This window comes from Globicephala melas, chromosome 1, assembly GCF_963455315.2.
Source record: "Globicephala melas chromosome 1, mGloMel1.2, whole genome shotgun sequence".
NCBI classification, from domain to species: Eukaryota; Metazoa; Chordata; class Mammalia; order Artiodactyla; family Delphinidae; genus Globicephala; species Globicephala melas.
In genome coordinates this window covers 40,658,698-40,710,188 of record NC_083314.1, presented here as the reverse complement: position 1 = coordinate 40,710,188, position 51,491 = coordinate 40,658,698, and the positions used below count along the sequence as shown (strand labels likewise).

The 51,491-nt window shown below is 48.0% G+C and overlaps 3 protein-coding genes across 6 annotated transcripts; all 3 read right to left on the bottom strand.

The window, feature by feature from the left end:
- Nucleotides 1-3,468: 3,468 nt before the first annotated feature.
- LOC132593549 (Golgi-associated RAB2 interactor protein 4-like) lies at nt 3,469-5,272 on the bottom strand. Its single transcript, XM_060285625.1, has 2 exons — nt 4,242-5,272; nt 3,469-4,204 (listed from the first exon to the last, which is right to left on the bottom strand). The coding sequence occupies exons 1-2, from the start codon at nt 5,270-5,272 to the stop codon at nt 3,469-3,471; spliced, it is 1,767 nt and encodes a 588-aa protein (XP_060141608.1).
- A 20,027-nt stretch (nt 5,273-25,299) lies between these two features.
- On the bottom strand, nt 25,300-27,103 carry GARIN4 (golgi associated RAB2 interactor family member 4). Its single transcript, XM_060285614.1, has 2 exons — nt 26,073-27,103; nt 25,300-26,035 (listed from the first exon to the last, which is right to left on the bottom strand). The coding sequence occupies exons 1-2, from the start codon at nt 27,101-27,103 to the stop codon at nt 25,300-25,302; spliced, it is 1,767 nt and encodes a 588-aa protein (XP_060141597.1).
- Nucleotides 27,104-32,636: 5,533 nt separating this feature from the next.
- Nucleotides 32,637-44,632, bottom strand: ATF3 (activating transcription factor 3). Of its 4 annotated transcripts, none has more exons than XM_030872971.2 (4): nt 44,508-44,632; nt 38,360-38,603; nt 34,386-34,493; nt 32,637-33,177 (listed from the first exon to the last, which is right to left on the bottom strand). In XM_030872971.2, exons 2-4 carry the CDS (start codon nt 38,597-38,599, stop codon nt 32,980-32,982), a joined length of 546 nt encoding a protein of 181 aa, XP_030728831.1. In that variant the 5' UTR covers nt 38,600-38,603; nt 44,508-44,632; the 3' UTR covers nt 32,637-32,979. The 4 variants fall into 4 exon arrangements, with proteins under 4 accessions (XP_030728831.1, XP_030728832.1, XP_060141590.1 ...); XM_030872972.2 differs by lacking the exon at nt 44,508-44,632 and adding an exon at nt 43,911-44,026; XM_060285607.1 differs by lacking the exon at nt 44,508-44,632 and adding an exon at nt 43,674-43,799.
- Nucleotides 44,633-51,491: the final 6,859 nt, after the last annotated feature.

Here is a 51,491-nt window from a genome sequence, read left to right as displayed (position 1 = left end):
AGCCTCTCTTCTGGCCACCCACTCTACTGACCAATAGCCGCCACCGGAGCAAGTCACCTCCACTTTTGTCAGTTCCACTTCCTTTAGATGAGGGCCAGACCTACACCATGAGCTCCCCGTCTTTCAGGATGTGGGCTGGAAAATTGTCCTGTTCCATCTCTTCAACACCTCCCGACTCTGCCCCCTTCTGTCTCCCCAGTGCCACCCAGGTTCGGGGCTCCCCGACTCTGCCAGGATGAATGCAGTGGCTTCCTGGAGGACCCCGTGTCTCCAGACAGCCCCCTGCCCATCAACTCTCCACCCTGGAGCCAGAGAGATCTTACTCCCATCAGACGCTGGCCTTCAGTGGTTCCCCAAGTCCCAGACGCTCAAATAGTACCCCAGGCTACCCAAGACCCAGCTGCCTGATTCTTCAGCCTCACGTCCCTCCTCTCTTGCCCTCCAACCAGTAGTACTGAAATACTTGTAGTTGCTCAACACACCGTGGTGTTTCAAGCCTTTGTACTTTGTACATGCTCTTTCCTGTGGCCTGATCACCTCCCATCCCTCCCCCACCTGTACCCTTGCTCCTCATACTTCCTTCACCTGGCTGAGCCCTATTCATCCTTAAAAGTGCCAATTCCCCTGTGAAGCCTTCCCTAACCCACAACTCCTTCCCATGCCCCAGAACCCCTCCTCTGAATAGATCCAGTCCCCAAACACACGTCTCTCATTGTATTTGTCACTCAGAGTTGTGATAATTACTCGTGCTGTCCTGTCTCCTCCACCATCTGTGTACCTCTGTGTGGGACCAGGTTGGCACACTGTCTGAAAGTTGTTGCACTGAGGTAGCTCCCTCTCTGCACCATCACCTCCCACCTTGAGCAAGTCCTTTAAATGCTCTGAACTTCCGTTTGCTTATCTGCAAAATGGAAAGATGTGAGAATTGGAAGGGGGCACACACATTCAAGAACTTTATAAACAGCTAAGGGCTATGGACGTGTTTTTGTTTTTGTTTTATAAATTTATTTATTTTTGGCTTCATTGGGTCTTCGTTGCTGCGCGTGGCTTTCTCTAGTTGCGGCAAGCGAGGGCTACTCTTCGTTGCGGTGTGCGGGCTTCTCGTTGCGGTGGCTTCTCTTGCTGTGGAGCACGGGCTCTAGGCGTGTGGGCTTCAGTAGTTGTGGCACGTGGGCTCTAGAGCGCAGGCTCAGTAGTTGTGGCACACGGGCTTAGTTGCTCCGTGGCATGTGGGATATTCCTGGACCAGGGCTCGAACCCGGGTCCCCTGCATTGGCAGGCGGATTCTTCACTGCGCCACCAGGGACGTCCCTATGCACGTGTTTTTAATGCATTTTCTTCCTTCAGATTAGTGTTTACCTGCACTTGCCTGTGTGGAAATCATAAGATCAAAGGAATGTGATGTGATCTTTTTGTAATTTCTCCACCTTGGGTCCAAGGAAAAGCTGGTGGAGAGTAAACCATTAATTGTGTCTCCCTGCACCTCCTAGTCTTCTCGGAAGCTCTGGGTTAATCCTGGGGTCCCGACCAGAGGACCAGAGGAAACAGCGCATATGTGTAGGTCTTGGGCTGTCTCCCTTTCTCGTCAGTGCTCCCCACCAAGTGCCCACCGTTCCCTCCACCAACAGAAGAGACCTCTCCCCACCCTCCCGTGATGAGGTCTGTGGAAGTCACAAACTGAAGGTCCAATCAACAAGGATGCTCTGACCTAACAAATAATCTCCCTCATGTGAGGTTTAAGGATTTGGTTTTGGAGCCCCAAGAAGAAAAAAGTTCCTGAAGATTTGGTATGGAGAAACCCTTCTGAGCAGGGCATTCAAAAGTTTAATTAGTGGCTGGAGGAGGACTGGATGCTGGACGTTCCAGGAGTGAACGCTGGAATTCCAGGTGGGAGCCTGTTTATGGCTGCAGCCCGGGTCATGCCAGAGGCTAGAGGTAGAAGCCTGGGAGCCAGACACAGCTCAAGGGTGGTCTGGATGCTCTCGAGATAAGGCCAGCTAAGAGCTGTGAGGTCACTGAAGTTCGAAAACCGGCTCCCAGCCCCCACCCCTCCCTCCCCTCAATCTAGTAAAATTGATGCTCATCTCTGTAGTTTTGGGACATGATGGTAAGAATGCTGGTGCCTCGGGTTCTTGTGCTGGTCCTGTCTCAGGCTTGCTTGCTTCCTTCGCATACTACAGACAGGGCTTTGCAAAAAGAAGTGGGCTGGTGGATCAGTGTTCTGCAAAGATCCCATTGTGCGACTGGAGCAGGTTACCTTCTCTGAGCCTTAGTGTTCTCATCTGTAAAACAGGCATATCGTTCCTTCTTTTCCTAATAACCAAACAAGTGTTCTTATACTTTACCTTAAATAAATGTAATTTAAAGATGCCAAGCCTTTCCGACATCACTTTTGTGCATAAATAAAAGTGAAAAAAAGAGAAAGCCATTGGCAATAACTTCATCACAACTGCCACGGTGATTGTAGGACCATCCTGATTTCAGAGTTAGTAAAATGTGAAAAATACAACACCTGTGTACCTACCATCTTGCTTAAGAGACAGAACAATTCCCAGCAGTACTAACAGCCTTGTGTCAACCTCCTTGACCTAGCCTTTCCACCCTAGAGAAAACTGTCCTCAATTTTGTGTTTACTCTTCCCTCATTTTTAGCTACCATTTTTTTAAAACACGTACCCTATGCAATACATCGTTTGAGCTTGTTTCAGAATGGTTCCGTGAGTGGAATTGTATCCCATTCTTTTGATGTTGTTAAAAGTCATGAGAAGTTGATCTATGCTAATATGTGTAGCTCATTTATTTTTCACTATTAAATATCCCACTCTCCTCATATCCTGCTGTATTAATTCTGCTGATGGAAATTTGGGCTGTTTCCTGTGTTTTGCTGTTAAGTTATTTTTGCTATAAACATTCTCATAGTTGTTTCTAAGAACATGTGTGTTTCTCCAGGGTGTATACCTGGGCAGGGAACGGCTAAGTCTAGATGAGAGTGCTTGCGGTTCTGATTGCTAGCTAATCTTATTTCTGTCCACTGAATAGCCCGAGGGGACATGAGTCCTGTTCTTGCTTTGTTTACAGACCTTCCTGGGGAATAAGCGTTTATAAAAAGCATAGGGGGATAGTGAAGGAGAGCTTCCCAGACCATAGTCTGACTTTGAGCCATGGCCCTGGGGGGCAAAGCCAGAAAGGAGTGGAGTCCAGATGCAGCACTGCTGTTGGCGCGGAGCATGTGTGTGAGGTGGGGCTGCCCTTGACTGGACACTGGGTGTCAGACTGTGGCACAGCTGACATCACAGAATCCACTGTGAGGCTACGGCTGGGCTTTGGGACCTAGAAATTCAGACAAAACACTGCATGCATTCTCAGATTGTTTGTTTTTTTATTGAAATTGCAGTGAGGAAGCTGAAATGGGCTCTCCAGGGGTATTTTCCTGAGCCCTGGTCCCCTTTGCAGCTCCCAGCTCTAGGTCCTATTGATGGGCTTCAGCGGTCACTGGCTCCATGGTGTCAGATGTCACACCTCCAGTGATCTCCAGCCCCTGGCCACTCTCTGCTGTCTCTACGACGGCCTCCATTCGGGTCCCTTCCACTGGCTTCGCCAGGATGCTCACATATTTATCGCGTGAGGAGGCCACTGTCTTTGCAGTGAGACTGGCTCTGACGTTCCTGAAGAAAGAGCTGATCCTGCTGAGTCTCTCGGTGGTGGGACCTGAACTCGCTGTAGATAAGCTCCTGCCCGATTTGTGCGAGGTCCTGGACTCGTTGGTGATGGGAGCACGGCTGATGCCTTTGTGAGCAGTGCCCTGCTCGCTGCCCCCCGGGCTGCCGTGGCCTTTGTCCTTTTGGTCATCTCTAGTGGCTCTGCGGCCGCCTGAGCACGGGCCAGCTGCTTTCTGGATGGTCTTGTTCCCTGCTGCCTTGTGGTGGCTTTCCACTGAACTGCAGAGCGAGGGGCTCGTAAGAGCTCTGTCCTCTCCCCAGTGCTCCCTTTTCTCCCTTCTTCCCTTGCGGGCCTGGGACACCCTCTGTGAGCTGCCATCCTGTTCACTCACTTTGCCTTCCTGTGGCAAGGTTGAGACGAGGGTCCCCTCGTCCTCCTCGTCAGCTCTTCCTTCAGCAGTCTTGCTGGTGGGTTCTGCTCCGACCACAGTCACGCCGGCCTCTGGGGAGAGGCTGGTGGACGTGCTGGAAGCATACCCTGAATAGCTCGCGGCACCTGCCAAGCATACCCTGAATTGTTCGCAGCACCGTTTTCCTGCTCCTCAGGGATGTTCTGGCAGTGCCCCCAGTGGCTATGCTGGTTTTGCTTCCTCCTGGACCGTTGCTGGCTGTGGCTGCTGTGGCCGTGCTCTGCTCTTCAGGGGCAGGAGACTTGATCACTGCCACGCTCAAAGCACCCGCTGCGGTGCCTCCTGCCACCCCCGCTGTCTCCACCTTTGTTGTTGCCCGTGATGCTGACGCTTTGTCAAGCACTGTAGGTTTTGCTTTTGCAGTGGCCACATCGGGCATGGTATCGGGCTTGTGGGAGTCCAGTTGGATCCCCTCCCCACCAGCAAAAGCTGCGGACGTGGCCCCGGCCAGCTCAGAGCACGAGTGGAGGCTGCAGATGCTCACGTGGTCCTGATCCCACTTTCCTTGGAAATCCTCCACTGCCGGGCTCCTGCCATCGTCCTCCTCCTCGAACACAGGCATGCAGATCATGTCCCAGGCTGGAACGGCGTAGGTGCAGCTGAGACCCTCCACTGGTGGTCGCAGGCGGTAAATCAGCTCTTCCCAAGAGGTGAAGAGGTCTTCCTGCGCGTCCAGAGGGGCACACAGCTGCAGGTACCAGGAGCGGCCAGTGGCAAACCTCACGCGCAGCTGTTGTTTCTCACGATTGTGAGTGGAGATGCTCACGAGTGTCAAGGGCAGGAGCCTGGTGAGCTCTAAGGTCTTTGCAGCCTCGTGGCTCTTGCCCTTGGCGGCCTGGCTGTGCTCAGCGTGCTCTTCACAGCCGGTGGCCCATCGGGCCAGCAGCATGGTGTCTGGGAGTGGGAGGACGGGGCTGCTGGATGTGATGCCCACGGTCACCATGCAGACACAGTTGTGCACGTCAATCAGATCTCCCCTCTTCGTGATCTGGATAAAGTCGCTCTCGAATACCGGTGCGTCCTTGAATATGTGGTATTCGCCCTTGCGCAGTTGCTGCTGCAGCTTCCCCGTGGTGGTGTTGAACAGGCCCACCCCGGTGCTGCTCTGGGCCATGTGATACGGGAGCAGAGAGTCCCCACTCATGGCTGCCTTTGATCACGACAGGCAGCGCGGTTAAGGTGGGCCCCTGGCTCTTCCCTCCCTCGGCCTCACTGGCAGAAGAGCGAGCTGCGGTGCTCGTATGTCACACACAGGCGGCCCTATGGCAGTTCTTCCAAGCCCGCCCCACAGGCCCCACCTTTGCCTCAGGGTCTCCCAGAGGCAGGGGCGTGGGTAGGGGCACAGATGATCACAGCGGGGACGCTGTAGGGCGCCTGGACCCCAGGCTGAATCTCTTCAAGTGTGTAGAGAGGTATGGTAGGCTCCCCCTCTGCCTCCCCTCACTTCTGCTTCTGGGTTTTTATCTCCCCAAGAGGCTGTGGTGAACTTCAGTCCTAGTGAGAGAAGTGACCACTTTCTCAGCCTAACCCCCTGGCACAGCCTGTTTATCCTCTGGTGCCCTTTGTGACCTATCACTGTCGCATAGCCCTTTGCCTCATTGTGACCTATCGCTGTCACATAGCCCTTTGCCTCATCCCCCAGCTGTCCCCTCAGGGCAGGGCCCCCATCCTCTCCCAAAGGAGGGGGAGGACATGTCCTCCCGCGGAGGACAGGCCCATCCTGCCAGGGACTCAGGTGCGTACTGAAATAAAAATGTCTTCAACTGGGAAAGTTTTGTGTGGGTCCTTTTTCTTTTCCTCCCCCAAATTCAGCTACTGGATGAAATCTATAGGAATGTAAGATGATGGGATAAATTTGAACCATTTAAGCTCATGGTTTAATTGTATCGAATAACGTAGAGTTGGCAGTTGCGATCCTTAGTCTGTCCTCTCATAAAATCTCAGTAAACGTTGACGACGGTGATTTTTAATAATCACATTAAAAATTGCTTCTCGGGCGGTGGGGGAGGGGGAATTCAGGGCTGGACCGGCATCCTGGTGGACCTGATGTGAAATTCCTGTTGAACAACAAAACTTTTAAATGGTTTGCTAGGATTATTTCTGTATTGAAAGTTTCTAATTATGCTTTTTAAAAAAATACTAAAAATAAAGGTTCAAGCTGCCAAAAAAAAAAAAAAAAAATTGCTTCTCCTAGGCACCATGCTGCATTCTTCACATATGGTGGTAAGAATGCACTGAGTTTGGTACTGTTAACTACTGTTCCCAGTTTATAGGTGAAGAAATTGAGGTTGTATCTCCTGTTTAAATTCCCAGAGCTAATGGTAGCAGAGGCACTATTTGAATGTAGGTCTACCTGATTCTAAAGCCGGTGTTCTGAACCACTACAGTACTTAGCCTCACAAAGAAAGCTTGGCCCAGCCAGACGTTTTCAAACTGGACTGATTTAACTACCTTTAAGAAGACCTATTTGGTGCATTATTAGAAGCTGCGTAATTAATTTTATGTGTGTATATATGTTATGGAGAGAACCCAAGACAGCAGTTGGGCTGACGTGGGGATTAAATTATCCAGGGGAGCACTCAGATCCTCCCTTCCTTTATGCTTGTGCAACAGCCTGAGTGTGGAAACCTAGTTATTCTTATGACATGTCCTCCCCCAGTGAAATGGGGGGTGAGTAGCCTGAGATGTAAGCTTTGATTCCAAGAGCCTGCCAGATGCCGTCCTGTAGTAACCTCCCTACCAGGCAGAAGTGGTTTGGAAGCCTTGACACCTGTGGGGAGCATGTACCATTAGACATCCCGCCTCATTGCCACTCCCACAGAGCTAGTCAGAGAACAAGTGATTTCTGAATTGTGACTTGAAAGTTCTGAGAAAGGCCCTTGCTGCCAACTCTCTTATCTCCAGTTTGATGTTATGCTTGAAATCCCAGCATAGAGATTCATTCCTTGAGGATAAAGGCCATCTTTCTGTTAAAATACACACACCTGTCCCTCAACAGATGCCTGGATAAGCAAAATGTGGTCCCTCCATACAGTGGAATATTATTCGGCCATAAAAAGGAATGAAGTACTGATATATGTCACAACATGGGTGAACTTTGAAAACATTATACTCAGTGAAAGAGGCCACATATCGTATGATTCTATTTATAGGAAATAGCCATAAGAGGCAAATCCATAGAGACAGATATTAGATTAGTGGTTGCCTAGGGCTGGAGGGAGCAGAGAATGGCTAGTACAGGGTTTCCTTTTGTGGTGATGAAAAATTCTGAAACTACATAGTGGTGATGGTTACACAGTATTGTGAATGCACTGAATGCCACTGAATTGTACACTCTAAAATTACAGTGGTGAATTTTATCACAATCTCACACACACACACTCCTGCTCATTTAATTGATGGGTTAAGAGCAGTTATCTTTTCATTGTTCCCTGTCTCAGGGGAAATCATTCAGTCTTTCACCATAAAGTATGTTGTTAGCTGTAGTTTTATTTCAGAATTGCCCTCTGTCAAGTTTACGAAGTTCACTTCTATTCTTAGTTTTCTGGGCATTTTTATCGTGAAGGATTATTGATTTTTTTTCAAATGCTTTTTCTGCATCTATTGAGCTGATTACTTGATTGTTTTTTTTTTTTTTTGCGGTACGCGGGCCTCTCCCTGCTGTGGCCTCTCCCGTTGCGGAGCACAGGCTCCGGATGCGCAGGCTCAGTGGCCATGGCTCACGGGCCCAGCCACTCTGTGGCATGTGGGAACTTCCCAGACCAGGCCACGAACCCGCGTCCCCTGCATCGGCTGGTGGACTCTCAACCACTGCGCCACCAGGGAAGCCCAATTATATATTTTTCAGTATATTTTTATCATGAAAAAGGGAGAAAAGTCACTATATCCCACCTGAATGGCTAAATGGAAAGAGCTAAACAGTATCAAATGTTGGCAAGGATGTGGAAGAACCAGGACTTTAATACATTCCTGGTGGGAATTATTGTTTCCACAGTCATTTTGGAAGGAAAATAGCTTGGCAGTATAATCAGAAGCTGAGCATATGCATATATTCAATTCCATTCCTATGTATACGCCGAGCAGAAGTTTATGTATATTTTTACCAACAGATCTGTATATAAATGTTCATAGTAGCACTATTTTTAAGAGCCCAAAACTGATAATAACTGAAATCAATAACAAAATAAGTTGTAGTATCATCACACACTGGAATACTGTATAGCAGTGAAAATAAATGGACGATCGCCAGGAAAGTCATGCACAAACCTCATAAATATAATGTTAAGGGAAAGAAACCAGAGTCAAAGAGTACATACTACGTGATTCCAGTATGTAAAGTTGAAAAAGCAAACAACATTCATCTATGGTGTTGGAAGCTAGAGTGGTGGTTACCCTTGAGTGACTGCAAGGGGGCACTTCCAGAGTTGCAGTGATGTTCTGATTCTTCGCCAGGTGCTAGTTTCGTGGGGTTGCTTATCTTGTGAAATGTCATCGAGTGGTATGCTTACGATGGCACTCTAGCTAATACTTGCTGTTCTGATTGCGAGCTAATACCTGGGCAGGGAACGGCTAAGTCTAGATGAGAGTGCTTGCGGTTCTGATTGCTAGCTAATACTTATTTCTGTCCACTGAATAGCCCGAGGGGACATGAGTCCTGTTCTTGCTTTGTTTACAGACCTTCCTGGGGAATAAGCGTTTATAAAAAGCATAGGGGGATAGTGAAGGAGAGCTTCCCAGACCACAGTCTGACTTTGAGCCATGGCCCTGGGGGGGCAAAGCCAGAAAGGAGTGGAGGCCAGATGCAGCACTGCTGTTGGCGCGGAGCATGTGTGTGAGGTGGGGCTGCCCTTGACTGGACACTGGGTGTCAGACTGTGGCACAGCTGACATCACAGAATCCACTGTGAGGCTACGGCTGGGCTTTGGGACCTAGAAATTCAGACAAAACACTGCATGCATTCTCAGATTGTTTGTTTTTTTATTGAAATTGCAGTGAGGAAGCTGAAATGGGCTCTCCAGGGGTATTTCCCTGAGCCCTGGTCCCCTTTGCAGCTCCCAGCTCTAGGTCCTATTGATGGGCTTCAGCGGTCACTGGCTCCATGGTGTCAGATGTCACACCTCCAGTGATCTCCAGCCCCTGGCCACTCTCTGCTGTCTCTACGACGGCCTCCATTCGGGTCCCTTCCACTGGCTTCGCCAGGATGCTCACATATTTATCGCGTGAGGAGGCCACTGTCTTTGCAGTGAGACTGGCTCTGACGTTCCTGAAGAAAGAGCTGATCCTGCTGAGTCTCTCGGTGGTGGGACCTGAACTCGCTGTAGATAAGCTCCTGCCCGATTTGTGCGAGGTCCTGGACTCGTTGGTGATGGGAGCACGGCTGATGCCTCTGTGAGCAATGCCCTGATATGGAAATATTAATTGGACCTGCTTATTTGTATTATGTTCTGAGGCTAAAAATTAGTAAATACAAAGCCTGAAGAAAAATGATGGGTACTTCATAAGTGCTACCTACATAAATGTTCAAGTATTAAATGCCTGGAAGAATAAGCAGGTTGTCTCCAGAAAGGCCACCTAGGAGGCTGCAAACAGGAGGTTAGAGCGTACTTTTTCACATTGATGACATGAGTAAGAAGTTTTAGAGCTCATGGAAAGAATATTATTTCTTGTGATGCACTGTGGGGTGGGCAGAGTAGGGGCTGTGACCCATATTTTATGGTTCAGGGCACTGAAATTTAGAGAGATTGAGTAACTTGCCCAGAGTCACAACACTGATGAGTGATGGGTCTGAGGCAGGGGAGGGAGTTGATTCCTTGGGGATAGAGATTCCTGAACACATGGACATGAGATCATGCCCTGGATACGCAAACCAAGAGCTCTCCTCACTCCCTTTCCCACATCCTCCTGCCCCAAGGATGCTGCAGGGAGACAGCTGGTACTCAGAGGAGGTGCCCGGCCCAAGAGAATGGCCCAAATCTGGACCCAACTCCTGGCTCTATGTTTCAATCCCTGACCCCAAATACAATGCCTTTCCCCCAAATGAAGACCCCCTGATGGACCGGGGTATCCAAATATGTGTGCATCTCCCCTCCCTTCCCCCTCAGCACTTGATTCTAGCAGCTGATTTGCAGTGAGACTTCCTGGTGGTCAGGTGACCACCCTGAATGACCAGTAGTCTACTTGACTCCCTAACTGACTCAGAACCCAGGACATTCCAAACCAACTGCCCACACTGACAGTTGCACAGAGAATTAGCATCATCTTCAACTGATGATGAGCAGTTAATATTCAAACCTGGATGATGAGCAGCTAATATTCATTAGCTGGGAACAGGGTCTACTGGGCTGGTGTTTTGGTGGCTTAACAGATGAAGTTTACAGGCCCCCAGGGTCTCACTGACTAGGAACTGACCAATCCTCTGAGCAGCTTGGACTAAGGCCTGGCTAAGAGTGGGCAGTGGCTGCACAGGCTCTGAGTAGGCACCTTCCCTGCCCAATCCTCCCTCAGCCAGATCCAGGCTCTGCTGTACAAACTACAGCCATTGCTCCTGAATCTACTTGCTGGTATTATTTCCACAGTACCTTCAATGGAGTGGTTAGTGGGGGTGCAATTTGTGTCCCTACCCTGTTGTTTGGCCAGATGCTGATTCTGATGTGCCTGAACCACCGCTGCGGATGGCCAGCAGATTATCTTGATCGCAGATGATATTCTTGTGCATCCTGTGTTTGATTCCTTTATAATCTTCCTTTTCTTCTTGGTACCCGAGTCATGATCCTGGAAAACACAACAAAAACTGAGAGAACTATTGATATGTTGCTGGGAGAAGACCACGCAGAGGTGTCAATTCATTCCCAGGTCACATGTCTGTTCTCTTTGTTCACCAGCCTCCTAGGGGAGTCTAGGGGAGTCAAGTGAATCGAAGCTGGGCTGAGAAGAGGGTGTTGCAATGTGGTGTGCACTTAAAATAGCCAGCAGGCTGACTGCACGGGGACATGACTTTATTTAGTGAGATAATACAGAAAGGGAGCACAGCACAGTGACCGACAGAGTGAGGGCTGGTGCCTGATGGTCTGGATTCAAATCATACCAGAAGCCACATGAACCTGGGAAAGTTATGCAGACCCTCTGTCCTCAGTTCCTTGTTCTGTGATAATGGAAATGTTAATAGGGCCCACTTATTAGTATTACATGATGAAGCTTAATACAGCAAATCAGGTAGACCCTGATGAAAAATGATGGTTACTTCATAAGTGCTACCTAAGTGTTCAAATATTAAATGTCTGGAAGAATAAGCAAGAAATGTGGTAGTGCTGCCTCCAGAGAGGGGACCTGGATGCCACAGGGCAGGGGAGTGGGGAAGGTTATGGATGTGATGCTTTAGAGCTTGTGAAGAATATCTGTCATCATCTCCTGTGATCCCCACATCAGCCCCATGGGGAACTCATGGCAGGTGCTGTGATCCATATTTTATGGTACATGGCACTAAAATGTTGAGATTTTAAGTGACTTTCCCGGAGTCGCAAAGCTGATGACAGATGGATGTGGGACAGGAATGTAGTTGGTTCCCTGGGACAGAAATCCCTGAACCCCTGAATCCTCTAGATGGTGCTCTGGACTCCTGAGCCCAGGGCTCCCCTCCCTCCATCCCCCCAATCCTCCTGCCTGCCCCATGGTTGCTCCAAGGACAGGAGGGGTCTGAGCCAACAGGAAGGCCCATGCCTGATCCAGCTGCCTCCCTTACATGTTGATCCCTGACCCCACAGCTGTTAAATAACCCTGAAAGAAGGTCCCTTGAAGGATCAGGGGGTCCCATCTACGTCCCTCCTCCCTCAGCATCTTCACACACTGAGTGAGCCTCCTGGTGGTCTGACCAGTGGTCGGCTTGCCTCCACGTGGCTCAGAGCCCTGGTCTCTCCAAGCCAGTTGCCCACATGGCACGTCTCTAACAAATTAGCTTGGTCTTCAACAACCAGCCCTGGATGCACAGTTAGTGCTGATTAATGAGGACAGTGGCCTGCTGGGCTGTGCTTGGTGGTTTAGTGGGTGAAGCTGGCGTGCCCCACTGTCGCCTGACTGTTGATGTGAGCAACTGTCTGAGTAGCCTGGGCTACGGCCTGGCTGGGGAGGGGCCGTCGCTGCACTGGCTCTGAGGGCGCACCTTCCCTGCTCATCCTTCCTCATCAAAATCCAGCCCCTACAAACTCCTCATCCATCCCTAGACCCCGCAGTGGCACAGGAGAGAGGCCCATGTCCTCCTAGAGGGACCCTTCCATAGCCACAGCCTAGAGACCCCATCCCAGGACTGTCTCTGAGGATGACCCAGGCCCTCCTAATCTCTGTCACCAAATGTTCATTCCACTAACCCAATGGCATTGTCCCTTCTCTCCACGTTCCCAGGCAGCGCCCAAACACCCAGTGATCCTGTCCACATCAACCACTGGAAATACCGCCATGAAAATCCCAGTTTCCTTCCTTTCTGAAAACCTCTAGATTTAGACTGCTAATATTTGCTTTCGGATTTTGACATCGACATTCAGAAGTGTTTAGCCTGTAATTTCTCCTGTCCTGTAATATCTGCTGCTGGTATGACATCAGTATTCTCCTGGTCCAATGAAAGCAGTGTGGATGTGTTCCCTCTGTATCTGTTCTCTGGAAGAGTGTGTAGGAGATGGGCATCATTTCTGTCTTAAATGTTTGGTAGAAATCAGAGGAAGCCACCTGGGCCTGAAGTTTGTTTTGCGGGGAAATTTTTTTTGCATCTCTTTCTAATTGAAGTTTACTTGGTGTATATTGTACAGGGCACAGATCTTAAGCGTAGAGCTTTATGGTTTCTTGTAAATATAAACACATCTGTTACCAACACCCAGTTCAATATACAGGACGTCCCCAGCACCCTGGCAGCACCCTGTAGAAGGGGAGAAGAATAAGTGCTAACTTATTCGGTTATAAGAATGAAATCAGTTACTCCATGTATATTCCAAGTGCAGTGATTTACACACAAATAACTCAAAATTAGTGTGGCAGCACAATCAGAAAGTAGTGGAGGGCGCTGGAGGGCTGGGAGAATCCAGTCCCTTTGGGATTTCCGCTGTGGATGTCTGGGGCCAGAGTAAGGAAGCTGAGAGGAGCTTCTCAGAAGCATCTGGGCTTTTACAGAGGGAAAAACTACTGCTCCCCAGAGTGGAGCGCCCATTGTAATTCACTGAGCCCTCCCTTTGCGGAGGGTGCTTTTCTATACTTGTGTGTTATTTTACATAGAAATGTTTAAAAAATAAACCAAGGAGGAGATCAATTTTGCTTGATCTGTTAAAAGTAAGACATATATCTAAAATTTATGCTAAATCTGTACAGCTCCGACAGGAAGTAACCGGCACTCACTAGCTGACTCAGGAGCGGAGGGGGAGCAGAGAGGCGGCCCTCCTTCCTTGGCCTCGTGTCTCATTTAAGCTGCCAGACGCTGCACAAGCTCCATCCCCTCTGAGTCTCAGGCTGAGGCCTCCAGGTCACAGTCTTCACAGGTGTCAGACCAGAACCTGCCACACAAAGGCAGGGACTGGAGTCAGTGGGGAGGTGGGCTCCCTGGGGTCGGTGTGTGGGACCCAGGGGGCTACTCAGACCCTGCAAGTGACTTTGGGCCCTGACATCCCCAGGGCTCACATCCCCAGGGCACTGGGGCCTGTTTGCTGCTCTTTGCCAAGTGTGTTCTGGTAGCAGAGAGACCTGTCCTACAGGGGCGATTTAACCTGGGCATTTGGCCGGGCGGCGTTCAAGTGACTGGTCCCCTGAACAGTGAAAGTGATGCAGAGGAAAGGGGAGGCTCTGGGGCTCCAGGGTGAAAAGTGTGGGTCCCTCCCACCTGGGCGCTGTGAGGAGTGGGAGGTCTGATGACACAGGTGGGAGTAGTGACCCTGTCCCTCCAGCCCACACGCAACACGGCCCATCATGAGACCAGCACAGTGGAAGTGGGCAGAGAACCGCAATGTTCCCTTTTCCCCTAATAATCATTTTTCTCTCTTTAACACCCCAGCCAAACTTGCCTCTGCTTTTTAATTTAGAAATATCCTGATGCTGTGGTCATAGAATCATAAATTTTATAGCTTTGGTATATCCCAACATGAAAAGTTTATAGAAGACACTGCTTTTCAGCGTGTAATAAAACCAGATGTATTTGTTATTTAATTTTAAGGTCATAATTAATTTGGAATCCTGGCCCTTTAACTCATCCTAAATTAGCTTTGCTTTGACTTGCCTTCATTTTTTGTGTGTGTTGTATTCAACTTCTACACATCTATGGAAAATCTATAGAACCTCAGGTTGAGAAATGGTGCCATGAGGTGACCCAGGCCCTTCAGTGGGGCTCCACAGAGGCTGCGGGGTCCCCAGGGGGTGGGCAAATCCCAGCCAGGTGTGGATCCTGCAGTGTCCCCCACCGGATGCCAGGGCTACCGCGTGCCCACAGGGATGCAGCAGCGCTGGGCCAGGTGAGCTGTCTGCTTGCGTGAGAAGAAGCCCTGTTGCCTCTGTCCTCCTCACCCTTTCCCCAGGAGGCCTGAACTGGGGGGTACCAGGGCCACTCCAGATATCTCACCACACCTGGTGATTAACTGGGGATGTTGCCTGCTGACCTTGGTGGGTTGGGAGGGCAAGGCTGGGTCTTGCAGAGGGAGATGTTGAACCTCACCAGGGACACTCTTTACAAAGAACACAATGTGAACAACACCTCCAGGAGTGATGTATGTGGTGACCCCACAGACGCCTCTGGCCCCCCCCAAACATAAGAGCCTGGCATCTTCAGGGGTTCTATGGAACAGGGACCGTTCCCTGGCGAGATGCACTCAGGTCATCCTCCAGTTGCCTGCGCAGATTACCACCATTCTCTTGTCTCCACCTTTTTGTTCACACGCAGTGGTGACCACCTCCGTGCTCTTCTCTGGCTTTTGGGTTTTCCTGAAGCGCCAAAAAAAAAAAAAAAAAAAAAAAAAGTCAGGGATGGCAAGGGAAGCACATACACTTACTTGCCTTCTGCTCTTCCTCCTACCCGCTCCACGCTCACATTTCCTCTTCCTGTTCTTCCTCATCCTTTTACTTCATCCCTTCTCTTGAATCCAGGATGAGAGAATTTCTTTTTTTTTTTAATTGGATGAGTCAGTCTTCTTTTATTTATTTATTTTTAATGTCTTTATTGGAGTATAATTGCTTTACAATGGTGTGTTAGTTTCTGCTTTAATAACAAAGTGAATCAGCTATACATATACATACATCCCCATAACCCCTCCCTCTTTTGTCTCCCTCCCACCCTCCCTATCCCACTCATCCAGGTGGTCACGAGCTGATCTCCCTGTGCTATGCGGCTGCTTCCCACTAGCTATCTACCTTATGTTTGGTAGTGTATATATGTCCATGCCACTCTCTCACTTTGTCACAGCTTACCCTTCCCCCTCCCCATATCCTCAAACCCATACCGTTTTTATGCTAAGTTATATGCTACATGTAGCTGGAAAAATGTTAAAAAGATTTTTAAAGAACTGCACATCTATTTTTGAAGCTGATTTGCCTGTTCAAGGCTTGCTAGCACTTTATCCATGTCAGTACTATTTCACTTAGTAAACAAATGCAGTTGCCATAATTGCTGCATATGTGTCTGTGTTCCTTTCTAGGTTATATGTTTTTGAAGTTAGAAACTATATATCACAGCCCCTATGTGTAGCACAATATCCATTGCTAATTCAGATTGTGTTTTAAGATATGAGACAAAATTTAAGACTTTTATTATAGGCATAAACATCTAGCAAACCAACCAGAAAATAAAAGCTAATTTTCAATTGGTTGGCCAAGAACAAAAAAGAGAGGAATACCTAGTGCAAAATTATATCTCTAATAACTACTGTTGGATTTAGAGCACACACATGCTAAACTTATTTTAAAATATCTTCTTATCAAAGATTTGAGGTTGGACCTGAAAAAATTATATCAGAAGTGAAAATAATCATGTGGTCTGACCAGCCTGGATCACACAAAGTAAGTGTATATTATATATAAAGTAGATAAACTACGAGGTCCTACTGTATAGCACAGGCAACTATATTCAATACCTTGTAATAACCTATAATGGAAAAGGATCTGAAAAATATATATATATCTGAATCACTTGGCTGTACACCTGAAACACAACATTGTCAACTATACTTCAAGTAAAAAAAACAAAACAAAACATAGTAAGTGTAAAGGGAAGTATAGTTTTATAAATTCACCTCTGATATCCAATGGACCAACTGAAAGACAACAGAAACTACAACTTTCTAGGAGACAGGACATGGCCAGCAAACCAGGCTGTTACCCTCGGTAACGGTCATACCTGCCAAAAAATATACAGACTAGCCTGCATTCATGAATACCTAGGAATTCTTCATTTATCTGGCATTATCAGGCAATGAGGTATTGTATGTTAGGAGAAGTTTTTTTTTAATGACAAATTTAAGAGGAGTTATTTTAACCTTCACTCGGTAATTTTTTTCTAAAATTAAGAAATGTATCCACTGGTGTATCTAATGTTTCCGTGATAACTCGGGGTCATCAGTTCAATCAACGTTTGCATGAATAATGCGAATGGAAACAAGACAGGCATGCTTACTGAAACTGAAAATGACATAGCACTGGCTGGAATAACTGATGAGAGAGCAAGAAAAAGCAAAAATGAAAACAAACCATGATCAAGAAACAGTCAAGTTCTGACTTTCTGTACTTAGTTTCAAAAAGAGATACCACAAATCCCAGCGAGAGACTCCAGCATCATTAGCTGTCTTTCTCCTTTGTTTCCACCTTCCTTTTCCTTCTACCCTAGATTGTTCCAGGAAATGTTTATAGCTCCCTGCCAAGACAAATTCTAATTCTTAACTTTCTCTCACACAAACTTCCCAATATGTCCATGTGCTAAATGGTGTGGAGGTAAAAGACAATTCATCACAGGGACATCTCTTATGAAAATAAAATTAGAACCTAGCTTCTAAACATGCAGAGAGGAAGGCGTGGTGTCAGGCACTAATTTCCTTGCGAATTCCTCTCCATTTCTAATAGACGTTCTTATTTACCAAGATCCCTTTTCATTGGTGTCCCATTCCAGACTGCTCCACTCCGCCCATCCTCATCCTGTAAAATACATTCACACTCTTTTGTGACCCTACTTATTTGCCCATTAAATAATCAATCATAGAACTGTTGGAATTAAATATAGAGTGAAATTAAAATATTGGAGTCACTTGGAGGGTTTAAGCAGCTCCACCAGAAAATACTGGGCATGGATTTAAAAGAGGCTGCGTGGGACTTGCTCTTGTCCAAGTTCTTTCTCAAGAAGTATCTGAAATTAGCCTAAATTCAGAGTTAGTCAGACTGGCCTGCTTTCTCAGGTGGACTGGAATTCATTGCTCTTTCCCCTCAACTCCCTGATGTCAGGGGCACTTTCCGGAGAGGAGGTGGACTTCTCTGCCTACTGCAGAAGCGCAGTTCCGCCCGGGCCCACTCCCCATCTGAATCCCACACTGGAGGCCAGATGCCAGCCTTCCCAGAACATTCGTGGTCTCATTTCAGTTTTTGACCTGCTCAGATTGAGTCCCTGTAGACTCTTTCTCAGCTTGAAACCTGATCTTCCACCCCTTTCCCTGACCTCGATGGTTACCTGCCTACTTTAGGCTTCAGGTGCTTTACCTATAAAATGATATATTTGCCCTTAGTTCTAAAGTCTTCTTTCTAAAGCTCTACAATGTGGTGGCTCCTTGAAAATGTTTCTCTTTGCTGGTTTTAATTTTGTAGAGAATTAAAACCCCAGCCACTCTAAAAGACAGTAAGTTACATTGGATAAGGAAAGTGTGCTTTTGTAGTTAGATTAACAGGGATGGAAGACGACTTAGTATGTTTTAAGATACTCATGATCCATTCTCGTGAGAGTCAGGGGAAGAAGGGGAAGAGAATTAATAAAATACTGAACGATTGTGACAAGTTCACCAAGATGTAGCTGATTAGTTACTACTTGAATAAGCCACACAAATCCAATTCAAGTTTTCCTTTATTTTTCTAAGAAGGGATCCCAGTGAAATGAGTCCCATGTTCAGTAACTCCGTGTTCAATGGCTTAGTCTTTAAAAACTGTTATGTTGCTGGAAGAAGAAATATTCCCCATCAGTCCTAATTGATGTTTAGCTATCACGCACATTTGAAATAAATTTATTACTTTGCCTGATCTCAGTGTAATACATTCCAAAGGGGCAAAGAGCACACGAAAAGTTATGGAGTCTCCATCTTCTACACTAAAGTGTGCAATAAATTACATATTATTTGGCCGTGAAATTCACAAGCCATAGAAACCACGCCATTAGCAATGTATACAGTGGTAAACAGCAGGTAATGAGAATGATATAAAACAAAACAGACTGTGTATGTTGGCACTGCTGCCAATAAAGCAATCATTAAATGCATTCATATGCATCTACGCTAGGTAAGCTCTTTAGGGCAATTGCTATGAGTTCTACATACCTGTCAGGATATTACATATAGCCCAGTTTCTATGGCGTTTATTCATAGACTCTGAGAAAGGGTTACTCTGGGTAAATCCAGACCTTTTCTCAATATAGAATTTGGTCAACATGCATTCTGAACAGCAAAATTTCACAGTATTTTCCTACACTAATTGCCACCTCAGCAAATGCAGGATTAAGTATAATGGATTATAAGAAGTTAGAAAGGAAAGATGGAAGAAAAGAAGGAAGGCAGAAAAAAGGTGGGTATGGAGTACTTCAACATTTACGTAGAGTGGACCTAAAACTAAACTGAGGTTTCCCTGAGCTATTAGCATACGCTATAGAAACTTAAATGAAAAAATAAAAAAAACCAGCAAGGGAAACTCAAAGATTCTTTGTTTTTTCACTTTACTGCATATACACGTCCATCTTAAACAATCTATATGCTTATATCCGATAAGAGAGCATTGTTTTGCAAGGCTATTTGGGTTCTATCAGCATGTAAAGGTCGGACAACTCAACTTTAGCAGAGTCAGCCTTCAGGTGAATAATTGCTTCTCTCAGGTTGTGAGCATTTGAATTTTCCAGAAATGTTTCCCAAAACATGAAAATTAAAAGAGTCCTAGGACAGCGTCCTTTAGAAGTTTTATAGTATCAAGGTTTTTGGAGGAAGAGTATCCTTGTCGATTATCAACACAATGATTCCAAGCAGGTCAATTTATGCTGAGAATATTATATAACAGAACCCACTTCACCCCCATTATACTGACAATGATCTTCCTTACTTCAACCTTGTGCTTCTTAGTAAAGTTGGAAATACTGAGCCAAGAACAGACAGTGACAATGCCAGAGACTCAGATGTACCTATAGGTGCCTTCAGACAACATCAGCCACCCAGGCTAAAGTCCTGGTTTAAAACATCCCAACATGAATGAATCTCAAAAACCATGTGCTGAGCAAGTGAAGCCAGATCAAAAGGGCACCTACTGTATTATTCAACTTACATGAAATTCTAAACTGGGCAAAAGTCATCTCTAAAGATAAAAAACAGATCCGCGCGGTTGCCTTGGGGTGGGAGACGGGGATACTTTTGCAAAAGCCTAGGAGGAAACTTTCTAGGGTTTTAGAATTGTTATCTATCTTTATGGGGGTGGTAGTTATACAAATGTATACATTAATTACAAGTCACTGAACCGTTGACTAAAAATGTCTGCATTTTATTGTATGTAAATGATACCTTAATAAGGTTGATTACAAAATGAACCAAAAACATAACAAAGCAGAAGAAAAACCTCTCAAGACCTCAAAGGAAATACACTGTTTTCTTCCAGGGTACCAGATTTGAAATGAGGCATTGGTCTGTTCTACCCTCAGATTATCCCTAGGATTATCTAGTCTATTTTAAAGCACTAGAGTCCCCTATCAGGAAAACTCACCCCATGTTTAATTATTTTGATTTCTTCTCTGCCTCTTCTCCCAACACAGTGAAGTCATTTACGGAAGAAAAACCAGCTTTTTCCAACTTTGCATCATCACATATTCTTTCCAAAGCTATTATTTATGGAATAAAATTTGGCTACACTTTGTAAAAATCTAGCTTTTTGAGCCTTACAAACCTTAACAGTTAACCTATTGCCTCCACTGGAATTTGGAAAAAAAATTATTTTGAAAATGAGTAGTTGAGATTTGACATTTTTGTTTTTTGTGATTTTCTCTTCCCCTAAGAGAGAAGTGAGTAGGAATGAGAAACACATACATAAAGAAAAAACAAATTATCTTGCTGCCTTTGCTTGGTTATAATTTATAGGAGGCCCTTTTCAGCAATAATCTATTATCTGAAGCAATAAAATATAATCTCCATGAAGGCCAGGCCAGGATATTTGTCTCTTTTTCAGCAGATTGCAATACGAACCACATTCATGGATATGCTTCTTGATGATCTTTGTAATACTGTAACAGTTGACCATTTCCTCATGCCTCTTCATCTTAACTTAAACCTGGTTTTTCACTAATGACCTCACATTTCCTTCTCTAACACTTGGTTGTGGGCCTCTTTTCCAACTCCAACTCCAACTCGCATTTCACTCTGGAACCAAAGGAAGACTCACACCTTCCTCCTTTTTAATGATACCTCAAGGTCATTACCATATTGTGATCACCCTGAAGAATAGCCAGACAATTGTTATTTCAGAGCCATCTGACAATTTGTAGCTCTAAAAATTAACTAAGGACCACATTTGTCAAAAATATCCTAGTTTAAGATTTTGGTAATACAGCAACAGTAATTCCGAAGTCATTTATGACAATCAGTGTGGGAAGCACCCTCCTTCGGGAAGATCCTTTGCCATACAATACTCTTTCCCTGTCAGGTAATAAGGAAGCATGGCCGTGGAAAGTAACCTTTTCTGTAAAGAAATACTTGGCTTTGAGAAGGCTTGAAGTTCATACATTTTTCTTGAATTAGATTCCCCATTAATTACTTTATCCACAAACAGGTAATTATCAGAGTTATGTAAGCAATTAAGGAGATGCTACTCCACATTCTTTCAGCTTGTTGACCTTTCTCATTTTATTCCATGTGGCTATCTGAAACATCAATGATTTACATGCCTTTCTTTTTTTTTTAAAAACAGATTTCTGTGTGTGTGTGTCCCCATGATGAAAACATCATTAAAATAAAATATCATGAATAGACTCTTAAGAAGCAGAGTCTACTTAAAGTCCTGGAAAATGTGAAAGCACTAATATTGATGGACAACTCTACACTCTGAAGGTTACTGCAAATTTTGTTGATCTCTCTTTTGTCTAGGAGTTTTTCAGATTTTCTACCATGATCATTTGTTAGTTTTATAATTACATAATAAAGGCATTACATCATACAATCTTTTGTTATCTATTGCAGTTTTAAAACTATTCCTTTCCTTGTCCTCAGCAGATATGTCATAGATTATTAGTACACAAGCAAAGACTTTCAACGTAACAGTACTTTATAGTGAGAAGAACTATACTGAGCTATCTCTATCCTAAGACAATGCACTAGAAAAGCACTAGGAATTCTTAAGCACTAGGAATACAGAGACGACCAAGGGGCAAGTTCCTTGCCTTCAAGTATACATAATCATTATAGCAAATGCTTAAATAGCACTTAGTACGTAACTCACCACAGCAGTCTTATTATCCTCCTTTTTAATAGGTGAGCAGAGGAAGCCACAGGGAAGTCATAGGGTAAAGCCAGAATTTGAACCTCAGTAGACTAGTACACTCTCCACGGCTTTAACTACTGCGTTAAAAAAATATATATATATAAAGTTATATATATATATGTAACTCCAAGTATTCCAAAGTTACAGAACACTTATCTACCAAAACTCAAAAAGGAGCACACAAACTTGCATAGAAAATAAACATGTAAAAGTTCACAAATTAACCACAATATAACCTGCTCCACATAATATACTGACTGCAGTGTCCTGGGCCTCTCCCATCCTTAGGTAGCCGGAAAGTACAACAAAATAATACTTTTCATCTTTGGAAGCCACACCATCTCTCATACCAACCAACCAATTACTTCCTTAGAGAGAATAGGAAATTAACCTGAATATCATAAAATTATATATATATAGCATTACTGATGTAGAATCTTTGTTTAAAGACAATAACTTCAATAGCAGAGGGAACTTTACCATTGCAGGCTTCAGATAACCTCTATATTTCCCAGATTTCATGCTAAATCATAAAATGCCATATTGTGTCTGAAGCTATTTTTTCAATAGTCCATTTTCTTCAATGGACTAGCAAAGCAGTAAATACTGAGGAACATTTTGGCTCCCATATCCTAAAGCCATTCTGATTATGCCTGGGTGATCATGGGGGACGTCATCGGAACTACCAGAGGACTGGCTGAAATACCAGTGTTCTGGCCAGCTAACAAATTAGAAATTATACAGAATCCAATTTTATTTTTTTGTTATGTAATTCCTATGAGGCTTTTGGGATGTCAATGTAAAGTCCTTTCATGTGTAATCTTTATCCAGTAGATAGGGAACAATGCCAATCCCCGTCATAAGTACTTTCACAACCTGACACTGAAAATCCACTGTAGGGCATAGGACCTGCAAATAGGATGTGAATTACACACATCCACTCATTCAGACAATCCACAAATATTCATTTTTAAGTCTACTATATGCCAATAATGTACCGGCCTCTCAGACGCTAAACCATGCTCAATGCTGAAAGAGACATACTCAGTTCTGGCCCTCCTGGAACTTATTACCTACAGAAGTGCCTTCGTTGTAAATGGTCAGGTCTCAGCCAATGCTATTATCATCAGCAGGTGACCAAATGATAGAGCTTGCTCTCTAAACAAGCTGCACACTCTGCTTTCAACATTTTTGCTTTCCTTCAAGGCACATAATCCAGTGGTCAATTTCTCCCAGTTAGTGAGGTTTGGGGAAAATTTACCCAGTGAAGAATTCCTTGTGGCCTCACTCTTTCCTCACACTCCCCTCTGTGCTCTTGAGCTAAAGAGACCTGGATTAAAGTCACTTGCTCTAACCTTATTATTTTAAAATAGGGCTGCTCCTGCTTTGAGGATTTCCACTGGACCAACAAGGTAGCAAAGCAGCACTGTATCAGCAGCAGGTAAATTTCAAAATGACAACTCTAAAAATATCCAAGGAAGTTCTAAGTGGTGGTCTAAGGAAGTTGCAACTTCTTCCTCATTTGCAAAGGGCTGAGGAGGACCCGCCTCCTAGAGCCGCTGGGTGGGCTGAATGACATCGGTGTGTTCGAGCTGCTGGCACCTAATGAGCAGTGAATAACCCAATCTTCCTTCCTTTGGTGAGCCTGTTCCTGGAGGTACACAGGATGTGAGACAAAGACCCCACCAGCTAGGAGCTTCCACCCCACAGTCTCGCCCAAACAGGGCAATGGCAGAAGGTCTGAGACTGGACCCGGCTGTGGGCGTTGGGTTCAGGAGGTGAGGCTGCTGGTCCAAGGGATGGGTACCCAGTGTGTGAGCTCTGCAGCTGGGTGACTAAAGCCTGCTCCGTGCCAGCTGGGCTTGAATGAGAGCTAATGGCCTGCTAATAGTTTTCAGGGCTTTGCCTTGAGGTGTGGAGAGCTGTGTGACTCACTGAGAGTCCTGTGACTCACTGCTGTGCCAGCCGGGGCGACTGGAGGCTCTTCCATCCACCACCGTCTGCTCTCAGCGCCTTTTTTTTTGCCGTACGCGGGCTTCTCACTGTTGTGGCCTCTCCCGTTGCAGAGCACAGGCTCCAGACGTGCAGGCTCCGGACGCAAGGCTCAGCGGCCATGGCTCACGGGCCCAGCCTCTCCGCGGCATGTGGGATCTTCCCGGACCGGAGCACGAACCCACGTCCCTGCATCGGCTGGTGGACTCTCAACCGCTGCGCCACCAGGTAAGCCCAACTATATACTTTTAAGTATATTTTTATCATGAAAAAGGGAGAAAAATCATTATATCCCACCTGAATGGCTAAAAGGAAAGAGCTAAACAGTATCAAATGTTGGCAAGGATGTGGAAGAACCAGGACTTTAATACATTCCTGGTGGGAATTATTGTTTCCACAGTCATTTTGGAGGGAAAGTAGCTTGGCAGTATAATCAGAAGCTGAGCATATGCATATATTCAATTCCATTCCTATGTATATGCCGAGCAGAAGTTTATGTATATTTTTACCAACAGATCTGTATATAAATGTTCATAGTAGCACTATTTTTAATAGCCCAAAACTGATAATAACTGAAATCAATAACAAAATAAGTTGTAGTATCATCACACACTGGAATACTGTATAGCAGTGAAAATAAATGGACGATCGCCAGGAAAGTCATGCACAGACCTCATAAATATAATGTTAAGGGAAAGAAACCAGAGTCAAAGAGTACATACTACGTGATTCCAGTATGTAAAGTTGAAAAGCAAACAACATTCATCTATGGTGTTGGAAGCTAGGGTGGTGGTTACCCTTGAGTGACTGCAAGGGGGCACTTCCAGAGTTGCAGTGATGTTCTGATTCTTCGCCAGGTGCTAGTTTCGTGGGGTTGCTTATCTTGTGAAATGTCATCGAGTGGTATGCTTACGATGGCACACTAGCTAATACTTGCTGTTCTGATTGCGAGCTAATACCTGGGCAGGGAACGGCTAAGTCTAGATGAGAGTGCTTGCGGTTCTGATTGCTAGCTAATACTTATTTCTGTCCACTGAATAGCCCGAGGGGACATGAGTCCTGTTCTTGCTTTGTTTACAGACCTTCCTGGGGAATAAGCGTTTATAAAAAGCATAGGGGGATAGTGAAGGAGAGCTTCCCAGACCATAGTCTGACTTTGAGCCATGGCCCTGGGGGGCAAAGCCAGAAAGGAGTGGAGGCCAGATGCAGCACTGCCGTTGGCTCCGAGCATGTGTGTGAGATGGGGCTGCCCTTGACTGGACACTGGGTGTCAGACTGTGGCACAGCTGACATCACAGAATCCACTGTGAGGCTACAGCTGGGCTTTGGGACCTAGAAATTCAGACAAAACACTGCATGCATTCTCAGATTGTTTGTTTTTTATTGAAATTGCAGTGAGGAAGCTGAAATGGGCTCTCCAGGGGTATTTCCCTGAGCCCTGGTCCCCTTTGCAGCTCCCAGCTCTAGGTCCTATTGATGGGCTTCAGCGGTCACTGGCTCCATGGTGTCAGATGTCACACCTCCAGTGATCTCCAGCCCCTGGCCACTCTCTGCTGTCTCTACGACGGCCTCCATTCGGGTCCCTTCCACTGGCTTCGCCAGGATGCTCACATATTTATCGCGTGAGGAGGCCACTGTCTTTGTAGTGAGACTGGCTCTGACGTTCCTGAAGAAAGAGCTGATCCTGCTGAGTCTCTCGGTGGTGGGACCTGAACTCGCTGTAGATAAGCTCCTGCCCGATTTGTGCGAGGTCCTGGACTCGTTGGTGATGGGAGCACGGCTGATGCCTTTGTGAGCAGTGCCCTGCTCGCTGCCCCCCGGGCTGCCGTGGCCTTTGTCCTTTTGGTCATCTCTAGTGGCTCTGCAGCCGCCTGAGCACGGGCCAGCTGCTTTCTGGATGGTCTTGTTCCCTGCTGCCTTGTGGTGGCTTTCCACTGAACTGCAGAGCGAGGGGCTCGTAAGAGCTCTGTCCTCTCCCCAGTGCTCCCTTTTCTCCCTTCTTCCCTTGCGGGCCTGGGACACCCTCTGTGAGCTGCCATCCTGTTCACTCACTTTGCCTTCCTGTGGCAAGGTTGAGACGAGGGTCCCCTCGTCCTCCTCGTCGGCTCTTCCTTCAGCAGTCTTGCTGGTGGGTTCTGCTCCGACCACAGTCACGCCGGCCTCTGGGGAGAGGCTGGTGGACGTGCTGGAAGCATACCCTGAATAGCTCGCGGCACCTGCCAAGCATACCCTGAATTGTTCGCAGCACCGTTTTCCTGCTCCTCAGGGATATTCTGGCAGTGCCCCCAGTGGCTGTGCTGGTTTTGCTTCCTCCTGGACCATTGCTGGCTGTGGCTGCTGTGGCCGTGCTCTGCTCTTCAGGGGCAGGAGACTTGATCACTGCCACGCTCAAAGCACCCGCTGCGGTGCCTCCTGCCACCCCTGCTGTCTCCACCTTTGTCATTGCCCGCGATGCTGACGCTTTGTCAAGCACTGTAGGTTTTGCTTTTGCAGTGGCCACATCGGGCATGGTATCGGGCTTGTGGGAGTCCAGTTGGATCCCCTCCCCACCAGCAAAAGCTGCGGACGTGGCCCCGGCCAGCTCAGAGCACGTGTGGAGGCTGCAGATGCTCACGTGGTCCTGATCCCACTTTCCTTGGAAATCCTCCACCGCCGGGCTCCTGCCGTCGTCGTCCTCCTCGAACACAGGCATGCAGATCATGTCCCAGGCTGGAACGGCGTAGGTGCAGCTGAGACCCTCCACTGGTGGTCGCAGGAGGTAAATCAGCTCTTCCCAAGAGGTGAAGAGGTCTTCCTGCGCGTCCAGAGGGGCACACAGCTGCAGGTACCAGGAGCGGCCCGTGGCAAACCTCACGCGCAGCTGTTGTTTCTCACCATTGTGAGTGGAGATGCTCACGAGTGTCAAGGGCAGGAGCCTGGTGAGCTCTAAGGTCTTTGCAGCCTCGTGGCTCTTGCCCTTGGCGGCCTGGCTGTGCTCAGCGTGCTCTTCATAGCCGGTGGCCCATCGGGCCAGCAGCATGGTGTCTGGGAGTAGGAGGACGGGGCTGCTGGATGTGATGCCCACGGTCACCATGCAGACACAGTTGTGCACGTCAATCAGGTCACCCCTCTTCGTGATCTGGATAAAGTCGCTCTCGAATACCGGTGCGTCCTTGAATATGTGGTATTCGCCCTTGCGCAGTTGCTGCTGCAGCTTCCCCGTGGTGGTGTTGAACAGGCCCACCCCGGTGCTGCTCTGGGCCATGTGATACGGGAGCAGAGAGTCCCCACTCATGGCTGCCTTTGATCACGACAGGCAGCGCGGTTAAGGTGGGCCCCTGGCTCTTCCCTCCCTCGGCCTCACTGGCAGAAGAGCGAGCTGCGGTGCTCTTTCGTCACACACAGGCAGCCCTATGGCAGGTCTTCCAAGCCCGCCCCACAGGCCCCACCTTTGCCTCAGGGTCTCCCAGAGGCAGGGGCGTGGGTAGGGGCACAGATGAGCACAGTGGGGACGCTGTAGGGCGCCTGGACCCCAGGCTGAATCTCTTCAAGTGTGTAGAGAGGTATGGTAGGCTCCCCCTCTGCCTCCCCTCACTTCTGCTTCTGGGTTTTTATCTCCCCAAGAGGCTGTGGTGAACTTCAGTCCTAGTGAGAGAAGTGACCACTTTCTCAGCCTAACCCCCTGGCACAGCCTGTTTATCCTCTGGTGCCCTTTGTGACCTATCACTGTCGCATAGCCCTTTGCCTCATTGTGACCTATCGCTGTCACATAGCCCTTTGCCTCATCCCCCAGCTGTCCCCTCAGGGCAGGGCCCCCATCCTCTCCCAAAGGAGGGGGGGGAGGACATGTCCTCCCGCTGAGGACAGGCCCATCCTGCCAGGGACTCAGGTGCTTACCGAAATAAAAATGTCTTCAACTGGGAAAGTTTTGTGTGGGTCCTTTTTCTTTTCCTCCCCCAAATTCAGCTACTGGATGAAATCTATAGGAATGTAAGATGATGGGATAAATTTGAACCATTTAAGCTCATGGTTTAATTGTATCGAATAACGTAGAGTTGGCAGTTGCGATCCTTAGTCTGTCCTCTCATAAAATCTCAGTAAACGTTGACGACGGTGATTTTTAATAATCACATTAAAAATTGCTTCTCCTAGGCACCATGCTGCATTCTTCACATATGGTGGTAAGAATGCACTGAGTTTGGTACTGTTAACTACTGTTCCCAGTTTATAGGTGAAGAAATTGAGGTTGTATCTCCTGTTTAAATTCCCAGAGCTAATGGTAGCAGAGGCACTATTTGAATGTAGGTCTACCTGATTCTAAAGCCGGTGTTCTGAACCACTACAGTACTTAGCCTCACAAAGAAAGCTTGGCCCAGCCAGACGTTTTCAAACTGGACTGATTTAACTACCTTTAAGAAGACCTATTTGGTGCATTATTAGAAGTTGCGTAATTAATTTTATGTGTGTATATATGTTATGGAGAGAACCCAAGACAGCAGTTGGGCTGACGTGGGGATTAAATTATCCAGGGGAGCACTCAGATCCTCCCTTCCTTTATGCTTGTGCAACAGCCTGTGTGTGGAAACCTAGTTATTCTTATGACATGTCCTCCCCCAGTGAAATGGGGGGTGAGTAGCCTGAGATGTAAGCTTTGATTCCAAGAGCCTGCCAGATGCCGTCCTGTAGTAACCTCCCTACCAGGCAGAAGTGGTTTGGAAGCCTTGACGCCTGTGGGGAGCATGTACCATTAGACATCCCGCCTCATTGCCACTCCCACAGAGCTAGTCAGAGAACAAGTGATTTCTGAATTGTGACTTGAAAGTTCTGAGAAAGGCCCTTGCTGCCAACTCTCTTATCTCCAGTTTGATGTTATGCTTGAAATCCCAGCATAGCGATTCATTCCTTGAGGATAAAGGCCATCTTTCTGTTAAAATACACACACCTGTCCCTCAACAGATGCCTGGATAAGCAAAATGTGGTCCCTCCATACAGTGGAATATTATTCGGCCATAAAAAGGAATGAAGTACTGATATATGTCACAACATGGGTGAACTTTGAAAACATTATACTCAGTGAAAGAAGCCACATATTGTATGATTCTATTTATAGGAAATAGCCATAAGAGGCAAATCCATAGAGACAGATATTAGATTAGTGGTTGCCTAGGGCTGGAGGGAGCAGAGAATGGGGAGTACAGGATGGTGATGAAAAATTCTGGAACTACATATTGGTGATGGTTACACAATATTGTGAATGCACTGAATGCCACTGAATTGTACACTCTAAAATTACAGTGGTGAATTTTATCACAAGCATACACACACACACACACACACACACACACACACACACACTCCTGCTCAGAACCTTTATAGTTAAAAAACATAGCTTCCAGCTTTAGAGAGGTCACCTGTGTGACCTTGGACATTCTACCTAGCTCTCCCCTTCATCTATAAATTGGGGATAATAACAGTTGCCGGTGAGGATTAAATGAGATAATGCATGTAAAGTATTGAGTATATTGTCTCACTCAATAAATGTCAGCTATTATTGGCATTAGTTTCAACTGGCCCTTTAAGCTTCAGTGTGAATTCCTTCCTGACAGCAGTTTTCGGTAAGACAAATAGAGAAGCTTCTGGGGTTAGAGCCACCATGAGAACTCAGAAGGATCCTTATTGGACAAACCCGGCCTCCTCTGAGGTTTTTTCTCAGGCAAATCCATGAAAACACTACTCCACGGAGAAACTGCTTGAACACAACCAAAGAGTATGGGATGCAGAAGAGAGGAAAAGCTTGGTATGGGTTTGGGTTTCAGGGATTCTTTAAAGCCCGTGGGAGAAATTCAGATAAAGATGGAAAAGAGCATTTTAGCTCCTGGCAGAAAGTGGAAGTTTCAACTCCAGAACTCCTGTCGTGGGCCAGAACCCTTTACAGCTCTTTATTCTGAAGTAGGTGTCAGGCCAGATCTCAGGGAAAGGCCAGGGGACAGGATGAGGGCGGGAGACAGGAGGGAGGGTGGGCTGTCCATGCACTGCCACTGTGACATCACAACCCCAGCAGGTGGTGGCCCAAGGAAAACACCTTGTCAAGCCAGGCGTCTGACTCTGGCAGAGATCCCATCCAAGTTTATTCTTTCAGAGCCCCGGTTTCCCTCTCTGTTGAACGTGAAAGTAGATGAATGAAGCAAATTGATGGTAAATACTTATTAATCCTTTCTTTTTAAAGTATGGAAACATAAACTTGGTTACAGAAAACTATTTTTAATGCATTTGTTAAGAGAACTTACAGTTCCACTGATGATTTACATGCGTTTCCCAGATCAATGTTTCTTGCCATCGCCACTTCCCCCTTCCTCTCTAATTCGTTGTTGTCCATGGCAGCTTTAAAACTGTCTTAAGTTTCATAACGGCTGATTGGTGGCTCATCCAGAAGGTAAGTGCAAGGAAATTCATCCCCCTCCACCAAGACAAGGAAGATAGATTATCTCCTGAAAGAAGTGGTAAATGGTACTTCCCCCAGATGCTCTGTGCAGGTTAGGAACTGCCCCTGATATGTAGTTAAAGCAGCAAAATTAGGATGCCTGTGTCACAGGTGACAGTTTAAAGGAACTATACGTGAGTTCAAAGGAGCAGGCATGCTTCATGTGCATGAACGTTCAAGGAAGCGAGGATGTCTCTGAAAAGTGGCATTGGTGGCAGAGTAGCCAGTTTTTATTCCCAGCCTGTGAGTGTTACATATGTGCACAGGGAAAGAGCAAGGGACCCTGGTTCTGTTCCAGACCTAAGGAATCATATGCTCTCGAGATTCCAGAAAATTAGGTGGACTGTTTTCTTTGAATTATCACACCTATCCTGTCTAAAGTTATACTCTCTCTTCCTCCCCATCCTCACTGCCATTCTTTTCCAAATTTGAAATACCTGTTTGCAACAATGAGACACAAACCTGGACCTTATAAGAGATGTAATTCAAGTGAACACGAGGAGTTCTGTGACAGATTGTAAGGTTCAAGTTGAGCAACAGGTGTACATTTTAGGCTTTTGTGTATTCAGAGAAACTGGTAGTTGAGGTATTCAGATTTTATATCAAAATTCTATCTTTTGGGCTTCCCTGGTGGCGCAGTGGTTGAGAGTCTGCCTGCTGATGCAGGGGACGCGGGTTCGTGCCCTGGTCCGGGAATATCCCACATGCCGCAGAGCGGCTGGGCCCGTGAGCCATGGCCGCTGAGCCTGCACATCCGGAGCCTGTGCTCCACAACGGGAGAGGCCACTGCAGGGAGAGGCCCGCGTACCACACACAAAAAAATTCTATCTTTTTAAAATAAATTTATTTTATTTTATTTTTGGCTCTGTTGGGTCTTTGTTGCTCTGCACAGGCTTTCTCTAGTTGCGGCGGGCGGGGGCTACTCTTCATTGTGGTGCACAGGCTTCTCATTGCAGTGGCTTCTCTTGTTGCGGAGCACGGGCTCTAGGCACACAGGCTTCAGTACTTGTGGCACGCGGGCTCAGTAGTTGTGGCGCACAGGCTTAGTTGCTCCATGTGGGATCTTCCTGGACCAGGGCTCGAACCCGTGTCCCCTGCGTTGGCAGGCGGATTCTTAACCACTGCGCCACCAGGGAAGCCCCCAAAATTCTATCTTAATACCAAACAATCTAAAGGGTATGCTTGCTGTTGTGTCCTAGGGTTTGTCAATGAGAAACTGAGCATCAGAAACCACAGACTGAGGAATAGGATTGAAAGTCAAAAATCCCACCTAGTGGCACCCCAGAGAACAAAGAACAACACCTGCAGAATATTTAAAGCTCGAGACCACCCCCTACACCAACCACCATCTCCAAAGGAGAGGGGAGGGAAATGGTTAGATCTCAACAAACAACCAATTTAAAAGAACACAAACCAGCACAACACTTAAGTTCACCATGTCTTGGTTCCAATATTTATTCTATTGACAGGTTAGGAATACTAGGATAAATAAGTAATATCTTCTTTTACAGAAAATTGTAATGATACTACTGAGTAGGATTAAACACTCTGAGGATTTCACAGAAACGTCAGAATTTAAACAGACAGTAGCCAGAGTCCTCATGGCCAGTGTGAGTGACTGTCTCACAGCTATAAATGCTCTGGGCCCGATTTCTACAAACATCTGCATGACAGAAACAATGCCATTAACATCTAATAATGCTAAAGCCTAGGCATCACCTGGCTTCAAATGCATCTCCACTGATTGTGGTTTTCAACCACAAGAAAAGGAAAATGGAATATTCTTTGGCTCTTTCGGCCTAGAAAAAATTCCTGACCTAAGTCACTGAGCAGAGAATCCTAATCCTTCGGAAGCTGGACTCTGTTTCTGCTTTCTTCCTGTGACATTATAACTGAGTTTGCAACAGAGGACGTGCGTTAATGCTTGGGTGCCAAGGGGAAGAGGCCTTTTCTGTTGGCACAAAACTGCACTCAGTCCAGGCTGGCACAATTCTGTTCTCCCGGGGCTGACAACCTCTTCTGGCCACCTGAATACTTTGCAAGACACTGCACGTGCTGATATGATAGACAACCCCCCCCCCCAAATTCTCAGAAACCAGATCTGAGGAAAGTGATGAGAAAGTCACAGTGGTGTTGTGTGGCGCAAACGTCAGAAGAGCACAAAGCCTAGTTTTGAAACGAACGCCTTGCACACGGTAATTCCTGTACAGAACAGCATATTTGCTAGAAAGCACAACCCTAGCCATCGCACAGCTTCACAAAATGCCATTCTCACTCCACGTCCCCTACAAGTGACAGTGGCAGCGGCAGCAGAGGAGGTGGCCCCACCCCACCCACCCAGGGTACAGATGATGCTTCTGCATGAATCCTAATGGTGGGAGGCCTGGTTTTTGCAGAATCCAGATGAAAGGCAGGCAGGACCCTAACCAGGGGCCATCTGGAGAATCCAAGGAAGGCCAAGATGTTAAGGCCTAAATTCTGGAGTTGAGGAAAAAGATGCCCTTGTTGCCCTGGTCCAAAGTCCACTCTGGGGTAGAGTGGAAAGTCACCAAGGGCCCTCCCACCGTGATGGTTCTTTGCTGCTGGGATTCAAGAGGTGCACAGGAAGTCAGATCTCCAATGGCTTCAGGGTTTTGGATGTAAAAGGAGGATTCGATGAGGACTCCGCAGTTGCCCCATACCACGGCTGCTTAGCTCTGCAATGTTCCCTCTTTTATCTGTTGGATAAAAAGGTTTCTCTCATCTTCTGGAGTCCTCCCGTTCTGAGCCCGGACAATGCATGTGGGCCGGTGCAGGTTGAGCATGTATATCAAATGCTGCTTCTCATTCTTGAGCTCCTCAATTTGGGCCTTCAGTTCGGCATTCACACTCTCCAGCTTCTCTGACTCCTGGGGGACAAGCAGCAGAGGGATTAGGAAGGGAAGCCACGGGCCAATGAGGAACGGGGTGGCCTGCTGGTGGCCCCTGGGTGGCAAGGGGTAACAGCTGGGACACGTCGGGGCTCATCAAGCTGGAAATGGCCACTGGCTCCCTCCTACAGTGCCCCACAAAGCCGGGACAGCAGCATTAGGTTTGGGAGAATCCAGAGCCTGGAGAAGCCTTTGAACTTGGAGGCTCCTTCAGAGATGCTTTGAGTTTCCACTCAAGGTTGAGGCAGGTTGTGACCCTAATAGTAACGAAACAGCAATAGAAGCAATGGCAAAGAGATGTCCTTTACACAAGTACAACAGCCCATGGGCAGGTCTTCTGGACCCGAAAGGGCCTTGGGGACTGGAAGGCAATCCAGACTCATGGTGCTTAGTCTTCTGTGGGTCACTGATTTCACTGAGAAGCTCATCTCCCCAGAAAGAATGTACATAGCGATAAACAAAATGTTTTAATTTTCACTGACCCCCTGAAGCAACTGACAGAACCCTTGGGGACCTGTGGAACCTGGGTGAAGACTCTGCCCTGGCCTGTCTACACTTGGAAGAGGGGACACAGCCACTGGAAAGACTGCATCACGGCCTGCTCCAGCTGCCCGCAGATGCCGTTGCCAGTGGCGCTTCTCCCTTCTGGAAGGGGAGCCGGCTGAATGCAGCTGGGAGCACAGACTATTGGATGCACCAAAGAGAAGGGCTGCAGAGTTAAGAACGAGAGAGAAAAGCAAAGAAAGTGTAACCTCTGCCTGTGGATTAAGGAAATAGCTTGTTTGAAGGGATTAATTAAAGGCTTTTCACAGTGAGCCAGATGAGAGGTGGCAGCTTTCTTTCCTGAGGAAAATGGGCAACTGAAGCCTCTTTCACTGGACTGACGTATCCCGTACCCAGAGGCTTCTGGACGTGTATGGACCGGCCGAGGGGGAATATGGGCACCAGATGATCTTGTGGTTTTTAATTCACACACCTGCTTCTTACACACCCAGAGTCACATTCATTGTGCTAACAGCTTTGCTACTTCGTCGTTCTGCAACTGGCATTTCTGCTACCAGCTACAATGCCCTTCCTGGGAAAGCATTTCTGGGCGGGGGCTTTCAAACTCCCCTTCCTCACGTGACGTGAGGTTGGCGGGGGACAGGCGTGAGCAAGAGAAAGGAGCAAGGCACACAGGCACTCACCTTCTGCAGGCACTCTGTCTTCTCCTTCTTCTTGTTTCGGCACTTGGCAGCTGCAATCTTATTTCTTTCCCGTCGCCTCTTTTTCCTTTCATCTTCTTCAGGGGCTACCTGTAAAATTCAAGAGGCACAAGCTTAATGGGAGGCTAGAAATTCAATCCACCTCAAATACACTGCCTTTTATTTCCAGCTAAAACTGACAAACTGGGGCAGCCCTAAAGAATTTGGGAGAAGTAAAGCCCTAGACTTTTGCATGCAACCTCTACACACACACACACACACACACACACACACACACACACACACACACACACACACTCAAGAATAATGAAAAATCAAAGAACAGTTAAAATTATATTGGCAATATTAGTAAATTAAATTTATTTTACTTTTAAAAAACATACGGATTTTAAAATAGGAGTTTGATAGTCAAAGTGATAACTATTGGTTATCAACTAGAGCAAGAAACAGATTTTGTTCAGTAAATACGTCCTTTCCCCTAGAACCAGGAATGACCTCAGGAATATCACCTTGCCACCCATTCCCCCTGCCTCTTCTTCGATTCATCTCTATCTTCACCTGGAACATCATCATAGCACCTCCTTCCTAAATTCAGGAGAAGCCCGTGCAGCTCCTGGAGAAGAGGAACCCAAGCCTATTCCCCAACCAAAGTGGCGTTATCAGCCTATGGCTTGGTGCCACCTGTGGGTGGAGAACTAGAACCATCCATTGATTCATCGAACAAGTTGATATTGATCTCTTCCTCTGTGCCCCACCCTGAGCCAGCCCTGCGATCCTCAGAGAACAAAACCCTGTCCTGCTTTACCATCTGGTCCTCTGTGACGTTCACTCTGATCCTGACTTCGCCTCTGGACTGATGGGGAGCAAGCAAAGTCTGGCTGCTGGACTTGGCTCAGAGACCAGAGTCCAGCGGGAGTGAAGCACTCACAGTGAGCAGAGTGGGTGATGGTTTAGGCCACTAATGTCAGAACTTTGTCGTGTCACTTGTCACTGCTCCAGACAGCAGGAAAGGCCATGGGAGCCTCACTGCAAATCAAAGAGATCCTGGGACGCCACGATCACCTCACCTCTCACTTTGGATTAGATGTCACTGACTTAAGGTTGGGCTGAGATGGAGGCTTTACAACATAGGGAAACAAAGCCCAAGGGGGAAATACGATGAGAGGCATTTCTACCTTTTATGTCTTGGATCCTAGAACCACATAGGCGGACATTGGGTTTAGACTAAACTACCTTTGAATCTCAGCTTCACTGCCTATTAGCTGTGAGACCTTGTGCAAGTTACTATGCTCTTTTGAGCCTCAGTTTCCTCATTTGTAAAATGGGATCAATAATCTTACCTACCCAATAGGGTTGTGATGAGGGTCAAATTAGTTAATCTATGTAAAGCCCTCTGCACAGGGTTTAGGTGCCATGGAAGCTTTAGTTATTATCATCATTAACCTCATCATCAATGTCTTCATTAAGAATTCAGCAAGTCTAGAATTTCCTTTGCAACTAACTCTACAGATACTTTTGGACAGTGGGGGAGGATTCAAAGTATTCTCATAAAAGGAAGTACTTGAAAGTAGAGCAAATCTCAGAGTCACAAAGTGTCAGACATGGAAAAGCCTTTCTAAAGGCCATTTAGATCAATCCCCTCACTTTATTGATGTGCAAATGAGGCACAGAGTGGCCAAAAGTAATGTGCCAAGGGAGGCCCAGGAATCACCAGCTCATGGTCAGCAGACCAGTAGGCTACAACACTGGATGTAAAACCCAGGCCTGTGGCTCCCGGTCCTGTGTCCTCTCTTGGCCACAGCTGCCTCATTCCACCGTGCTGCATTCCCAGAGGTGCCTGGGATCTGGGGAGGAGGCTCACGCTGCCCAGATACACAGGATGCCCGTGGGTTTCACAGGCTCAGTGCCTTAAGTTGAGAATTACAGCCACCAAGGAGACCAGAACATTCAACTAGGTCATTTGGTACATTCTCTTCCCAGTAGAAAAATCTACTTGTTAAACTGACCTAAGATCAGAAGGTCACTTGATGAACAAAAAAATCACAATACATGAGTTGGATGACTTTAAGACTGCTTCCATGAAACTGGCTGCCTGCTTCTTGCTCTGGAGAACCCTCCAAATATCCCTCCAAAATGTTTTCCTTCCTTCCATGGCACCCCACTACTTCCACTGCATCCTGTAATTTCAAGATTTAATTAGAAAAAAATTTTTAAATTTTTTCCTTGAGTGTCCCATGTTCCCACCCTGCACTTTCCAATATTGGACTGGGCACCAGTGACTTGCCCTGAGGTTAACTGGGGGTACAGCCAGTGCCCCTAATGCTGCCTTAAGGATATAGCATCATATAGTAGTCCTGCCTACCATTCACTGAATGCTAACACTCAGCCAGGCCCTCTGCTAGACCCTTAACAAATGCCATCTCATTTAACCCTTAGATCAGTTCTATACAGGAGTCATTATTTACCTGCCCCCCCCCCCTTTCACAGAATCATAAAGGTTCCTAACCAACTTCCTTTAAAACTCAGTTCTTTTCTGGCCAGGTCCACTACCTCTTGCCTAAAGGCAGTGACCATGCCAGTTAAGTGAGCTTGAAACACTCCCATCTTTCATCCATGAGGGGGAGGCTGACAAAACAGCTGAGACCTCAGCTCTGAAGTTCTCGAACCACCACAGCATTCCCAGCAAGCACCTCCCAGACTTCTCACCATGCCTGTTACTCCAGGTGTCTTATAAAAGGCTGAGGAGTGGAGAACAGCACAAGCGTCAGAGACAGAAGTGAACTTGGAGCAGAACCTGTACCGAGGCTGTGAGCATGGCCGACTGGTCCTTGCTCCACAGCCTGGCCACCTGGGTTCTCGTAGTGATGAAAACAATCACCACACTCTCTGCTTCTTCAGAACAACTGGACACAGAAGGTGATCTCATACAGACAGACTCATGGCTTTCAATACCATCCATACGCTGATGGCTTCCAACTCTGTATCTCTGGCCCTGACTCTCCTCTCAGCTCCAGACCCACGTATCCAACTGCCTCCTTCACACCTCCACTGGGGCATTGAACAGGATGGATGCCTGCTCTTGTCCCACCCAATGTCCTGCAGTCCCAACCTCAGCAGCAAATAGGCTCTCCATCTTTACTGCTGGTCAGGCCAGAAATTTTGGAGTCACCATTGACTCCTGTTTGGAGTCATACCCGATGTATGACTCCGGGAAATCAGCTGTACCATCAGGACAGCTCCAGAAACTGACAACTTCTCGGCACCTCACGGCCCTCATCCCGATGCAGACCCTCTCGTGTCGGTACCCTGCTTCTGCCCTCGCTCGTACTGCCCATTCTCGACTCGACAGCCAGGGTAATCGTTTAGGAATATCAGGTTAGACCATGTCGCTCCTCTGCTCAGAAACCCTCCCAGGGGCTCGCCACCTCACTCTGAGTACACGGCGTGTCTTTACAATAGCCTACAACACCCAACGTGATCTGGCCTCCACCCGTGAGCTCAGCGCCTGCCTCACTCCCCACCCCACACGTGACCCCAGCCACTTGGCCCTCCTTGCTACTGGTCCTGTGCCCTCAGCACGCCCCTCCCTCAGTGCCCTTATTCTTGATCTTTTGCCAGATACCCATATGGCCCTTATCCACTCCTCCTTCGAGTCTCTGCTCAAAGGCGATTCTATCAGTGAAGCCTCCCCTGAACTCCTGGTTTAAAACAGCAACCCCACTCCTACCCCACTCCCCTGTCCCCCTTTGCTGCTTTATTTTTCTCATTTGCCTGTCTTTTATGGATTTACTTATCTTGTGTGTTGTCCGTCTCCTCCCAGTGGAAGGTAAGCTCCCTGTGAGGGCAGTGATTTTGTTTTATTCATGGCCGAAGCCCCCTGCCTAGAGCATGCCTGGCGCATGGTAGGTGTGCAATAAGTAAGTGCAGGAAGAAAGGGCACCCCTGGGAGAACCTACCTCGGCTTTGGTGACTGACATCTCGAGGGGTCTGTTGCTGACGGTGACTGACTCCAGCGCCGAGGACATCCGGTGGCAGAGGTGCTTGCTCTGGATGGCGAACCTCAGCTCTTCCTTGACAAAGGGTGTCAGGTTAGCAAAATCCTCAAACACCAGTGACCCAGGAGGGGACAGGCAGGGGACGATGGCAGAGGCACTGACTTCCGAGGCAGAGACCTGGCCTGGGTGTTGAAGCATCATTTTGCTGAAAGACACATCAAAACCCAAACTACTTCAGGGATTTGGGGGCATGGGATCAAGGACCCCCCCGCACCTGCGACCTCCAATACCTGAGCCCCACCCCCAGAAGAAGGTCCCATTAGCCCTCGGCCTTCTGCTTTGTTTTCATTTCACACCATCTTCTTCTTGAGTAAAACAGGTTCTTAAAATACACAGCTCAGTGATGTGGATAAAATGCCTAGTTGAAGTTTATAAGGGGTGGCATTTCAGGCTATTCTGAATTCACAAGAGCTATTAGTATTGGCTGGTGTGCATATATGCAAATGTAGCCTCAAACAGTCCTGAAAGAGGAAGAGCGTTAAAAAAAAAAAATCAGTGAGACTATTATGTAACCCCATTTGCAGTCTCCTTTTCAAAAAAAAAGAAAGAAAAACTTGGAAGGTATCTGAAATCAAGTTAAATCTATCAGTGAGTGGAAGTAAAAGCAAGGAGTGGGGGACCTTTGAATTTAGCAAATATATCTCTGAAGCTTCCCCCTTGGGAAGTTGGATCCAAGTCATTGAGAATGAGGACAGTAACTGTAGCAGGTACATTTCTTCGTCCCAGTTTGGCTGGGGTGTGGGAATTCAGGTCACAAGGGACTAGAGTAGCCCTTTCTTAAGGTAAAGGTTGGTGAAGCAAAAGACCTCAGAGTAAAGAAAAGTGAGGAGCTCAGAATGTGGACCTCTTTTGGGGAGTGTTGTTCAGCCCTGTGATGTTTGGAAGGGCTTGGGCTGGGCTCAGAGGGGGCCTGGGACTGGCTCTGGCACTAAGGAGTGGTGTGACCCGAGCTCTCTGAGTCTCAGCCTTTATGTGACAAATGTCTGGGAACTCCTACAGCACCGGGATGGAGTCTCCACTGTTGCTCTTTCCAGAGCCTGACCCAGCCCCTGGCACCGGCTTCTCCCAATGCCTGCTGACTGCTGGAGACTATCCGACTGAATACATGAAATGAGGAAGGGGCGGTTAAATCAAATGGCCTCTGAGGTCCCATCTACCCCCTAACCTTCTACAGCCCAGGGAAGACAAAGGGACAAAAAAAAAGCAAGCAAGAAAGGGCAGAAATAGTAATGGTTCCATGGCCCCAGTTTGGAATAGCCCTCCATAAATCTCTTCCTGCTGTATACTCCCTCCAGCAGTGGCCATCCCCCCTCATCCCTGCTTTCAGTTCTCCAGGGGCGATGAATGTGGGGATTCTCAGGGCAGGCGGTCCCCTTGGAGCATCCCTCTCAACCTGGGGACCTGAGGTCATTAGCTAAATCCAGACAGAAGAGAAGCCCTTTGGCAAGTCGCTAACATTTCACAGGTGCCTCCTTCATTCCAGAAACCTTATGTGCCTTATCTCACTTAATCTTGATGAGAACCCAGTTAGGTCCTAGTCCCATTTTATGGATGAAATAACTAAAATTTAGACAAGCTAAATAATTTGCCCAAAGTCATAGAGTTAGTATGAGGCAGCGTCAGGATATGGAATTAAGTTTGACTCCAGAATTCATGCCCTTAATTTACAGAACATAGAATATTATTCTAAATTGTAAAAGCAAACAAAAAGCCAGAGCAAACTTTTCTGGAGGGTTGGGAGTAGGCATGGGGATGGGTGAGGGTCCTGGAACTGAAGTGATGGAAGGGAGACTAAGCAAAGAGCCATGGGGAAAATGTGAATTCTGTATTGAATTCCTGAGCTTTCTCTGCCTGGGTGCACACTCAGACTGCTGCCTGCATTTAGGAATTCCCAGTCTGGGGTCAGAACATCAAGATTTGAGGCTCACTTCCTTATGTGTCATCATCTTACCTCCCAGAGCCTTCTCTCTCCTCTGTAAAAGAAGTCTAAAAACAATCACCCTATTTTCCCAGAGTTGTGCAAGGCATTGAAGAAATAATACCTGAATATGCCCTGGAAAATATAATGCAACTAGGAAATATGTTATTATTGGGCCTCCCAGAGATCTGTCCAGCCCAGGGCTGGCTCTCCCAACAGATGCTCTGTGGGGTCCAGGTGGGTGGGTGGTTGGTCACTGTCTTTGATCTCAGACACTTCTGAATACAACACCCTGTACATCCCCTCTACATCCCCCTTAAGATCCAAGATACACTGATGGTGGCAAGAATTCCAGGCCAATGAACACCACCATTGTTGACTATTCAGAGAAACCCAGGAAACGTATGTGATTCTCTTCCCAAAGCCCTATGTCATGAGTCAGAACTGATATTCTTCTATCAGTTGAATCCTGTAATCTTAGGATGCGGGGAGGAGACTTTTCCGATAAACTCTGAGAAACCAGCTCTCCAAAGCCAGAGGCTTAAGATTCTCCCATGCAATTGTGTTTTCCCTCCCTTTCCAACGTTATTAAAAACGCAGTAGTTCAGGGATGGATTTCAGAGCTACCACTGGGCTGGCCTTTGTCTGAAGGACGGCATGGCTCTCTTCTGCACAGGCAGTTTGAATTCCACCACAGTTAAGCGTAGTTCCATTTCACCTCCCAAGTTTATTAATGAGCTTTCAGGGCTTGGGGTCTGCTGTGTGGGTTTTTTTTCCCCCCTTCTTAGTGTAAAGTCAGCAGTCCTGATGAAAGAAACTGAAGAATGCCAGTGGTATGGAATGTTTTTATGAAAAGCATTGGGTGGGCTTACTTGAGGATGGAAACAGGTTGTAAAAATGTTTAAAAGCCTTTCAGAAAGTAAAGCAGTTGTAACTGTAACGATTTGGGTTTTTCCTGCACTCAGCTAAAGTTCAGTTTCTTGAGATACTTTCCAGTTATTTGTTGCCTCATTCTCTTAAAATGTGATCAACCTAGACTCAGGCTGTGCCCCTACAAGAAAAATGAAGTTAAACCTTCAGTTTTTAAGAAAGTTGAGACCCTTGAACATCCCCCTTTGAAGAAAAAATTTTAGAAGATTTTCTGAGCTGACTTTCTGTACTGACCTTAAAATTGTCTAGACTTATTACAAAGAACCTGCATTTTGCTTCTTATTATCTCTAATCAGAAATCGTGTCATACAATCGGTAGTTTCATCATTTCCAAGAAAGTGAAACTTTACTCATATATTTCTTTAACTGGAAATTCAGCTCCCAGATTTTATTTCCTAGTAGCTGCTACTACCTTGAATTTTCACTTTTAATTTTCATCTCTTTCCACTAAGCACTGCTCATAAAACATCTTACAGTAGGTAGCCAGTTCCTTCACTAACTTCCTGTCTTGGTCTTTCTCCTAGCCCACTGGAAGTAAGTATATAGACACTGCAGTTGTAGGTGTAAGGCTAGACATCAGGACAGAGATGACGCTTGCAGGCCTATCACTACCACTCACACGCTGAGCACCCGCTGGCATGCTTTCTGGACCTCAGTCACCTCATGTGTAAAATGAGACCAATACCGCCTGCCCCAGTTCCCTCCCAGGGCTGTCAGGAAGATCATATGAGATATGTGAAGGTGGATTTACACACATCCTGGGTAGCCATTATTACTGTGATTCCACTTTCCCCATTTCAGGGGGGACTCATAATGTTGCTGTCAATGAAGTTGAGCCCCACTAATCATGAATTAACTGGAACCCTCAAGAAATTCAGGTCAGTCACAGACAGCTTCTTTTGCACCTTGACCTCTGGGCTCTTGGTGCACCAGATCAATTCCACCCCACTATTTGCTGGCCCCAGCTTGTCCCCACTGGTCTTAAGTACTTGAGAAATGACCAGGTCTCACACATGAAACCGTTTCCGGTTCCTGTCGTGTCCTGGCTATGTACTTCCTCTTCCCCAGGCTGAGTAACACTTGGAACCACTGACCCTGTCCCATGCCCAGCCCATTTGAAAAGGGAAGAAATCATGAGCTCTATCCAATGGGATAGAACACCCAATATTAGAGTCGTCCAGGTCAAATCTTCATTTTGTAATTGAGTAAAATGGGGTCCAGGAAGGTAAAGTGACTTGCCCAAGGCCGTAAAGCTGGCGAGTGGCCCAGCCCAGGCCAAGCTGTTGACCATCCACCTGCTGCTCATTTTGCTTCATCACCAACAGAGATTCAACACCGCGAGGATCAACCAACGAGGCAAATGGAGAACAGAGCCATTGGCCAGGTAGATGAAGGGTCAATAGTCCTAGGAACCTGTACCCACCACAGAGGAGGCTTTGATAGGACTAAGACAGGGAGGGGAAGAAAGGGGACAATGGGGAGAAAAGACCAAGAGGGAGAGAGAGAATGGTGGGGTTCAAATAGGAAGGATCTGGAGGCTCCAGCAGCTGCCACAGGTGCTGGGTACTGTATATTAGTCACACTGTGTGCCTCGGATGCTGCCTGCGGTGTTACCTCTGAAACCACCCAGACAATAATAACACTAAAACCCACCCCCACCCCAGTCTTCATCCAGGATATCCTCCAAGCAGTAGCATTATTCTACAACAAATGCTACATGCAAAACAGGGGGACAGTTATACCAATTTCTCCTTCATTTAAAGTTAAGAGACAGAGGCCCCAAACATGTGACCGTCACCCACACTGAAACAAGTGCATTAAGAGAGCACCCAGATTTTCTAGCACCCAATTTTTTTTTTCTGCCTCCATCAAGGGATTAGCAGCTCCTTTATTTGTAAGAAAGCATGTGCGATTTGGAAATGAAATTAGGGAAAAGAAAATAGAAGGAAAGGAAGTGATTCGATCAGATGAAAAGAGGGTGGGGGGGAGCAGAGAAGGAGAACCATTCCAGTGGAAAGAACGTGGGGAAGGGAAGAGATGCCCCACAAAAGAAGTCCCTTTTCCCCCACTGCCTCGGAGGCCGGCCAGTGACGTCCAAGCCCCCTCATTCAAGTCACTCAAGTCCCCTTATCCGTCCCTTGTCTTTCAATTACACCCCCCTAGAATCTGAAAACCTTCGTCCAGACAGGACCGTAACGGTTGTCCAGTCCAACCACCACCTCGTGCCCGCAAACAGGCAGAGGGGCCAGGAGTGTCTATATGCCCACATTTCCCAGCTGGGGATATTGAGCGAGGCCCAGGACATCAAGTGCAGTATAAGCTCTCAGGGTCCTGCCCCCTAGACCACAGAGCCAGTCTCTCAATTACCTGAACTGGCTTCGCACTGTCGCTTCCCCCCACGGTGGGTCTCCCCGATGGAAAGCAGAGAAATCCGCGAAACGCCAGAGGAAGAGCCAGAGCTTGAGTCACAGGTACTAGACAAAAGCGTGTGAGAAACTTGGGACAGGAAGTCTCCGGCCCAGACACTGGGCATCTGTGCCGGGAGCCTCTCCGCCTTCTGCCCTAGGGCAGCCACATGAGCGCGCGCCACCTCTGTAAACTTACCCAACTAACTTTCGCTCCGGGCTACCGGCGCTGTCCTGCCTCCCGGCGCTCCGGGGCGAACAGGGCGACCCCCAGCGGCCGCGCGCGCGACCCCGGCTCGCCCGCTCCTTCCCCATTCATTCCGTTCCGCCTCTGGGGCAGCCCTTCCGCGAGCATCGGCCTCCGCGCCTCTCGGGAAGGCTGGGCTCGCAAGTGGCAGTGCCCGCGCACCGAGCAAGGGATGGAGCCGGTCGGCGAGCCCGATAGGCTCGGACACCCTGAGCACCCACCACCCGTCGACCGCTCCCAGGGGGTAAGTAAACGCAAGGGCGGAGAGGAGCTGTGCTCCGACGCCAGTGGAGGAGCGGGAGCCCGACCTCTCGGTTGCCAGGAGCATTTCGCGCCCCAGGTCAAAAGAGAAAGTTCTTTGCGATAAAGTTTCTAAAGCGCCGAGAAGCAGTGGTGGCTGGGAGAAGTTCAGCCAGAGTTCTTTCGAAGCCAGAGGCGGGGGGCAAGTGTCGGGGGTGGGCGCAGGGGCCGGCGACTGGTTACCAGAGGGGCGCAAAGAGAATGAAAGCGAGCCACCCTTGCCGCGCTCACTCGGCTTCCAACGCTCACCTCCTGGCTCCACTCGGGGCGCCCAGGGTCCGGAGGGCGGGCGGGGTCAGGGTGGGGTCGGGCTGTTTGTGGGGCCGGCGGGCGAGCACAGAGGGCGCACAGCCGGCGCGCGGGCTGGCGGGTCCGCTGGAGCGGCGGCGCGGGGAGAGCGCTGTGCAGTGCGCGCCTCGCTGCGTGCGCCTGTGGCTGGGAGCGCGTTGCATCACCCCTTTTATAGCCCTCGGGCTGGCGGCGCGCCCTTCTCCGGGTTACCAGTCCCAGGCTGACGTAATGCTATTAATAGCTTCCCCCGAGAACCAGCCGAACTAGGCTGGGCGAAAGCCGGGGTGGGGTGGGGGGCGGAGAGGAGGGGCCAAAGAGGAGGAGGGGAAAAGAGGGACCGGTGATGCAAGCTCGGGGAGGAGCCGGCCGGGGAGCGTTCTCCCGGCCTCGCACGCCGGGACACACGCACCCGCCCGCCCTCTCTCTCCATATCAGGACCGGAGCCGCCCGGGCTGGCCGCCAGATGTGCGTACTCGCCGCTGCGTGTTCCAGGCATGAGCCAATGGTGCCCAAGCCAGCGGCATGACTCCACCGCGCTGGCATCTCTCCCTCCGCTAAGTTGCGGAGGGGGGAGTTTGGAGAGACGGGTCCTGGCCGCTGCCCAGACTAGGTGAGGCTGGAAGCGAGCAGCGACCTTTCTCTAAAATGCGTGGTCATTTTTTGGCGCTTCGTGAAAATACTCCCTTCGCAGTCAAAAGCCTCCTTCTCAAGTAGGGGACGGGATAGGAACAGAAGGATTATTCCCCAGTGTGGGAGAAGTGCTCAAAGGCACCCCTACGGTGAACCCACACCGTTACCCGCCGGGGGTGACCTCTGTGGCGGGGACCGTGAGAAGTCTGTGATTTAACTCAAGCGCGGAGAGCTCCGCGGGCGCTGTGCGCCCACGCCCGCAGCCCCGGCACACCCCACAGGGGCGCACACGCGGAATCGTCTCCCGGCAGGTTGGGAACCCGACTCTGAGGCCAGGCCTAGTGGTAGGACCCTATGGGGTTAGGATTTTTTTTAACAACCCCAAAGCGTTTGAAATTGACAGCGAAACGAACAAGCCCGTGAAAAGATTAGCGACCTGGAAAAATCAGAGGCAACTCAGAGAGGGGCTAAGAGTAAGACTGAAGCCTAGAGGCCAGGGAGAGGAGTAAAGAAAAGGTGCTTTAGTGTCCGCGGGCGGGACGGGGCGCGGGTCGCCTCGCTCTCTGGCAATGTTGAGGGAAAACCCATCTTCGGCTTTCCTGTGTTTTTCTGCGCCCAGAGAGGATTGGGTTGGGACCGGACGGACTGGACTGGGGACGCACTAACTGCAGCGGAAATAAGGCCCCGCAGCAGAAATCCTTTTCGCCCTAAAGCCGGTGGCGGGAAGGGCGGGGTCTTGTGGCCCAGATTCTAGCCGAGCCTTCAGCGGAATTGGATTTGAAACTTAAAATCGATTTCCCAGTTCCGATTCCCCGACCTCAGCTGTCTAGGCTTCGAGACCGGCAGAACCAGAGACCTTGTCAACTGCTCACGGACTAATATAGATGAACGCGAGTGTGGCCAGCCATGTTTCGTTACCGCCCGGGAGGGAGACCCGTGCGCGCCCGTGTGGTGTAGGGGCACCTGCTTCCAGCTGCCTTTAGGGAGGGAGACGGCCCAAGGCCATAGTTTGGTAATTTGGGGTAGGAACTAGAAGGCTCTCAGAGCCCAGATCTCTCCCGCAGCCCCGCCGCACCTGCAGCCCTCGGGTGTTAACAGTCGTGAAGGAGGGGGGCTGTCTGTCTCTGTCTCTGTCTCTGTCTCTCTCTGCCTTACACACACACACAGTCCCGCACCCTCGGGGAATCTGTCCCTCTCCCCAGCCTCTCCGATTGCCCAGCAGCCTGGCATAGATACCCCCAGAGTTACAGGTAAAACTGAGTCCCCCGCACCCAGGTTCCTCTCCCCCGAATCCGAGCCTCACCGGGACACCCCCCAAGCTTCGGGGCCCAGGACAACGCGGAGAGCCGCCTTGGAAGTCCCCCCGCCCCCGGGCCGTCCGGGAGCCCAGAGGTTCCACGCAGGATCCCGGGATGTTGCCCGGGACCTCACCGGGTTTCCAGCGAAGTCACACGGCCAGAGTGGGGCCGTTGTTTTTGCTTTACTTTTCACCCTGGTAACGGGCCTCCTGGCCTCACCCCACGCTCCTACACTCCGCCCTCCTAACCACGCACCTGCTGGTAAACCCCGGGCTGGCAGGTAGACCCCGGGGCGTGTCGGCACAACCCCTAGAACACCGCGAGAGCAAAAGGAAAGGCGTTTGTAAATTCACATGAAAGTTATTTGAGGTTATCTACATATCTTTCCTATCTACTTGTCCGCTGCCCTCGAATAAATTGCACCATTATAAAGCGAAACAAGGAAATGGGGGAGAACACTTGAAAGCTACCCCCGCCCCCCCCCCGACTTTTTTTCCTTTGTGAAATGCCTACAGGAATCTTTAACCAGTTTACATTTTAAACTAGGATTCCATTAATACACCCAAGCCAGATTTGTGGAGGTTTTGGTCCTGTCGTTAAGGGGAAATTCGGCTTCGGGTGTAGGTAAACAAACAGCTAGACCAGCCTCCACAAAACAATGCACGAGAAGGGTAATTGAGACAGAGAAGTTCACAACCGCTGGTATTACCGTGGTGCCTCCCGTTCCTCATATTAAATCTGCTTCATTCTAATAATTCTTGGTTTTGAATCCCCAAGTCACACCTGGACAGAAATGCTGTCAGCTGTTCGCAGAAGTCTGAGCCTCGCTCTCCCACTGAAACTCCGAAAGCGATAAGAATCTTGACAGAGAAGTCAGTCCACCCCCTTGTGAATGGGACTCCTATCCAAGGAAAACAAAAACGGCCGCTGCCTGCCTCCCTGCCTCCAGCCCCCAGGAGAGCCGTGAAATCTGCCTAATCGAAGAGAGACTGGGAAAGGGCAGGGGAAGGGAGCCCCAAGGTGTGTGCCCCCGAGGCGTGATCAGTATGAGTTCTGTGCGTCCTCATTTTACCCTGACTTTGGACCCACCGTTGTCCAGCCTGCACACTCGGTATCATCTAGAGGAGGGGCAAGAAAAGCTTCCCAGACCAAACTGCTTCTCTACACAAAGCAAAAGAATGCCTCTCCCCTCCCTGAGAAGCAAGCCCTGGGTAGGGTTATTTCAGGGGTTAATCCTCAGTGAAAGAGGGTTAAGCAGAGACTTGAATATTGCTGAGGTTTTACGCTGGAGAACTGCCTGGGGAATCTACATTCAGACCAGCCCCAGTATGTTTTGCTGAGTGAGATAAGAATTGGAAACTTCATGTTGGGGCATGTGCAAAAGGAAGGGAAAAAAGTTAAAAGGGGAGGGGATGGAACTAGGCAGCTAAAAACAGCCCACTGTGGCAACCGAATCTCAACATCAAAACATTGCAGGGAGCCAAAAGAGGGAAAAAAAAAAAGTTCAAGAGATATTTAAAGGTTTTAGCAGTTTCTTAGTCCAGGGAACAGTCCCTTCCCACTCCTTCCCCCACCCCCATTATTCTTCATCAAACCTCAAGATTGTATTTGCTCACAGATCTCTAGAGAGGCAAGTGAAACACAAGTTAAAATCAGTCAGGGTACTAGCAGCTCTATCCTCCTGGCTCAACCCACTTCACCCCAGAAAAGGTGTGGGGTAGACTTTTTTTCTTCTTTCTTCTGCTTTCCAAAGCCCACACTTTCTATAAAGTGAATTTGAATGCGGGGATTACTAATTTAAGAGTCTGCTTCCTCAGGAAACATGGGGAAGCTCTGAAATGTGGAAGGTGGTGCTTTGATTCTGGATTCAGCACATAGTGGCTGTGTCATCTTGGATAAGTCATTTCACTCTCTGTGCCTAAGTTTCCTCAGCTGAATAATGGCCCTTGTAAGAGCATCTAACACATAAGGATTCACTGAGGATAAGGCACACAGCCAGTCCTCAGTAGTGGTATCATGAATCATGAATCAAAGGAGGCATGCTGGGGATACCCCTGAAATCTCTCCCAGAGTCCATTCTGTCCCCGTAGTCAGTGGCAAAGAGTTGTGGATGAAGCTGAGCTTCATTCAGGAATGACCATCTTCACGGTAGTGGGGTTAGGACTCCACAAAGAAAACAATGAAAGCAATCCCCATTTTCCTTCCACACAACTCTGGCACACATCTGGGGCTCTCCTCAGTGCAGGACGGACCAGTGCTAAGTGCCCCAGGCTAGGATCTGGGAGTGCAGGGTGGGCTGGGAGGGGTGGGGGAAGCTGGGTTCTGGTCTGGTTCTGCCTTTGGTATTCCTGAGCAAAGGATCTTCCCCTCTCTAAGGCCCCATCTTTTCTGAAGTGAGGAGCCCTGGGCTGAGCTCTAAGGGTCTTGAATGGAGACCTTCTGCAGAAGCCATCCTACAAGTCCCTGGCAACCCCTCCTAAGAGAGCTGGAGGGAGGGAAGGCGTCAGGAGGAAGGCATTGGAGAGCACGAGGAACAGACTCATTTCAATCATCTCTCTTCCCCTCCAAAAACTAGAGTCAAGAAAAGTTGTCCAACTTTACTCTCAAACACAGCCTGTGGTCCTGACAACCTTCCTTTCCCCCCACCCCCTCCTCCTTCTTCTTATTCCCCTTCTTCTCTCTGAACATCTCTAGGGAATTTTACCCATGGACTTGGTGCCTTGCTAGGTAGGAGGGGCTGTGAGAGGAGCACCCCAGGCAGAGAATGCATCTTTGGGGACCTTCTGGTGTGTAGTCCATCTTCTATGCCATAGAAACCCACTTTGGACCACAGGACAAAAGCCCAGGTAGCAGCTTTTCCCATTTAAGAGTGGAGATCCTAGAGCCCTGGGGCATCCAATTCCCCACAGCCAGGGGATGAGCAGGGCTCAGGAGACCTGGGAGCCACTCGAAGTTTCCCCTCCAGGCAACGGAGTGACTTGGTGCAAGTCATAAACCCTTCATCTGTGTTCCAGTCCATAAACTGTATTTCATATTTAATATCGACTATTTAATACTGACTCCCCCCAAAGCATTGTTGTAAGAAGCAATGAGATAACAGGTGTGAGAGTCATTTGAAAATAATTAAAAGACTCATACTTTTAAAGATTCCTTTGGGGGATTCAGTATAATTTTTTTTTTATCATTATGAAGATTTGGGAAATGGGCAACAGAAAAAGATTACCTGTAATCTCAACACTGTTAGCAATCTGGTGTGTTTCCCTCTGATCTTTTTTCTTATGCATATGATTTTTAAAAACAGAGTTGTGATTGACATTGCAAGCAGCTTTGAAATTTGCTCTTTTGCTTATTTCTGAATTATATGTGGTCCTTATTACCATAATTTTTTCTTCTAAAAAATGTTCATTTTATTGTGAAATGTAGCATACATACAGATGATTATAGAACATATATATTCATTTTAATAGTAAAACAAGGGCTTCCCTGGTGGCGCAGCGGTTGGGAGTCCGCCTGCCGATGCAGGGAACGCGGGTTCGTGCCCCGGTCCGGGAGGGTCCCGCGTGCCGCGGAGCGGCTGGGCCCGTGAGCCGTGGCCGCTGGGCCTGCGCGTCCGGAGCCTGTGCTCCGCGACGGGGGAGGCCGCGATAGTGGGGGCCCGCGTACTGCAAAAAAAAGGATAATAGTAAAACAAACTTCAAGAACCTACCATTCAAGTGAAGAAGTAGACCACCACCTCAAGTACTTAGAAGCCCACATGCGGCAGTTCCTGATCACACCCGCCTCTCTCTACCAACCAGAGGTCACCACTGTCTTGACTTTTATTACCGTAATTTTTAATGGGCTATGGTCATGATATGATTTACTTAGTCATTCCCCTACTTTTAGCAGAGTGTTGCTAGAGTGCTGTACAAATTTAAATCTTTATTATGGGGAGAGGCATCAAATTCCATCATTGCCCAGGTTGTTTACATGGAGTTAGAGAAAGGGTCTTGATATCTATCTTCAAGTGCTGCACGGGTCACAGTGGAAGACGGAAGGATCTCGAATGATCATGACTACCAGTGCATTTTCCTTGTTTCCTAACATCCAAAGAAAAAACCCCTGCAGGCAATTTTCCCATGAAGCATCTCCTTTAATCCTTCCTCTCTCTATTTTCCCATCCCCCTTCATTTTCTGTTTGTCCACCTTAGAACAGACAATCTAGTCTGTGGCAGGGGTGAGTAGTACAGAGGCAGAACAGCTGGAGCAACGCTTCTGCCTGTGCCCTCCAGGCAACTGCTCACTGTGGTTCAGGTAGCAGCTCGGCTCTGGCATCTCTGTGCCAACTCCGTGGCATGGATGATGCCAGGTTGGTGGCCACTGGAGCAGGTTTCTGGAGTCTGGTGGTACTGATTCTCCGAACTACAAAAAGCCAGAGGCAAGAGGACCCTGGAAATCATCTACTTCCATCAAAATGGGCATAAACATGTACACGGCTACGCCGTTGTGCACCAGAGCCAGCAGATAAATACAGGATGTCTTGCTGGAGTGTTTGTCTTAATTAATACGTGCTTTGAATATTGTTTTATATTAAACAAATATGGATATGTTGAATTTAAATATGTCACACAAGAATTTTTAAGGAAAGGAAGAAGACATCAAATACATTTTGGGCTTGGGATGGGCTACCAAAACTCATACTCCTAGGACCCTGGGGGGATTAGTTCCCTCTCTTCTGCCTTCAAGTGTAGAATAATGTGAGCCAATGCCATTGTATAGCACTCACAGCGTTCCAGACTGTAAGCTGAGCCCTTTACGTAGAGTTAATACCTGTAATCGTCATGACAATCCTATTAGGTAATTACTGTGGACATCTCCATTTTGTAGATGAGGAAACTGAGGCACAGAGAGGGTAAATGATTGCCAGAAGTTACACGGCTAGTGAGTGGCAGAGCAGGATTTGAGCTCAAGCAGTCTGGCTCCCAAGTCAGGGTGCTTGGCCACGACACCTACTGTCTCTCAACAAATGCTCACA

What these genes read in the sequence shown, in the direction of transcription:
- LOC132593549 (XM_060285625.1), bottom strand. Translation starts at nt 5,272, where the DNA reads ATGAGTGGGGACTCTCTGCTCCCGTATCACATGGCCCAGAGCAGCACC. An exon ending in AGGAGCAGGAAAACGGTGCT is followed by an intron (nt 4,205 to 4,241) that starts GCGAACAATTCA and finishes AGGTGCCGCGAG; the next exon opens with CTATTCAGGGTATGCTTCCA.
- GARIN4 (XM_060285614.1), bottom strand. Translation starts at nt 27,103, where the DNA reads ATGAGTGGGGACTCTCTGCTCCCGTATCACATGGCCCAGAGCAGCACC. An exon ending in AGGAGCAGGAAAACGGTGCT is followed by an intron (nt 26,036 to 26,072) that starts GCGAACAATTCA and finishes AGGTGCCGCGAG; the next exon opens with CTATTCAGGGTATGCTTCCA.
- ATF3 (XM_030872972.2), bottom strand. Translation starts at nt 44,026, where the DNA reads ATGGGGAAGGAGCGGGCGAGCCGGGGTCGCGCGCGCGGCCGCTGGGGG. An exon ending in CCGGAGCGAAAGTTAGTTGG is followed by an intron (nt 38,604 to 43,910) that starts GTAAGTTTACAG and finishes TGTGTCTTTCAG; the next exon opens with CAAAATGATGCTTCAACACC. An exon ending in TGTCAGTCACCAAAGCCGAG is followed by an intron (nt 34,494 to 38,359) that starts GTAGGTTCTCCC and finishes TGAATTTTACAG; the next exon opens with GTAGCCCCTGAAGAAGATGA.